The 72,089-nt window shown below is 42.4% G+C and overlaps 3 protein-coding genes across 5 annotated transcripts in view; 1 reads left to right on the forward strand and 2 right to left on the reverse strand.

Annotated features, from left to right (window-relative positions):
• Nucleotides 1-2,165, forward strand: part of LOC118366986 (cobalamin trafficking protein CblD) — a 6,341-nt gene extending 4,176 nt beyond the window's left edge. The window contains exons 7-8 of the mRNA XM_035749886.1: nt 744-830; nt 1,044-2,165. Of these exons, the coding sequence (XP_035605779.1) occupies nt 744-830; nt 1,044-1,238 (282 nt within the window). The 3' untranslated portion in view covers nt 1,239-2,165. The remainder of the gene's footprint in view (nt 1-743; nt 831-1,043) is intronic.
• A 9,595-nt stretch (nt 2,166-11,760) lies between these two features.
• lypd6 (LY6/PLAUR domain containing 6) lies at nt 11,761-37,971 on the reverse strand. Of its 3 annotated transcripts, none has more exons than XM_035749887.2 (5): nt 37,780-37,971; nt 18,583-18,756; nt 15,396-15,494; nt 14,507-14,637; nt 11,761-13,919 (listed from the first exon to the last, which is right to left on the reverse strand). In XM_035749887.2, exons 2-5 carry the CDS (start codon nt 18,698-18,700, stop codon nt 13,746-13,748), a joined length of 522 nt encoding a protein of 173 aa, XP_035605780.1. In that variant the 5' UTR covers nt 18,701-18,756; nt 37,780-37,971; the 3' UTR covers nt 11,761-13,745. The 3 variants fall into 3 exon arrangements, with proteins under 3 accessions (XP_035605780.1, XP_035605781.1, XP_052349693.1); XM_035749888.2 differs by lacking the exon at nt 37,780-37,971 and adding an exon at nt 26,740-26,951; XM_052493733.1 differs by lacking the exon at nt 37,780-37,971 and adding an exon at nt 15,949-16,628 and having other exon boundaries at nt 18,583-18,720.
• A 10,605-nt stretch (nt 37,972-48,576) lies between these two features.
• On the reverse strand, nt 48,577-56,510 carry LOC118366988 (ly6/PLAUR domain-containing protein 6B-like). The gene is made up of 4 exons (XM_035749889.2): nt 56,372-56,510; nt 56,128-56,226; nt 49,760-49,890; nt 48,577-49,591 (listed from the first exon to the last, which is right to left on the reverse strand). Exons 1-4 carry the CDS (start codon nt 56,493-56,495, stop codon nt 49,394-49,396), a joined length of 552 nt encoding a protein of 183 aa, XP_035605782.1. The 5' UTR covers nt 56,496-56,510; the 3' UTR covers nt 48,577-49,393.
• Nucleotides 56,511-72,089: the final 15,579 nt, after the last annotated feature.

The raw sequence follows: 72,089 nt of genomic DNA on the forward strand, positions 1-72,089 counted from the left end.
AACCACTGATGAAAATTCTGACCCTTTTTTTTCTTCTTTTTTGTTAACTGTCTGAAGTTGTAAGGAGTTATGAGTTGCTGGTGTATGGCACATGTATATTTTAACCCAGTCTGTTTTCCTCTGAGAACTACATTTAAGGAATTGAAAGGATTCAACTGTACATAGTCTTTCAGACTCAATGCCTCTAAGTATTAGCAAGTACCTATTTTGTTTATGATAATGGGGTTGTGCATGACATATTCCCAATCCCAGCATTACAATAGAAGACTTCTGTTAGTAGTCTTGAGTGTGTGGGTGAGGGCATTGCGTGTTAGAGCAGGGCTTGTTTGTGACATTGTGCGTTATTCACTGTCTGGTTAACATGCCCTTGGTTGAGAATCGCTCTAATTGTACCGCTGACCCCCTTGACTGCACTCATTTACTACACCCTGACACGCACCCTCCTCTCCCATCCCAGCAATAGGCTAGATCTCTGCAACAGCATTTGTTGCGTGTTGCCATCTTTGATGGTGACATGATTACCAATAACAATGTGTTTGAACAGATGGTCTCTTTTGTATCTGAAAAAATATATATACATATAGCCAGCAGGAACCTCCACATGTTTGCAGTTAACAACACAATCAGAATGTTGGTCACTATTACACATGTTTGTATCAGTACACAATTGGAATGCTTGAATGGAAAATAAAAATCGAATCAATTGTCGAAGGTAAATTTGTTGTTGCGTTGTTCTGTTGCAGTTTGTTGCCGGTGCCAAGGAAATCTGTTATGCCCTGAGGACAGAAGGCTTCTGGGCTGACTTCATAGACCCATCCTCAGGCCTGGCAGTAAGAATGGACTAAAATGGCTGCTTAAGGATTAGTACTATGCTACAGGAATAGTTATTTCTGTAATATTTTATGAACAGTACATACAGTTGTGAGACAGGGATGGCAGTTGTGGTCTTTTTGACGATTTTAAATGGATTTATATTTGTTCAACTTAAATCTTATCAAAACAAGCAGTATTTGGATCTTTTCCAATGTGTTTGTTTCCTCCAGTTCTTTGGGTCGTACACCAACAACACACTGTTTGAGACCGACGAGAGGTACCGTAACCTGGGCTTCAGCATCGAGGACTTGGGCTGCTGCAAAGTCATCCGCCATGCATTGTGGGGGACGCATGTTTTCGTGGGGACAGTTTTCACCAGCGCACCTCCCCATAGCCTTATCATGAAGAAGCTGCAAGGGAACTAAACCTGAATGATGGGAGAGTGTCTGGTATGTGGTTGCTATTAAACTTTGACGTGTCAAGGCTCTTTACACAGCCCTTAACTACTATTTGCTTTTTCTTTATACTTCACATTTGTATAGAAACCTTCAAAATAGTATGGTACGCCGATATTGTGAAATACCCACAACCATGATCCCTGACAGTTTTACCATGATAATATATTTATTTTCAGCATCTCTATCTGTTCCTTTAGTGTATTGTGGTTGGCCTGATTTTAAAAGGGTCTCTCTTGCAAAATAGATTTTATCTCAATGAGATTTAGCTGTATAAATAAAAGTTAAATTGAATGTAAAATAGAAGGTGGATGAAAAATCCACTCGCGTTGTCTTTGGGTATTTTTTTCTTTTCATGATGTGGTAAGTGACACTGCTTCTTCAAAGTCCAATATCTTGGACTTGACTGCTGACATATAAAATATATTGTGACTGTATTAACAATGGACAAAAAATATATATAGTTTGAGTGGATTTCCCCATTAAGGGTGGATTGACTCTGCCCAGATGAGATTTTCATAGTAGAATCAATCCTGCAGCTTGATAAGAAAAACATGGGGACCTGCTGCTGCTCTTGACTTGGGTTGAGAAACCCCCATTTTTATCAATAGGTAAGAATTTAGCTTTTCTGATGTCATGAGGTTAATCTCAAAAGCTCTTATTTGATCCGCGTTGCCTTCAGAATAGAGACCTCATGTCTTGTTCACAGGTCCTGAGATCCAGTTAACCCTTGAATCCTTGAATATTGTACTTGTGACTGTAATCAATGCACTTGTCTAGAAGAGAGGGGCAGCACTTGTCTCTGTCACATTACAATATTAACTGTTTTTAAAAGGGTCTGTGATTCTTGTGGCGGCTTTTGTCCTGAGGTCCACACATTAAATGCAATAAAACACATCACCTTGTCAGTGGTCAGTTCTTTCTGGGAGAAGGGAAGCAGGGATTGTTGAAGAGACCTTCATTTAAATGGATAAATCGGTGTTGAGGGGAGATATGAAATAAACATGTAAAAAAATAAATAAAAAAGTTTACATTTGAAATTATTTGACCTAATGACCCACATCTCTCCTTGACTGTAGCAGGCACATGTTTGAACTTGATAAGCTAAAATGAGCATGTCTCAGTTCAGGCTATTGTATAGGGAGTCACCAGTGGTAGAAGTGAATGTCTCTGGGGTACTGTTTAACATGTATTGTATTATCCTCTACTGTGCCAGGTAAAGCACTGCAGATGGGTACGCTGTCACAGTAACTCAAATGAATTGTAGTTGTACCTTCTGGAAATGATGCTGATAGATTCTCTATCCTCATTCTTGGAGTACAAATGTTGTGCCAGAAAACCAAACCCTACCAAACAGGCTGTTCCACAAAATGCACTCGATCATCTTTTTAGGGATATTTACAAACACTTAACATGGGCGTGACCAAGTAAGTAGGCCTAAGATGAGTGAACATGACCTAGTTCAACTGAATTCTCACACTTCCTCGACGATGAGGTCACACAGGGTTTAGAGTTCACCAGCTTCTCTTTACACTGAGCATGTAGATGCATGGAGGAGACCATTCATTCCTGCTCCACTTAGCCCTACTGCTGTACCTTTCCATGCAGTGATATAGTGCCTATTTATTCAGTTTGTCCTATAGAGACCGTGTCTTGGTGAAAAGTATGGTACCTATCAGATAAAGACCCATAACAGAAGCTCTAACATGTCTAATCATTTAAATATTTCCCACTCACTTTCCTCAGCAGTACTTTTAGATAAATGGTGGTAAAAAAAGTTGTAAATCTGTTACACAGTAAGCTATTCTCTATGATGAGCTGGCAAGCAAGATCATATGATAAGATTATCTCAACATCAACTCAGTAACTGGGAAGCACATATTTAGTGCAGTTTACAATGTCCTTAGAGAGGAATTACATAGGACCAGTGTACTAATAGTGCCAAGGCATGCAAGAGTGGTTGAGATTGAATAAGAGTGCACTGCTCCAACCAGTGGTCTCTGTGGTGTTTATCACAGCAGGCTACAAACTCTGTTGGCCAACACCCAGTGTTCTTATAAGACCGACAAGGTCAAGGGTTGCGGTGCTGTGACCTGGACATAATGTACTTGTCACGTGGGTTAACACCATAGACTAGATTTCCTGTTGTTCTATAGTAAGTTAAAGATTAGCTTTTTTTAAGGAACTGGGCGTTTATAACAAAATCGCTATGTTTTATTTAACTCTTATTGTCTCCCAGATACAGTACTTAGTGATTTCACAGAGTGTTTGTTGTCTGGAAAGCTCAGGGGTGAATGTTCATAGAGTTTGCGTGTGTTGTAAAATGAGTTCAAACAGATGTTAATGTAAACAGGCTCTGTGAACACAATGTACCGCCATGAAACAGCTAGGGGAATATTAGTGTCTAACTAATAATGTAAGCAGAAGAAAGACTCAAGACTAAACATTTAGAAAAGGCTGAGAAAATGTGTGCAATGTAGGTTTATAAATCACTTTAAAGTCCCATATTTCCCAGGCAGTTTAATCTAACCAAATCAAACCATTCACTCCAAAGACAAGCACCATATGCATTGCATTACCACAAAGGTCAGGGAATAGTCACAATGTCTACTGAACTCAGATACTTAGAAACCCCAGTATAGTGTGTTGTGTGACCTAACCAGGGTAGATGTGATTGTGTGTTTGAGATATGGTTCCAGAACAAGGGGCTTTACTAATCAGGCTATCCAGGCTAGACATCGTGGCAGGGGGGCTGCCTCAGCATCAAACAACTGTGCGTGTGACCGTCACGAGTGGAGAGAGACCAGACAACAGCCTGGAAGCATTGAGTCTGTCTGGAATCTGGTTCCATGTTGGAGGTATCATTTGAGCCTCTTTACATGTTTGGGATCTTGGGTCATGCCTCAGTGACCACTGATTGACATGGCTCTCTATTGGCTCTAATTGGATCTGAATGAACAAGATGTTTTTCTGTGTTACATTTACATGGTCGCTACAGACAATTGTTGAAACTTCTGCAACAAAGAACCCTTTTGTTATATTTTTCTCCTTTGAGAAAAGGGATGTCTATCCCAAATTATTGCATCTTCTTCTGTGGATACAGATGATTTGTTTGTATATGAAATAGAAAAATATTGGAATGATATTATTGATATTTCTTGGGACCCCTGCACCCGGCTAATGCTTAAAATGTGGTAAACCAATTGGCTTAGAAACACACAGTCAACTTATTGTCTCTGTAACAGGTGTTACATTCTGGGTTTTCAAAGCCACGCCTGGGTGTGGACCCCAGACTCCACACAATTGTGAAAAGGATTACAGAAGAACATCCTAAAAACTGCAGAAATGTTCTGGAACTGCTTCCAGTACTAATTCCAGAATTATGGAAGTAACCATCACCTTATGGGCCGAGTTCTTGGGTTGGTTTATCTCAAATCAGCCAGTGAGGGGTTAACTGTTGAAGCAGGGCCCTATGCTGCTGACAGATAAGGCTGTATACAACAATTAGGTAACATCCCAGGCAGGCTGCAAGACAAAGATGTGGAGATGGCAGGCCAGCGTCAGACAGCAAACAAGTTAATCTAGTTGTACAATTCACATCACTCAACTCATAAAAAGTCTGTTGCTTTTGGAAGGTCTCAAACCAACGCCTCAGAGGTTTTTCTCTCGCATTCTCATCCCTATGTAGGCCTACCCACTGAGGTTTGTGTCTGTCAGTCTAACAGATAAGTCTAGGTTCAAATACATGTATTTTCCACCTTCTGCTTTCAGCTCCAATGCTAGCCAAGGTTTTGCATGTGTCAACCTTTCTTTTCTCTCCCTTTTTTGTCGTTTTGAGGACTGCTGCTATTGTCTTGAAGGAATATTGCTGATAAAGTCTTTGAGGTATAGTGAGTCAGTCATTATGTTTTTACATTACCTTTCCCCACCACTGAGACTCACTCACAGTAACCATGGGGTCAGTGTAAATATTCTACATGTGGATGAGAACGTTTTGAAAGTTTTGGTCTCAGTTTCCTGTCTGAAGAATGGAGGTTGAGTTGTGAGTGATGAGGGGGTGTTATTATCATTTCCTAAAGTTTGACTCCCTCCTTAGAATGACATTATTAAGTAAATATGAATTGCAGACAGGACCAACCGACCGACCTACCTACCTACTAGTCTTGTTGTCGACAGGAGCAATTCAGATCAGCTCATACCACCGACAGACAGGGAAAAGCTGTCTGTCGGTGGTATGAGCTGATCTGAATTGCTCCTGTCGACAACAAGACTGATCTGAAACTGTTTATATGTGGGGGTTTAAGCACATGCAGGCAGAATGTATCACAATAATTAATATTGTAAGGGGGAAATTAGCAGCATTAATATTTAATTAAGGTTGATATCTAGGTCAGACTGGTTACTTGTTAGTTTGCATAAAGAATGAATAATTAACATCAAACCTGACTCCAAAAGAAATGGTCCTTTCTTCAAGGAATGTCATTCATTCAATTCCGACATTCAATTGAAATGATCACAGAAATCTTTAGCTTATTTAGGAGACACCATTAATCAACTCTATCACACAAACTAAAATTCAACACATGGGCTCTGTACACACAGATTGTACAACTGATCTACAACGTATTGGCGCAATGGTTGTGATACAAAATATTTTTTCTTCAAAATAATTACACAAACATTGTGGAAATAACATAGGCTGTGTAACCATTTTTGTGTGGACAAACTCTCGGTTGTATCAAAAACATATCAGTTGTATCCAGAGATTGACACTGGTTCAAGGAACAGAACCGAAAACCGGAAAGTAACGCAATTTTTAGAGAAACAGAAACAGAACCAGGAACGAGCATGGGAACCAGTTAATAACATTATTTTTACATTCCAGGCATTTTTTTTGTCCCACAAAAAAATGCAACAAAGCGCCTATGCAAAGTCCTCACTCAGAAGCGTATCCCAGTGCCTGCCAGCCTGCCTGCTGAAAGTCTTCCAGTGTGTATGTATGCTACCTGCTCCTTCCCCTCTGAAGTATAGTTTACTGTAGCCTACTGACATTATGATTCCGAAATAAAATATGGGACAAAGATGTTTGATTAGAAATGAATGGATTACATGTTTTTATGCTATTTAAGGATACTATAGTTATCATGTTTCATATTGGATTTGTTAACTACAATGAGACATGTTTTATTTAAATTCTGGTGCCGCTGTGCACACACAAGCTTGTTAGCGAGCTAGATAGCTAACTCTGGTCTATAACGTTAAGCCAACTCTCTGAAGTTCAAAGACATTCAAAAGGACTTTTCACACGGCATTGTTCTTAGCCCCAGGCTATCTTATCCCTAGTTTAAGACTGGCCTTGGTCTAGTTTATCCTGTGTTCACACAAGCATTTGTTAACCCTGGGCTAAAGTGCGGTGTGAACGCGCCTAAAATTCCTTCGTAGAAGTTGCTCCTCTGTAGGTATAATTATGTGTGGGCCTAATTCAGATAATGCATGTCATAACAACAATATTCCCAGTGCTGCAAGCCAATACTCCTCCTACACCCTCTCTACCTCTCTCCCCACCCGCAAAATTGTGACAAACAGGCGCCAAAGACCAGCTGCAAAAACATACAGCATGCAGTCAGTCGTAAGACATCAGAGCTTGCTAAATGTATTGTTTACTGAGTCAGGGTGAGTGCTCAGCCAGGTCAGGAGGATGTACCTGATTGCAGGGAGTGGGAAAGCTGTGTCACAAAGTCTGTCCACTTAAAACAACAATGGAGAACAAAACTATCCATAACTCATCATTTCCTATTTTATTAACTGTCTTTACTCGACTGCATTCATTCAAATTGTCCTGAATCCATTTGAAAAGCTATGTCGGTACCTCATCTGCATTATACTAATGTACAATAGCAGATTTTCATTCACATCCCCAGAACCAGTAATCCTGTTCCAGGTTTCAAACCCAAACCCCACGACATGCCCATGCTACGCCACGCCCACAGGCGTTCATTTCTTCTCTGCAATGAGTCTGGATCTGAGTACCTCCTCAACCCTTCACCGAATGCAAACACATTCGGCGCCGTCTGATTGGTCCAGAAACCGATGGGTTGGGCCAGAGCCAGAACACACGTGGGTAAAGCTACAGTTTGAAAATGTGTCAATGGCTATGATACTCTGATTGGTTAGAGACGATCCAATCGACCATTGTTTTGTGCAACACCCCCCGTGTCCGTCGTCACCACAAACGACTTCAATGATGGCAGTCTCAGACTAAAGTATGTAGCGAACGATAGAGCAGCGGAAGAATTTAGTGTGAGTCATCAGGCTACCTAACCCTAGCTTCATGTCCACATCCCAACTCTATCCTAACCCTAGCTTCATGTCCACATCCCAACTCTATCCTAACCCTAGCTTCATGTCCACATCCCAACTCTATCCTAACCCTAGCTTCATGTCCACATCCCAACTCTATCCTAACCCTAGCTTCATGTCCACATCCCAACTCTATCCTAACCCTAGCTTCATGTCCACATCCCAACTCTATCCTAACCCTAGCTTCATGTCCACATCTAACCCTAACTTCATGTCCACATCGCAACTCTATCCTAACCCTAGCTTCATGTCCACATCCCAACTCTATCCTAACCCTAGCTTCATGTCCACATCCCAACTCTATCCTAACCCTAGCTTCATGTCCACATCCCAACTCTATCCTAACCCTAGCTTCATGTCCACATCGCAACTCTATCCTAACCCTAGCCTCAACCCTAACCCCAGACCAAATTCCAGATAGAGACCTACTAGTGGTCCCAGTCAGACAAAGTGTAGCCAGTGAGAGAAACCTGCTACTATCCTCAATCAGCCACATTGTAGCCAGAGCAATCCCAGAGCTGACCAAGGCCAGGACTGGTGCTCTGTCTTTTCATTCACATCACCACAACCACTTAATCATGTTAGTCCTACACGCCTGGATTTTTATGAAGACACAGATTAGCACAGGGATTTGTAATGAACATGACTTTGTCTTGGGCAGACAAAAGCAAACAACTTACACAATATACAGAAAGGGTGCTTCTGGGAAAGCTGCGGTGCGGGAGTCGTGGGTCTAGACTAGAGTGCTTTGCTCCATGGAACATAGTTGGATCAGTAGAGCAAAGGTGTGTGTTGCCAAATGGGAGGATAGGCATTAAAAGTACATCTATTTTTGTGATTCCCTTCCATGCCAACCAGTCTTCTCTTTTTCTTTTCTGAGAATCAGGTGTTGAAAGTTAGCTCTGTCCTTTCCCTTTACTGTAAAGGGGCCGGGGAAGCCCATCCATCTTTCAGGCTAGCTCTTCGACAACTTGTCATGACTCAGAATCCCCATAACGCGTCTAAAACAGTTACACCTCCTGGATCACCTCCAAACCAGAAACAACTTCCATAAATATGTTGGGGTTTTGCACAACATGCTTCCTTATTGTCAGTGTCTTCCTCTGGAGAAGAGCTCACACTTAAATCAATATCCACTGATTGTTTCTGCGGTTACGCCCAGCAACATCTATTGCTGTCCTCTTTTACCCTGTTCCCACGGTTATGTCTCTGTTTATAGAAGTTCTTATCTTCAAAACGGTCAATCTTTTGACATCTTATACCTTACACTGGTGGCCTACACTACACTAATGCTTCCTATATGGTAAGTAGTATTTACAGGGACAAATCAGGGTGGTATATCTTTAGGGCCTGGGCTGTTCACTGATAATTCTAACATGCACCACATTCATTCTTTGATTTAAACAATCGATGAGCCAGACTCTTGTGAAACAATTCATGGTTTTCATTTACCTTTTTATGTTCCTTTTATCAGTGGTCTGATCTGGCGTTACTACAGACCAGGGTTCATTCCAGGGCTGTGCCAAACCCGCCCGTGGCCAGGAGTCCTATAGGACGGCGCACAATTGGCCCAGCGTCGTCAGGGTTAGAGGAGGGGGGATTTCCTTGGCTAATCACGCCCTAGCGACTCCTTGTGGCAGGCCGGGTGCCTGCAGGCTGACCCCATCGTCAGTTGAACAGTGTTTCCTCTGACACATTGGTGCGGCTGGCATCCGGGTTAAGCTGGTGGGTGTTAAGGAGCACGGTTAGGCGGTCATGTTTCGGAGTACGCATGACTCCACCTTCGCCTCTCCCGAGGCCGAGGAGTTGCAGCGATGACACAAGATCGAAATTGGGGAGAGAATAAATAAGATGTAAGATTGAGCTGGTCAAGGAGTTGGAGGAAAACCTGTGGTGACCTAGGAGCATGTCAATCACTGCTGGTGGTGTTTGCTTTGATCAATGTTTCCTATAATGCAATGCGGTCCTCTGATGCTTCATGAGTAGACCACAGAACACACACAGATCACACTTTTTTTCTATATAAAACAATGTCTGCAGAAAAGCCAACACACACTCACAAACGCACGCTCACACATGCATAGCAATTGGATCAAATGAACATTCATACAAGGTAGTATCCTAAAACTCTGTCCATTTTCAGAGTCACAAGCACGGTGCCTAGCTCCACTATCACCCTCTTACCAGGTTATGCCATGTGTAGGCTACTTTATCAGTGACCATTACCAATGGCAACCACTTGTTTCAATGTACAGGAATCCACAGAGAGCCTATGCTGGGTTGTGTTCCCTGCAGTGAGAGGACTTGATGTGTTTGCAGATACTGTACCTCTTCCCTGAGAATCCTCTGTAAGGGTCATTACAATCTCAGCCGGTCGAAGCTGAACAGGATATGCAGCCATGCCCTCATACAATGAGGGTCATTCTTCAAACCCTTCCTTCGCCAACCAGGCATTCAACAACCAGGCCTGAAACTGCACTCAATCGCAATCACTAAAAACATGTTACGGCTCATCTGCAAAGTTAGCTTTGCTGGTGATGACAGGTTACTTTTTCTGGTCATTGTTTTGATATGTTTGAGCTGTGGTTTGAGCTATGTTTTGAGGATTAACATATTCTAGGTTTTTCCCTGTTGTTGCACAACAAGCATCTTCAATCTACGAGTTCAACCTCTCTGTGAAGGACACGTATATCTGAGTACTGAAAAATAGAGAAACGCCTTTCCCACACCCTCTCTTTCCCACACTCTCTCTCACAGGTCACCTTTAAATTACCACCCCGCAGATCCTGAGGTAAAAGAGAGAGGCTAATCCCTTTGGATGAAAAGGATTGGAAATTACACTGTAGGGTCTAAAGCCTGAGAATGCTATTGCTGTTTTGGCTGCCCTGAGAGGAGAAGCCAAAAAGGCAAAAAAGAACAAGACATTTTTCTCCCACTGACTTCCATGCATTAGGTTGTTTCAAGATTTTTTTCCTAAGAATCCAGCTACCACAGACGCCACTTCTGAGTGAAACTGAAAACCTTTACAACTCCAACAAAGTCAACTTCATTTTCACTGCAGAGTCCATCTGTGACACAGAGCGGACAAACGGCCCAGGATATTAACCTCTGACCTTCCTAGAGTTCTATCCGACTGGGGTCATGTTCCCAATTTACGTCCCGCTATGGGAGCGGTCTGAGGCCACTGGAACCAAACCATAAATTACCACGAAGGACATCACCCAGTCCAAACAGACTTTACTGTTGTATTGTATTTGGGCTCTTGTTTAGACTGTTTGCTCAAGTGATCTGAATTTGAACAGAGCACCAGACACTTTATTGTTTATAGCTAGACTGTGATTTGTCATTTGTTTTAGAATAGGGTGTTACAATGCTTCAAAGAATGTCTTCTCTCGAATGATGCGTTTTTACAAAGCCAACGGTCCAATCCTATTACTTCTCAGTGCAATACATCAGACACTTGCTGCCAGTGGCTGTAACCCACCAGTACCTTGGCCTGAGGATCAACATAATGGTCATTCCTCAAGAAGTGGGCATAAACGCTGTCCAGACTGAAGGGTCCTTTGTTTGCTTTTCCACCCTGAAGTATTAGAACAGGGCATCAGGGGCCCCTACAACAACTCTCCAAGGATGGCTTATCAGGAACCGCGGCTGATTCTACAGATGACACAGGTCTGATCAGTTCAAATGAGTCATCCTCAGACGTCACCGCCTCTGAAAGGTCGAGGGGTAGAAAAACACAGCAGATTTATAGGCGTCATGCCAGGGCTTGGGCTGCAGTGGCTGGAAACTCTGCAATCTGTGGAAAAAGGACGACTGGAAAACAGGGGAATAACGGTGAACTGTTTTTGTGGGACCTAAATAGTAATGGCATGCAGCAGCATTATATAAAATGTAACACCTATCAAATGATCCTGACAAAGGAATCACCCACTGATTCCTACTATGGTGAGAGAGAAGCATTCAACTGTTTAACTTCGGTGAAATAGCGTGCTGATTCTCTTGTCTGATAGTATAAACAAAAATGGGTATTCAGGCCTAGTTTGGTCAGACCATTGGTTGAATATGGTATCCAGCATCACAGTAGTATTTTTGAGTCACTCAAATAACACTTATCTCATACACCATTGGCTCAGTGGTCATGTCTTCATCTTTAATATGAAGTTACAAAGTCCTTCACATCTATATATACAATTATGTACAAAGACATTGCATATACAAACAGAGATGATATTTACATAACGTCAATTGGCACAACATGACTAGATAAGATCATGCACAAGCACTTCTTCCATGAATTGTACAGCATTTATTTAAGGCAACATCTGGCATGATATGTTGGCATTCAGGTCACAGTACAAAAGTCCTGGCAAAATATTTAAAAGGGAAAATCTAGTATTGCCTGATTGGTTTAAATGGACACAACATGTTTTAGCCCTTATGTTACCCCATAAAAAACGAAATGTAATTTATAAAATGTTAACAGAGCAAACTACAGTAGGTAAAAATGTTTGCTTTCTGTAAATCATGCTTCACTGTTTTCCTTTTGCTGCTTGGCTGGAGTCCTACTGAACAGACAGTGTGGTAGGGAGGGAGGAGGGCAGACCTGGGTTCAGATACTATTTGAAATCTTTCAAATACTTTGATCGTTTGCTTTAGTCTGCCTGAAGTACTATATGAGCATGGTTTGCCATTTTGGGACTATTCTATTGGTCCATTGAGCCAAACGATGATTTAAAATAGTAAATGAAACCAGGTCTGGAGAGGGGAAGTGACCAGTCTCCTTTATGTCTCGGGCGGTCAGCCTAAATAAATCCGAAATCCTGGAGAACAATAACACTGTATTTGCTAACTCTGCATTTTTCCCGCCTGGACAGGCGACCACACCGCCAACAGAGAGTGATGGATGAGAAACACATCACAGAACAGAGCACAGTACAAACATCAGAGGGACATGTCACAAGAACGTACAAAAACATTAAAACACTTGTGAGAAAAAGTATCCTGAAGAACACGTAGTGTCAGTAATTAATTGTGTGCGCACAAAGCAAGTCATTTATTGTTGCCTCTCGCTAAAACTGAAATGACGAGACATAAAAACATGCTATTTGTCCTACAGTTACAGCACAGCTTCCAAAGCCTAGGTCAAACAAAGTGCTGCACTGAGGTATGTGGGTAGCTGTATCATGTGGAAAGTCAGATTCATTTTTCATCATCGGTCAATTTTGAAGCTAAAATAGACCTGTAATTAACTTGGATCCTTCTTTTTTTTTTAGGTTTTGAGGAAATAGTCGTCCCACAACAGAAACACCAAAGGGTTAAGTGTTTGTTTGATAAGCGCCCGGCTCTCTTTCCATGTCGGTAAAAATACTTTCTGCATACTAGACGTAAAAGGATGCGCAGCGCCTATGTCACCTGTTCCTGCTGGAAAATAAAAGATGTAGTCTACACTTACATGCTATTTTATAAACCTACCGGCGTAACGTTTCACACAGACATATTCACCTTCTAACAACAATGTTCCATAAAAAAATAAATACTATGTATATGTACATATATGTCAAACATACAACATGGGGCACGGACTCACAAATGTGAAAATGTAAAAACATAAAAAACGTTAAACCAGACAAATCCTCATAGAAGCTGAAGCTGTTCTTCAATTCTTCCTCATCGCTGGAACATGTTGAAACTCTTACAGTATATAGCCTTCTGACGAATCCAAACATGCCACAACACATTTCAAGGTTTACAGTTTCCCCTCCTTCTGTCCCGGTGCAGAAGACTAGTAGGGGGAGAATTATGTCATTTCATACTCGGATGTATATTATGTTTAATCCTTCAAGATTGACAGCCATATGGCCTGTGTTTTAGAAGCAGTATCAGTGTCCAGTTCTAAGTGCACATTTTATTGAAACCAAGCATAATGATGAAAGGGGATCAAAACTGGATTCCTTTTCAATTAAAAGGAAAATAAGCTGTCAAAAACTGCAGTGAGTACTATTTCCATAGGGTGTAGATTGAATCGATTAACAGTTGGATCGGAATACATTAACAGTTGGGTCAGGCCTTCAACTGGTAAAGACAATTGTATATGTCAGTATCTCTCTCCACTTCTCAAACATAGCTGGAGATGAGGAGGGTGAGGAAAAGGAGGCAGGATATTAGTCTGTAGCTCTGTGGGATTCGTGTGGTGCCGCTGAGAGGTGAGGTGGTGGCGAATACGGCCTCCGTCTCATTCCAGGGGAGAGGAAGGTTACAGATATTGCCCTCACAGCACGCCGTACAGACCTAAAGGAGAAAAGTTGAAACGTTAGATACAACACTCGCTTGCGTCTTCTCTGGTCTCTCCCTCTCTCTCCCTCCCTCTCTCTATGTCTCTCTCTCTCTCTGTGTGTGTCTCTCAATGGGGAATAATGCAGACTTCCGAGGTAGTGAAGACACACCTTTCACCGGGGATTAGAATGACAGCCTACTGAGAGAGAGCAGTTTCAACCCTTCTCTTTATCTTATCTGGAGCGAGCACTTTGGAGGATCTCCGGATTAACTCAAAAGCACAGTTAAGTGGTGGTGACTGGGACAGAGCCATAATACAAAGCACCATGTTCACGTTGCCTGACCCTGGCTCTGACCCCAGTCAAGATTTGACCACCACCATAGCCTGAGATCCAACCATAAACTTTACCCTGTTGGCGGCAGTTTGGCTACAACACCATCTACCTCGGTCTATGTCATGACTGAAAAATTCCAAGTCAGAAAAATGCCATGCCCAAAGTCAACTAGAATAATTACGACCAGAGAAACCCTTGCCCCACATCATGCCATTCTAACCTCCCAACACTAGGCTCAACACTCTTCCCCTTGTTCCCACTCCTCACCTTGTTTCCTTCGTGGTCTTCTTCAGAGCATCCAGTAGAGAGGCAGTCCTCCAGAGCCACACAACGCTTTGTCACGGAAACACTGTCCCCCTCCACGTCCATCTTGTGAAGCGTATAACAATATCTGGTCTCTGTTGAGAATAAAGATAGTAAATAAGACATATTGACCTCTTGCTGTGGCTACCACATTTTGGTTAGCATGGAGTTAAGTTAGAATTGAGAGAAAAGCTGTGCTTTTCTGCTCATAGGTCGTGGGGAAATACACTATAGGCTATCTACATCTGACCCTTTCCTGCATTGAATCCACTGCCATACGGTATCTGACATACTCCAAAGCTATACATGACAGTATGTCACTTTTACTATCAAACCCATAAAACCTGGAGAAAAGCCAATCATACCACGTCACAGAGAGCATTCTAGGGAGTTTTGTTCAAGTAGTGCATGTCTCTATCCAACGATCTATGAGGCTATTATTTATACAAAGAACGTGTATTTTTTTGGGCTAGGCCAAGAGTAACTTATTAGTCTTTAAGAGCGAGCTGTAAATCAGTCGGATAGAGGTCGAGCCAAGCTAACTCACTAGCTATTTATAAATAACTCACTAGCTATTTATGAGCTAAACATGTCAACATCAGGGTGACATATACTCAATAATACACCGAGGCCTCCATTGAAGGAACAGAGCGGTAATTTACAACTTTGTGGCAGTACTCACAGAAGGAAAGAATGCCTAATTTAAATACAAAGTAAGAGTAGGTCCTATATGAAAGCAGAAGGAGTAAAGAATTAACATATTATTATTACTTAATGAGTAGGGCTTGAAATCATACTGTTGTTATCAACGGTGCTGAAAAGAAAATTGGTTTGCCCTAGTGGTTTGACTCACCTTGTGGGCAGTACAGGTCTGGCGCCCAGCGATTACACTCGTAGTTGTCAGGTGCCTCCTCACATGTGAAGCACTTGAACCCGCCTGGGAATGGAGTGGCTGTAGAAACATACACACACACTTATTCCACACACTGATTAAGAGTCATGCCCAGGGCACTGGACCATGCATAGCCAGTCACACAGCCATAGCCAACAAACACTTAGCCTAAGTGAACAGAAGTCCTGAAACATTGAATAAGATTAGCAGGCTTATACTAAAAGCTGGGTTAATAATAGTATTAGTTTATGAAATATGTCCAGAAAAAGATTGAACTTTTTGATAAATAAGTTTGGAATGCATGTAACGCGTTATTTTGGATTAGTAAAACAAAAAATCACTCTTATAACATGGACTTTAGGGAGGGGAACTTGCACCAACATACTGTACATAGTGTATGACTAGTAGTAATCTATATCTCGCTCACACACACTTGTTCTGATAAAGACTTAAATTGCCAAATGCAGTTTACCCCATGCACTCTGTTAACTCAGCGAAACACTAAGACTAATACCATGCAGCTCAGTTGCTGCCTCCCTTCTCAATGCATTGTCCCCAGAGGAAGGAAAATGTCCATGGTGGGCCATCTGTTGTGATCAAACGGACGAAGAAGCTGTTAGTCTTTCCAGTTTCACACCATTACATTCATCTGATTGGCCACTCCTCCACAGCGTTCCCCAATGATAGCTACAGGTCTGCAGGTCAGGCAAATTTAATTCAGAACACAAAGCTTGTTGCCAATCACCATGGCTACGTCTCAAATGACACCCTATTCCCTATACAGTGCACTATGTAGGCCATAGGACACTGGTCAAAAGTTGTGCAGTATATCAGGAATAGGGTGCGATTTAGGACGCAGACCATGATCCCGCCTTGCCTCGTCACTGCTAGCTAGACCATGACCCCTCCCTCCATCTCCCAGGATGTCTGGTTAGTTACCACTCCCTAGGAGCCCCCCCACACCCACGCACAAAGACAGACACACAACTACGCAAACACCCTGTCACATGCTCACATATGTACATAGACACGGACACATGCGCGTACACGCGAACACACACACATATACACACACACACCATCTACCAAATCCCCATGGGGACTAGAGGGGTGGCCTCGAGCTGACACGGATATCTCCCGCAGTATCCCAGAAAGCCGGCACGGTGTTAACCTGATCCCGGGAGTTCTGCCTCTCTGTGATGAAAGAGTCACAGATCTTAAGAGATTTTCTCTCTGGCTACACGGGGACCTGTTTCTGAGACGTGGGAGGGCTGACCTCTAACATGCCCGCTTCCTGGGGAGAGTTGGGGTTGTTTCAGACCCTAATCTGGGAGTTTATACCTAGCATATGCCCCTCTACAGAAGCCTATAGTGACCCAGTCTGTTTGTTGCACACTGACTGGAGTAAGTGGTCCTGCAGGGGGTCTGAAAAAGGGGAAAAGACTGTTGTACAGAGGCCATGTCGAGGCAACTTAGCTTATCTACTGACCTAACAAACTAGGAAAAAGGCCTGTAAGAGGACTTGAGATGTGGAGCAGCAATTTACCAGCTGTAATGTGACTTACATGACTTGTATCTATTTACCATTTTCCCTATACTGGCACAGGTGCACATTGAGTTAAGACAGGGAGGAAAGGTGGGAGAGAGAGAAGGGGGGAGGAGAGAGAGAACAAGTTGAGAGTACTATGTTATGGAAAGCAACCATTCCTGTGGCTCGGGAACATGATCTAATTGACACTGAGGACCAATTAGTGAGTGTCCACATTCTACCCATGCCGGAACATTCTGTCTCGAGTCACAGGGACAGCCAGAGGACAGCAATCAATCAGTTACCCTCAACTGAGTCTTGTTGGTCGTCACTGTCACGATTTGGCTCAGAACACTAGAATTCTAATTAAGATAACAGTCTCTATAAGCATTATTTTTGATTTATTGATATTGTGTTTCATTGTTTCAATCTGAACTGATTCAGGAAATATTGAATAAACGTTAATAAGATGTCTATGCCATTTGCAGTTGGTCTTACAGTTAAGTTAAGGTGTAGTGTAGTGTCTCTATTGGGGGGGGGGCTGAGTGTAAATATTGCTGGGCTAATGTGTGGATGAGACAAAAGAAGGCAGACGGCAGAAGGCAGTGACAACATGGGTGACTGTGGGGGCGGCTGACTGTGCCGGGTAGCTATGCGTGGAGTCACATGACCCCATACCTCAGATCAAAGAGCCTAGCCTGGTGGTGGAGAGGGGAGGGAGCAGGCAGTTGCTGTGCCAGCTGTAGATCTGTCTGGTTTGGCTTGGGATCACAACCTCACTGGATATACACCCCTAACAGCTATTCCTGAGTAACATAGCCTTTGACTGACTTTTTCATAACTCTTAAGGGTCAGTCAAAATTGGAATAGAGCAGTCTATTAAGGTTTGGGATAAGCCGCAGTTATGAGGGATGTAATAAGCAAAGGGGGCTCATCTAACGAAGTAGTCTCATCACAAGACGGTAAAAGTGTGTGTGTGTGAGAAAGAGAAAGGGAGACATAGAGAAAGAGAGCGAGAGAAAGACAGAGAGACAGAGGGGCCTCTCCTCCATTAGAGATGGCCTGTAATAACAGACTCAGTCTATTGACAGCTTTACAGGGGACTGAGGGGCTGAAGGTCTCCCCCTAGCCTAGTTTATAAGGCTTACACGTTCTCAGAGAGAAAGGGCTGTGCTACATGAATACATGGACGTGGCTTGGCCAGTTGATTAACAGTTAAAGCCGACAGCGGTGACTGACTGACCGTCTCAATTTTATATCACCCAGTCACTGGGATAATAGCAGTCCGGTCACATCATTGACGATGTTAGCAGAAGTGGGATCTCTGAGTGCAATAACAGCTGCTGACTGATCTACAAGGCATCCAAATCGCATCAGACCAAACCCTGGGCATTTTCTTAGCTTGTCGGAATAATTTAATACGTTTCGTCCAACACAAACGCCAATTCCATGCAAGTCAGCTGCATTTTGGACATAGTGAATTAGGTCTGTAAATTACTTGTAACCTTTCACGCTATTAGTATTGGATGTCTAGAAGAATATCCCTCTCATCTGGGAAATTAGGACACCATCACTCTATTAAATACTTTTGGTCATGAAATAATAAAGTCTGATTCTTACTTGAGGGATGGAGGTAGATGATGTCCTGTTCTGTAAAGTCCTTTGATTGGGCTGTTTTCAGCCAATCAGCGATGACCGTCAGCAGTAGGACCCAGGCCACTGCAGGCCAGGGTTCCATTGCTGGCCGCGGCTTCACACATGCAGGTCTCTGATTGGACAATCACACGAGGACACCTGCAGCGGAAAGAAAGCACACATTTAACCCAACTCTTAGTTATATTCCTTTTTTTAGCCAATGCGATAGCATGTTCCACTTTGCACAATTTACTTTGTTTCATTTCAAAGAGAAAAAAAAGCATATTTTAAAAAAAAAACAATCGATTTGGATTTCTGATCAAAGCAACCTGACTGCCTATCCTAACTATATGGTACAGTGACCAGCCTTTTTGGAAAAGACAGAGGAAAACCCTGAAGCCCTGGACATCCTCCAATCAGCCACCAGACCAGAAACAACAGAGCAGTGTTCATCATTAGGGTTGCATCCTAAATGGCACCCTATGTGGTGCACTACTTTTGACCCCGGTCAGGCAATGTTCCCATTTGGGACACAGCCTGCATCTATTATCCCCCAGTCAAACATTTCCTCATTAGATCGATGACACCAGTCAGTCTGCCAGGGACCAGACTCTCATGCATCATCAGCCCTCATGCTGTCTTGATTCTGGTCCAGCTCAGTCTTTATGCAGTGAGAAACCAGTAACAGAGTTAGGCATAAAAAAAACAGTTGGGATAGTAATAAACAGTTACTTCTGGGTGAAGCATCCAAATCAATAGAATAATTACATCCAAATGTATATGCTGGTGGTCTTACCTGCTCACAAAGTGATTCTCGAACGGCTCTCAGCTCTAACTCTAATCATACTCTATCCTGGTTGCGTAGATCAAAAAAAGACTGTTCAAGGGTACAATGTCATATTGGACAAATCTACTATGTTTGAAGATCGACCAATACTTGAGGATTGAACGCCCAAATAAATGCTCTTCAACCATACATCTATCTGTCAGTGGAAGAGAGCGGAGAGTACTACTGTATTGTTTAGTCATAGCTGAAGGGGTTAATAAAAGGCTGTGTGTACCAATTAGGCCCTCGGACCTTTGTAATTCACGAGGAGAAAGACCGCTTTGGCATAGATTACTATTTCTATTAGTTGAATGTATTATTTATAAGACTATCATTTTTTACCAATGTATCAATTTCTCCAGGGCTCTATAAGTGAAACACATATGCAGTAAATTATAATAGGTATTTTCTGTTAACTCTGCTTTTACCACAAATAAAGAAACAGTCTTCACTGAAATATTATTTATGATTTAATCAGAAGTTATTCAGGATCACTTATAGAATCACTGTGTCTGTCTGTCTTCAAAGCCTGAGGGACAGTGATGTTGGGTGACCGCCATTGGATTAATGTGTCACCATCACAACAAAGGGAATTACGCTTAGCCTACAGTTTCAGACTTAACAGTGACAAAACATAGGATTCCCTGGCAACATTAGAGGGGGAAGGGTGAAATGATTACATTAATATGAATATGAATATTAATATTACATTAATATTGTACTCGTATGCCTTTAATGGAATGCCTGTGTCCTTGTGTGTCTGTGTGAGCAAGGTTAAGACATTTACGTGTGAGCGAGGTTATTTTACCATTACGTGAGGATCTCCCTTGACTTTCCCAGACAAGGTTGCTTAACGGTCTGACCAATTATCTCTGAAGAAATACCCAGTAACCCACAACATGTCCAATACAGACAAACCAGCCTTACCCAGACACAATATTGTGACATTCATTAGGTTCAGGAATTCCTCAGCAGAAGGAGGCAGTGGTCTAGTCTAGTCTCACCACCAAGGCCCATGTTGTTGACCCACTTAGTGATTCTGGGTAGATGTTGACTTCTCTGAAAGTCTGAATAACCACAGTCACATCGGAGGAGAGTTCCAATACTCTTGTTTTCACCTCAGAATGGTGAAATGGCCCTGACCTTCCAGAGAATGGTAGAATGGCCTGACTTCCATTCAGTGTCCTTTTCCTAGTCTCCCAAACAGGTCCGAGGTAGCCAGGGTAGATGGGGCCTCTGTCCCTTGGGAAATCCCATTCCAGAGCCTAGAGCACGGGACACAGCCTGAGAGCTGGGAGACAAGGCTCGTCCATCAACCCTGGGAGAAATGTAGGGGTTGGCTATCGTGTAATTGTGTTCTCCTCACCCTGAGAAAGACCTTGGCCCATTCTGTCAGAGCGAGCTGACAGGGATACAGAAGAGTGCCTGGCCACGGAACAAGGGATAGCCCTGTGGTTGGTTGTTGTATTCTTTAAAGAAAATTTTGAGCCGTTTACACATTTGTCACATACACTTGACTCAAGCAATTTGTGTGGCACAACAAGACACAACGAAGGGTGCAAAGCAAACTTATTAAGGAATTGCATTTGAGTAAGATGTCTCACTCCTAAGATCAATGCAAGCAAGAAAAAACAACAAATTCCTCCAAAGTTCACACTTAGTTCATTTTCATCTGGTAATATCTGACACCCCCAGTCAAACTGATACTTATTGGCATTAGAGGATTTACCTCTGAGCCTCACTAAGTAATTTTAGGATTAGCTCTCAAAGTCAGCTGACTCAAACTGATTAGTGTGAATGTAATCACAGTGCTCCATCAAACCAAATCAAATATTGCTCACAAATAGCAGCATCGCCTTGAGACTTTAAACTTTGAAGTCTCCTGTAAGCCATCTTTTGTACGGACTGTTGCCTCTTAAATCCGCCCAGTGATGTCTTTAAAGGTCCAATGCAGCCATTTTTATCTCAATATCAAATCATTTCTGGGTAACAATTAAGTACCTTAATGTGATTGTTTTCAATTAAAATTGTCAAAGAAAATAATAAAATAGCTTCTTCGCAAAGAGCAATTTCTCAAGCAAGAACTTTGCTAGCACTGTCTGAGGGGTCTGAGTGGGGAGAGAGAACTGAAAACTAGCTGTTATTGGCAGAGAGGTTTGGAACTTTCTTTCTTATTGGTCTATTAACTAATTTACCGCCTGGTGATGTCACCAGACAGGTCAAAACTCCATCCCACTAAAACAAGCTGGTCTTTTCAAACAGCTCTTACACTAAAAGGGGGTTATCATAATTGTGGAAATATATACATTTTTGACTGCACTGTGCCTTTAAGGACAGGTGTACAAGGCCATTAGAGTTCTGTCACCCTGGGCTACCAGGGTGGTTGGGGAGTGATAAAGCACTTTAATGTATTTAACCAACCAGCAATATCTCAGACCACAGCCACACCACAACCTTTTACTCTGAATTTCCACACCTTCATTATCAAACAAAGCTGCTCTTCCATGTTTAGTGGTGATTGGGATTTGTGTTGTTTATGAACCTTGAGGCAGGTAGCTAAAGGTATTGTAACATGGGCCAAAGAAATCTAAAAGACTGAGCAAATAATCTTTATCTCAGGGTGTGGCTACACTGACACACTGTTGGATTTTCAGTGCACCAAAACAAAACAGCTTTCATTTTCTGGGCTCTGGCTCATACAGTAAGTACTGTGTGTATGCTTTCTCTTCTTTGCTTCACACTGCTGTTGAAGAGATAAACACAATTATCTTATCCTTACCATGTTAAGTCAGCTTCTTTTGTTAACTAATGACCCTGAGCAAATATTTTCAGTCACTATAGTCTGAGGTATTAGCAGGGTACCTGATTTATGAAAACAATATAATTGTTTGGTGTGGGGATTGTTCTGTGATAGAATCGCTAGGACAATGTTGTGATTGTGCTCTAGCTTTGCATATGAAATGAAGTAAACCATCAGGGCATGATGAAACAATCTTAGTACTCAATGGAAGTCTGCAACTTTAAGATTTGATTTGAATAGAATAAGCAATAAGGAAGAGTACAACACGTTGCAACAGAGCCATCATGACGAGAACGAGTGTGTTTCAGTCAACTGACATAGACAAAGTACAGATATGTTTTTACTTTTCCTGTTGAAAAATGACATTTCACAAGTATAGATACAGTAAAGTACACTAATAGAGCAGAATAGGGTTTTCTAAGACACAATTGCAAAATTCAAGGGTTTGGCAAATCAAAGAGTTGTGTGATGGTTCACTCTGATGTCATCTGCCTCCCCCCTTGCTTGCAGGAACAATATAGGAGCAATAGAGGACAAAAGAGAAAAGCCCCCCACTTGTGCCATGTCATGAGGATACCTGAACCGCCTAATTGAGATGTGCCTTTTGTTAAGTAAATCAGGTGATAAATGAGGTGCTAGGGAGCTGGAGTGGATATTTAATAGTACACGACAAAACTCTAACATAGGTTGTCAAAGCTGTCAGGAAAAAAAGAGAATTCAAAAAATGTGCTGAATTTGCTGAACTGTGAAAATCGAAGCCTGAACTTCACTCTTGACCTAATCTCTACAACCACACTCTCCCCTTAAGCAGCACACTAACCTGTGGATGACTGGAGTGAACCCTTCAAGGTCCAGACCATAACATCCCATCCGGTTTGGCCATAATAATGCATCTAAAACACGCTGATGGCTGTGTTACAGTAACTGTAAATAGGATAACATGAACATTGGCAACGCTCCACTGCAAAGTGCAAAGGGAAATCACGAGGGATTGGTCATGGTTAGGGGGATTGTTTTATTATCATTTCTTATATTCAACACCTGAATCAGTGTCTCTCAACTTCTTTCAAGTACACTTGTTCATTACGGCTCTCATGTACACACATAATACTTGCCATTTCTACCTTCAATGTGATGCCAGGAAAACCACAACCACCAACACAAAACACAACATATGCCCAGAAGCTGTGCAGAGTCATGGCCCCTTGTAATGCTCTACCTTCTGACCCCCTGGGCAAGGCGCTGTGGCACTCTGTAGCCACGGTAGACTGCATTGAGTTTCCTCCCAGAGATTGTTATCATGGCAAAAGGTCCACAGTGTATTCAGGGAGAGACCAAAAGAGAGAGGTGTACATATCAACCAGCAGGAACACTGACCCATTTCCTGTTTCCTTTTCCTGCTACTGTAACAGGTAGAGAGACAAATACATGAAACAGACAAATACTATTCTTGGATGGACCAAGAATGATAATCTGCAATGCTAGGATAACTTTGACAGGCCTGTTGTATAAAACACTGCACTAAAGCAAAATGTATAAACAGGTCAAACGGGCATCCTTTACACAAATACTTTTAGACCATTTATTTAGAAAAATACCGCAATTCCAGGATTCACCAGTTTTGGAGTGTTCAGTAATTTATTAATTCCATTATTTTCACAGATGGAACCACTTTCTCAGTAGCACAAAAAGTCCTTTGGAGGACTGTTGAACTGCTAAAACCAGCCGCAAAAACTATTGACTGATCACAGGGCTGATGAGGCAGATCAGATGAGTGTTTCTGATATTCACCAGATTAACCTCTGCCTCAACCTTTACTCTGGGGATTGCAAAAATAATACCTTGTGTATGAATGGGGAGAAAGCTAAAGGACACAAACAGACAGGTATCCCATTGACATTGGGAGTGGGGACAACGGGCTTATTTAAACTCTGCAGGTGTCAACACAGAAGCTAAAGGACATCTTATTGGCCTTAATATCTCTGTGAGAATTCGTATTTAACATGCTAAGGTACTTCTATCTCTCTGTGAGGAGTCTAGTATTACATGTTACACGCTAAGCCATGTGTCAGCAGGTGCCTCACTTGACTTTGGAGGAAACAAAATGACAAGGCTGACATAAATGGAGGATGATCGAGAAAGAGTGCGACTGCTCCAAAATAGTTTATCTACAAACGTCAAATTTAACACTAGCCAAAAACTTCTCACAACCTGTGCCATGATTCAAGAAAATAGATTTCACATGACATTTCTCCCCATGTCTTCATCTGTGTTGGAATAAGCGCTTGGAATTTCTTTCCAGTGACAGTTTCCTCTATGATTCATGCATTAATACTGTGAGATAAGCATCAATCCTTGGTCAGACAGAGTTCATAGAAAAAAACGTTCAAATGTTTCTCCTATTTTTTTTTGTCATAAGACAATAATTAATGGGTGGTTCAGAAAGGCAACCTTCCAGTGCATGTCAACCTTTCAGTCAGGAAATGCTTGGAGTGGAACAACTTCAATCGTACCAGCCTCTCTAAACCTCTGCCAGGATGCCTGCCATAAGCTACACCTGTCGTCAAAGCCTTCATGCCTTTTGGCGCGCTGTGCAAATGGAAGCTGTGGTCTTTTGTTTGTATTTAGAATCTTCTCTTTTGTTTAACAGGTCTGAAGGGAGGGCTGATAGACTGTTGTTTGGCAGTTGGCACAGCCATAGAGGTAATCACTGTTGAAGGAGAAGAGGAGGAACCTAGACAGAATCCATCGTTTCTCTTTTTCTAACACCACGTGACTGTTTCATTCTTTTGTTTGTCTCTCCTTACTTATTTGCCTGTGTAATATTTTTCACTCTCTCTTGCTATCAATTCCACAAGATGGGGAGTCTCACTCTGAGGTGACAGGTTAAATGGAAAAGCATCACTCCAGCCTTTAATGAATTTGAAAGTGGTCCCATTTTCCAAACCCCTCCCTTTCAGTTTGACAAAATAGCAGGTCGTGGCAACCGACCACTGATTCAGGATTGTGGCTTTAAATGCAAACGCAAAGGGTGTGTGTCTGGGTGTGCTTAAGTTTAATTAGCCAGGAAGTGCCTGTGTGTGTGTGCCTGCTGTGAGAGAGGTCAATGGGGTAGTAATGAAGAAAAGCAGCATTTATTACTCTTAAGATCCCTTTCAGTGCCCCACATGGCCCCAGGTGAGTAATGAATAGCTCCACATGGTTGTGGATATTGGAGGAGGGGAAAATGATTAACATTCATAAACCCTATCCATTATACTGTACAACGGCACTGCTTCAACTGGATATTGGAGGAGGGAAAACGAATCCCATTCATCACACAACAACACTGCTTCAACTGGATATCGAGGGGGGGGGGACGAATCCCATTCATCACACAACAACACTGCTTCAACTGGATATCGGAGGGGGGAAAACAAATCCCATTCATCACACAACAACACTGCTTCAACTAGATATCGGGGGGACGAATCCCATTCATCACACAACAACACTGCTTAAACTGGATATCGGACGAGGGAAAACGAACCCCATTCATCACACAACAACACTGCTTCAAATGGATATCGGAAGGGGGGGTGTGAATACCATTCATCACACAACAACACTGCTTCAACTGGATATCGGAGGGGGAACGAATCCCATTCATCACACAACAACACTGCTTCAACTGGATATCGGAGGGGGAACGAATCCCATTCATCACACAACAACACTGCTTCAACTGGATATCGGAAGGGGGGAAACAAATCCCATTCATCACACAACAACACTGCTTCAACTGGATATCGGAGGAGGGAAAACAAACCCCATTCATCACACAACAACACTGCTTCAACTGGATATCGGACAGGGGAAAACAAACCCCATTCATCACACAACAACACTGCTTCAACTGGATATCGGAGGAAGGAAAACAAACCCCATTCATCACACAACAACACTGCTTCAACTGGATATCGGACAGGGGAAAACAAACCCCATTCATCACACAACAACACTGCTTCAACTGGATATCGTACAGGGGAAAACAAACCCCATTCATCACACAACAACACTGCTTCAACTGGATATCGGAGGAGGGAAAACAAACCCCATTCATCACACAACAACACTGCTTCAACTGGATATCGGAGGAGGGAAAACAAACTCCATTCATCACACAACAACACTGCTTCAACTGGATATCGGACAGGGGAAAACAAACCCCATAACAACACTGCTTCAAACCTCTCCACGTGTGACTCTCAACGAATCAAATACCTACTGGTTCTTACTACTAGCATGTTTATCATCCTTTACCAAATTCTATAAAGTTGGTGACATATTATCCAGTCTACAGAAAAGTTTGTGGTCATACGCACATCCTTAAAAACATAGGTGCGGGGTTAATAAAGAAGACTAGAAACAACAATATTATCCAGTCTTACCAATGTTTCATTTCATTACAGATGCACATACATTAAGAACAGAATTAAATCTGCCTTGCCTCTCTACAACTAGCTGCATAGTATACCTTGTTGTCTCGAGAGAGAGGATGACGCAAAGTCATCCCATCCCAATCTTCTTTCAGGTCAGTGCCAAAGTCAGACCTAATGTTCATATTACTCTAAAGCCCAACACAAAATGCTTGGGCCTGAGCCTCCTTGTGGGTGAGAGCAGCAGGAGTGTCTCTTGGAGAGGATGCCAGCAGGGTAAGGCAATCTGTGGCCCGCAACACAATCTCCTGAGCTGAGCAATGACCTGTGAATAATGGTTCCTCCCTTCTGAGAGGGAGAGAAATGCAAATCACCAGCAGTCTAGTGACTCTGAGAACTGGTCTGACCAGATTCAGAAAAAGAGGGAGGGAGAATTGGTTGGACAGGGGGGAAGAGAGGTAGGGAGGGGAGAGTGGTGTGCAGGGTTGGATAGGTTATTATCTAAATGTTACCCGTTACAGTTACTAGTTACTGTCCAAAATTGTAGTCAGTAATGTAATTTTTGGATTACCCAAACTCAATAACGTTAATAACTTTCAGTTACTTTTGGATTACATTCCCTTAAGAGGCATTAGAAGAAGACAAAACTGATTATTTAAACACATTTGGTGTGTCATCATAGTGGTCACTGACTTGTGGTCACTGACTTGTGGTCAGACTCAGGTGGAACTAATGTAGACTTGCACCTTTTTTTCAACACTGAATTGAATGTCATTGAAAAAAACTAAAGATGTCATAATGTATTTATTTTTTTAAAACATCCTTTCTGAATTTAAAAGTAATCCAATAAGTAATCATTTCGTTTTTTCCAGTACCAGTAATATGACTACAATATTTTTAGCTGGTAATGTAACTAATGTAAAAACAGTTATATATATATATATATATATAATCATATTGAGATTCTTGGTGCAAGCTTTTCTTTCTGTGCTGCAGGCCTTTAACAGTTGTGCACATTTCAACAGCGTTGTACCTGGGTAGCAGAGTGGTATAAAATATTATACTAGCTATTATAAACTGGGTGGTTCGAGCCCTGAATGCTGATTGGCTGACAGCCGTGGTATATCACGTGTATGACAAAACAGTTATTTTTACTGATCTAATTACATTGGTAAACAGTTTATAATAGCAATAAAGCACCTCAGGGATTTGTGATAAAGGACCAATATAACACGGCTAAGGGCTGTGTCCAGGCACTCCGCATTTGCCTGATTATGAACAGCCCTTAGCCGTAGTTTATTGGACATATACCACACCCCCTCTGGCCTTATTGCTTAAATATAAAATAGAAAGCTACAGTATGCTACAATAGGAGAGGTTTGTCGGAACTTGCCTGCACAACTGAAAAAAAGCTTGACAAATCTATACAGTATGCATACCTTTTGTCCCTTAACAAATCCAATTATGCCATTCTTTCAGGACGATTCAGAGAAACAAAGTCAAGCTGATTAAATGCAGGGCTGACAACCGCAGTCGAGACAAAGCCCAAGCCTCCCATTGATTCAAAAGTGCCAAAACAAAACGAGACAATGCTTCATCAACATGCACTGTCCGCTCTTGTTATTTGCCATATGGCAGCAGCCAACGATGCCCCTGGCCTCTGGTAGTCTATCCCACAAAACCTGGGGTTACATCTTAAATGGCACCCTATTCCCTATATAGTGAACTACTTTTGACCAGGGCCCACAGTGCACGGGTCAAAAGTAGTGCACTATGTAGAGAATAGGGTATCATTTGGGACTTTGACTGGGACTTGGGAGTCGGAGTCAAATCGGATCAGAATCACTGGCTGGCTAATTGAAATCCTACATGCGACCAGCACAACCCTAATCCAGCAGTTTTCTTTTGAAGTGCTCCAAGTCAGCTGTATAATTTTTTAATCCCCAATCTCGAAGGTTTGTCGCATACGAAGATCCAGAGGATTAACCATGTAGCTGGTACTCACGGGGGGAACAGGCTGCTGGCTACTGACAGAAAATGCCATGGTCAGGAATAAAAGGGCGCCCACTGTACAATAATAAAGCAGTGGAATGTTGCCTGTGTAGATAAAACATGTATTGTACTTTGCCTTGGCCTTAACATGACACGGGATCTGGCTATTAGTCCATTTTGAGGTTGGTTTGGTTTGATTACTAAACAATAATCAGTTTTCGATTTCAGTTTTGATTATTTGGGTTGAATGTTGTAGCAAAACAGAATAAAACAATTAATAAAAGTCACATGATGGTAGTGACTGCCCATTACTTATTAACCATCATTTATTCACATTATTTTATTTTAATAAAATATTTCAGACATTATGTCTATTACATTTGCTTCATTTGAGGATTGTATTACTTCATTCCATGTCATCATCTCGTCTCTATAGAGGTGCTGCTTATGCCGTCTGACAAAATCACTATAGTTTTTCAAAGTAAATAAGGCATACTTTTTGACTGCTGAACACCAACTATCAATCACTTAGATCATGTATTTTCAGGTCGAGATACATTGCGAAGCAACAGCTCCTCTCTATATCCCTTCACGATCACACATTCTTCTGTCTTTTCAGTAGCAGGCGTAAAAGAAACACAAGACTGGACAAGTAGATGCGCAATGGATTATGGCCATTGTAGTTAATTACCACGCTTTATGCACTAAACTATGTGGAATATTGGCCTGTTAGAAACTAAAACTCCCTACTACATCACACAGCTCAGGCTGGATCTGATTTGTCTTTAGAGAAACTGTGCAATGTGTGCATTGAGTTGACAGAAGAAAAACGTACGAAATGGAATTCAAATAATTAAACCGATGTCAGTCAATTCGTTTTTTTTGTTTTTTTTTACACTACCTCTTATGATAGACATAAACGACGGGATAGCGCAGATTGCAGAGTAGATGGAAATAGTCTGGGACTGTAACAATATAACAGCAGGAAGGAGAAGCTGGATCAAATGAAGACTCAATGGACTGTATGCCTCAACAGTTACAGTCATTATAGTCCGTGTTTATTTGTGTAGCTGTATTTGCCACTATGTGCCATTCAATTGCTAGTGAGTAGGCTAGTCATTTACTTTAGATATAGGACACCACTCTATTTAAAGGAGCAGGGAACATTAAAATGTGTCCCAAAGTTATAGTCTTACTGCAAGGGATTGGTCCAAGTACAATGTGATTAAAGCTTCATTTCCTTTCAACTTTATCCCATTAAAACGAATGCATTGAAATATTTAGGCCTACATAAATCACATTAACTCAAACCCTGTCATGACATCATGTAACAAATACCAAGCGAGCAATTGTCATAATTACAGTGTAATTTTCCACATTTCGGAATAATTACCTTTCTCCCAACATTCTGTCGTTTCTGGCCTGTAGCTGTAGTTTTTTTTTTTTCAAACAAAGCTTTTAATTAATATTTTTGCCTGCATTTATTCACAGCAAAACATGGCTTGTGTTGAGTCCAAATAAAAATAAAAATGTGGGTGTGCTTTAGTATTGAATTATGTCTACGACATACACATAGCCTATTAATATGAATACAATAAATAAAAGATCATAAAGTGATCACCAAAAAAGCCTTTCATTTCAAAGCAAATATGAGCAGAATTAAACAAAAGTTTATAGGAATGCCAACATTGAAACAGAAGCCGTCATAACACCTCACGTGGTACATGTTGTTTGTGTACCGTAAACCACACAATGTAGGGTGGTTACCAAGCAAACAGGAAAAACTCCCTGGGAGGTCAATACAACTCACAATGGAGTTCTCCATCTACTGTACAAACTGGACCACTTGACTTTCACTGTACCACTTTAAGGATCACAATGAGACCTTTTTTCTCTCTCTCTCAACTCCCCCTCTCTTACCACAGTTTACATGTACATGGGCCTTGCCTATCGATCAGTCAGTGAGACAGGCATCCATGTTTGCGTCCCAGTGTGATGTGATGTACAAATGCTCCTATTCTACACATAATGCTTTAGCAGGGGGCTTAGGAGAGGCGCAGTCAGCCTGTCGCCCCCCTCCTCTGGGACATACCAGCTCTCCCACATTGTTTGGCTGGCCTGTGAAGGGGCTAAAGCCCCTGCATGAGAAACAGAGGGCGCAGTACACCAAATCTCTTTGAAGGGTGGCTAAGATGTGTGAAGTTTTTGATATGGGACCGGGCCCACGAGGAGAGGAGGGGTGACTGTGACTGAGGTATGACTGGGATCAGAGGGGCTGACGGGGGGATAATGTACCCTGTGACAGCTGCAGAGGGGTCAGACTCAGAGAGAGGGGCTGCAGGGGTGGATCTGATCCCCTTGTACTTGAGGGTGACATGAAGCCGTGGGTCCAGTTGAAAGGCAACATGGAAGCTAATTGGGATTTTGGAGGTGACTGTTTTCTTTTTTCTTCATTTTGTCTTAATAGAGGCACTAGGGACGGCACAAACCACCCTGGCTCAAGATTTTTCACACCACATACACAGGGAGGGCATGGACTGCTGACTTTAAAGGTTGAATTAGGTACCCCAGGAGAATGAAGAAATGTACAGCACTCCATTTAAGAATGAGTTCAACTATGAGAAGTTGGTTTTGATTGTCTACGTTTGAGCTTGATTGAACTTTAGAGACCAACAATGGTAAGACTGGGTCTGGTAGGAAGACTGGATAGAAGACAGGACCAGCATAAACCACCAGTCAACGGTCAATAAAAGACAGGAAGGCTGAACCTTCCCAACCAGAACTCAACAAGTCTCCGGTTCTCTGATTTATTCCCCAGCAAGCTGTTGAAAGTGACCGTGTACGTAGTTACAGGAGACCTTACATCGCTGATCTGACCAGTCTTATATTACAGAGAAGTCATTTCCCTCAGGAAATATGAGTGGTTTAGGACCACATTTTTGTCCTTTCTTCCCAACACCAAAGTCTGTCAAAAGAAACCACACAATTAGACACGATGCATAAAGCTTTAAATGCTCTGCTCTGTAAAGACCTGACTTCAAAGTCAGAATGACTGGCCGCTTCATTTTGAAGACAACGACCATGTCACCTAAGGAAAATTGGACTGATCGATTCACAGTCAGGAAAAACAGATTCAAGCAGTCAATTGAAGATGGGCTTAAGTTTAAGAGATTGAAATCCCCTAAAATCGGACCTTTGGTTATTGGCAATACTGAGATCATGGAAGGGAATTAGTATTTTACTCCAGAGATACATAACTGTGATTATTGAAGTATATGTAGGCTTAGGAATGTATTAAACAGAATATAATACAGTCAATTGTTTATAGAAAGGAAATGAATGATAATCGTAATTATTTGATTTTACTGCCCTTTGTGTGGCAGAACATTTTTACAGTTACGCTGCAGAAGAAATAAAACATGGATTTTACTACTACAAAGCATGAATTATGCATAAGACACTATCCAATCACATTCATGGACTAAAAGTGCTGAACTTCAAAGAAAGATCATCAAAAGACATGATCTCAAGGGACGTGGTAAGTGTATCTCTGGTTGTAGATAGTAAAACCGTGCCCCTTTACGCTCTCAATCCATTCAAAGTGTTGAGCAGGGTGACGACGTTGCCTGCATACTAAAATAGAGGTTAACCAACCATAGCCCTAGCCTAGATGCTGTCTCTGTTCAGCTATTACATACCACTCCTCATTTACTAGAGACTGGCCTATCATTAATGAGCTCGAGGAGATCAGAGGATTTCATCCTAATTCTTTGGCAAATGACAGGAAGTGAAATGTTCGCTCAAAAGACTGGTAACCAGACTACCATAGCCCCATAACATGGGAGGGACTACAGTATATATGTCACAATGTGTGAATCAAAGAAGGTGAATGTGACAGTGGATTTTCCTGCTTTCCTCAAGAAGCTCTGATTTATTTTGTAGGCTACATTAGAGTCTCAGATTTCCTTGGGGAAAACATTTCGCCCTGTTCTCTTCTCCGCGTGTAGAAATTCTATTCTCCCTCTTTGCTTTCATCCGTATTTTTAGTCCTTGAAATCTCAGCCATGAGTGCTTCTTCTTCATATTTCACTGCAATTTAATTGCACTTTTTCTATCTACAGTCTTTGATTAGAAAATGAACAGCATGAAATCCAAACACAGAAAATGTACACCAATTGAAAATGTAGGATGTGTCACTCACAGTTGCAGCAGATTATGGTAATCAAGCACTTAACCCCAATATAACAGGACAAAAAAGAGACAGCAGGTTCACCCCAGGATGCAAGCTTCTTCCAGGCACACATTGGTGTGAGGGAGGCTAGAAGGAGGCAGCGTGGACAAGTCGAATACATCTGATCACTAAACCATTGGGAAAGATACCAAGGGGTGATTAGAATCCAAATAAATCTGAAACTGAACTGAATTCTGCAAGGCCACACCCCTTTGCAGCCATGGAAAATCATTCCAGTAGTTTCCTACAGCCTACCGGGGAACATTGGGTTAACTGCCTTGTTCAGGGGCAGAACGACAGATTTTTACATAGTCAGCTCGGGGATTTGATCCAGCAACCTTTCGGTTACAGGACCAACGTTCTAACCACTGCTGTCCCAGGGACTATACAAGTTTGGGAACCACTACTCTAGTTTATTAGGGTTTCTGACTTAGACAACTCAGTGGTGCAGTCACCGAACATAAAGGTCTGGTAGTAAAAGTCATCCATGCATTTAAGCTTCCACAAACTTTGCTGAATAATTCACAGAGAGCAGCATTAGCAGTATGTCAGAGACGGGGATATACAGTAGCAAGAGGGAACCACATAACCTACAGTAACCTTTGTTGAACACATTTCCAGGCTACAAGTATTGTCCTTGAAAAGACAATACTCAAATGTTATGTACTTGAAATTAACATTACAGTATACATAAGGGGCTCCCGAGTGGCGCAGAGGTCTAAGGCACTGCATCTCAGTGCTAGAGTTGTCACTACAGACAACCTGGTTTGAATCCAGGCTGTGTCACAACCGGCTGCGATTGGGAGTCCCATAGGTCGGCGCACGATTGGCCGAGCGTTGTCTGGGTTTGGCCAGTGTAGGCCGTCATTGTAAATAAGAATGCCTAGTTAAATTTAAAAAATACATCATTTGGAATTGGCACAATAAGAAAAAAGCCCCTTTGAACACTATTAAACTAATTTGTGAATGATCTGGCTACGACGGCCTGGAGGAAAACTAACCCGGTCCTGGCCTAGCTATGGAGCAAGCCTTCTCATCTCTGACCCTGTCCCTGATCCATCCCTGTCCCTGATCCTATTGACAGCTACTCCTCAGTGACACCCTGACTAGAGAGTGGAGAGAGTACCCCGCTACAGGCCCAGTCTCTGAGATACTGGAGACAGAAAGCCACTCTCTGCTGTGCAAAGGCTGGCTGAAGGGTTAATACTGGTTTAAACATCCCTATCATAGCTCAGAACTAGTCCACCACTGACCTCTGCTATGCTGTGACCCACTTGAACATCACGGCGATGACAAGCGTGCAATAGTGATTTGCGAGGGCAGCTGAGAAGTTCCTACGTCTCCTTATGAAAATGTGGAGTATTTCCGTTTAATGTCTTTAACAGTGGGACAGAGAGGGAGAGAGAGAGAGGAGAGAGAAAAACAGAGTAGTCTAAAACAGGAAGAGATAGAGATTGACCCTTATATAAAATGTGGACATTAACCCCAAAAAGGATGTGTGACCAAGGAGTTCTCTTCATGAAGTGAAATACAAATATCAAAGGCCACATGTCTGTCAGTAAAAATCACAGGAAACATTTTCTCACAAAAAGCATCCAGGTCTACACCGGGAAACAGGGGTGGCATGTTCCACAATGACTCTGTGTGTGTGTGTGTGTGTGTGTGTGTGTGTGTGTGTGTGTGTGTGTGTGTGTGTGTGTGTGTGTGTGTGTGTGTGTGTGTGTGTGTGTGTGTGTGACAGCATTTTGCCACTGAGGGTAAATTACTGCAGGCAACTCAGATACTGTAAATGGTAGGGAGAGATAATTTACCACTGAGAAAACAGCCAACAGCGCATTCTGGCAAGACCAACACAGAGTTGAGCGCACCTTGACAGGCCTTATTTGTCATGTGTTCGCATGCAAAAAGGGACGGACCAAGGACCAAAGGCACGTTACACAAGCCATCCATCAACCTAGTGGGGAGGCTCAGCAGTAGGGCTGGCTGTACCAGTACATGACTGAGTGAGGGTTCCCATAGCAGCCCATTACCATTCACCTCCACCATACCTGTATTATCCAGGTAACAACCCCCATACTCTGTCTGCACCTACCGAGGATAATGACCCATATACCTGCATCCTCTGTCTCCACATCCTTGTTATTACCCACATCTCAAATTATACCCATGTGTCTCCCCATACCCCCATCCCCACACCACTATGTCCCCTGCAGGTGTCCCTACCTACATCTGTCTTTGCCCAGCCGTAGAGCCACATCACTAGTACCGGTGGTGTCACTCAGAGTCATTGGACCAGTGACAGTCACAGATCTGACCGGGAGCACTTTCAATCAGAACAAAACATAATGGATTGTGTCCAAACTAATGAGGAGGAACAGAGCGTTCCCCACCTGACATGATGACAGTACATTTGTCAACCTAGTCAGGGGATACCTCACTAATCCATCACACAACAGGGTCGATCGGGTTGTAGATCTATCCATCAATGACACAGAGGTAGTGCAATGTTAATATACATTTTAATGATGGTGCATATATAAGCTGTAGGAGAGAGTGCATTAAACTGACCCAAAATGTAGATGTCCTGTGTGATAGATGGACTGTTAAACAAATCAATCTGAAACATTTTGATCCTATAAGTCTTGCTAAATGTATTGATCCTAACATCTAACATCACAGTAAGTAGTGCACTGAATCTCATCATATATTTGACAATTGCATTCCTGAAAAGTACACACACCAAAAATCTATCAAGTTATTATGCTCTTTCAATACATTTGTGTTTCTCAGTCATGATTTAAAAATGAATATTAATCTCAATCCGGCGAGTGTTCCTCAGCTCCAGCAAGTGATTTCTGTTGAGAGCAAGGCCCATACATACAATCCCCCTGAAATGGGGCCCAGGGGACCCCATGCCTGTTCTTGCCACGCGTGGGCATCAGGCATCAGCCTCGTGCTGCAGAGCAGAGCAGCCCACAGAAACACACAGTTTATGGGAAGACTACATTCTTTCACCTAAAAAACTAATTTCTCATGCTCTATTGTTATGCTGATGTCTTCCTTACAAAAGCATGCATTGCCCCAACTCACACCGCCGCACGATTATCAATGAGCCAGACTACAGATGGAGCTTCACACCAAATCAAATAAAAAATCAAACACAAAGTTACTGGTCACATACACATGGTTAGCAGATGTTATTGTTAGTGTAGCGAAATGCTTATAGCAAAATGCTTAAATTTAAACAACTCTTCCCTTATTTCAGATCAAATATCAGTTTCCTCCTTTATTTTGATCACATACAGCATATGCATCAGTTCATAAGAAAGGTCGTCAGTGATGATGTGCTATGGCACAGATTGGTAAGGATAGCTTTTTCTTCTGTGTCGTTAGCTAATATACTGGACACAAACATTTATGTCTGTAATAAAAGGAAAAACCCATTCTGATTGGCTGGCCCTGGTTCCCCAGTGGGTGGACCTGGCTCCAAGTGGGTGGGCCTATGCCCAGTCATGTGAAATCCATAGATTAGGACCTAATTTATTTCAGTTGACTGATTTCCTTCTATGAACTGTAACACAGTAAAATCTCTTAAATTGTTGCACGTTGCGTTTATATTTTTGTTCAGTATAGTTGACACACAGAGGTGGCAGAAAACACGGTGCCTTGTTGCATAAGGATCAAAACAGGGTGATAACTATGTCTTTGTAACAGTAGGGTGGAACCTCTGGTCATCACCAGTTATTTTCTCTGACCACCAGATTTTAGTGGCACCCATACATGGAATATGAAGGGGTAGAGCACAGCAAGGTGATCTAAGCCAAACTGACAGAGCTACCACAGAGAGGAGCAGCCTAGCAGGAGGGAGAGGTGCAGGAGACTAGGGCAAGTCTTTGCCCCCCAGCAACCTCTGCTCTACAGAATATGGAGCAATGAGAGAGACCACTCCCAAACAGATGCACTAAAATCCACATAGCAACAGCAGCAAGCCCCCCGTGAACAATGCCCCCACCTCTCCACTACTGAGGCAGTTACAGACAACCTCAAACCTCTGGCTTCCATAGATGCGTCTGTCTGGGGGTAGTGAAAACACTGTACATGGACAAGACAAGGGTATGGGAGCCTCAATGCACCTGCTAGTCTACATTCACATCCATTGCAATACTGAGTTCCTTTTCCACAGTGGATCTGGACCCTGGTCTGTAATACAGTCCAAATGTGTGAAATTAAACCTGCATGGCATTTAGTACAATCTGGCAGAGGTGTGGTCCAAATGGAGCTCATAGTTTCTATTCCTTGAATACACCAACCTCTTGATTTAGTAACATAAAATGTGCAAAATGTTATTGGTTTCAATAGAAACTAGGTAATAATTGTGTAATAATAACGTAACTAATCTGTAGCCTAGCAACTATATTGTGGACAATCAGACAGTCCTTTGTTGTTCTGGGAGTATCATTTATTAATGTCAAACAAACAAAAACAGCCTTTCAAATATATTTAATGTTAGTCAAATAGAATTTGTCACATTTATATTTTACTCAAATGACAGGATACATTTCCTCCATCCATAAAGTAAGTATTATTCATGCATGGATAATATTTTTCTCTATTCTGGTCATCATGTTATGGTCTTGACACAGGAGAAGGGGGGTCAAAGTGGGTCTGCAAGAAGAGCTTAAATACAACACAAAAACAGTGTGTACTGGATACAGTTTCATAGTCTATTGCACTTGGCTTTTCTATTATCTTCCATTATTGTTATATTCATTTTCTTTCTCAAATAATAAATAATGTATCAATTTCTTTCTTAGGGGGGCTCTGTTTACCCATGTCACCGCACAGCCACTCTATTGTCGCTTATTGGTCCCATTGAGTATTTGTAGTTACTAAATAAACAAAACACTTCACTTACTAGGAATTCCTCCTGTAGCAGTCAAACTTCACCCCAGGTCCCAGTTTTTGAATAGTCCACGGCTCTAAAACAAATGTACACTCCTCCGTGTGTTGCCTTTGCGGATTATTGCACGTCGGTAGGTCGGTGTATTGGCTCTGTGACTCTTTGACGTCTTGGAAATGGAATACATTAGTTGACGACGGGTGGCGGGAGGCGTGTTCAATACCGACTGGGACAGTCCCAATAGGCTGCGCATCTCGATAGTAGGTTCACATTCAAATTAGGAACACAGACAGACACCACACTTTCACTTAGCCTTTCCCTTATTCCTCCATTTGATTAGAAATAATATTGCAGTTGTCCTTTGAATGCAAAAAAATATTAATCCTTAAAACTAGAGACGGATAATCAATATTCCATATTTTTCTAGGCACCGTCAAAGCTGGAGTCTGTTCTGAAATGGTTCCAATGTTAAGGCTACATAGCGTTAATTTTAGTTCATATTCGTTATTTTAATAATGAATAGCTTAAAACGTTTGATGACTCATTATTTTTCAGATCAACGCCCTCCACTGGTAACACTTTAATTTCTAGGGGTGGAAACAAACAAAATATTCATGCATTACTTATTACACAGTATGTATACGTATTTCGTGTGTGTTGTGTGTATGTTAACTGTTGAATGACATTATATAATCACAGTAAACTACAGTACCAAAATGTAGTCCTGCATGTGTATTATGTCTCTGTATCTCTTGTACAAATCTAGCACACCTCACTGACACTATAACACTATATTTTTCAGAAACTAAGGGGGAGTGTGCTTGCTCTTGGTAAATAAATAAACAAATCAATCAATCAAGGACACATAAAAATAATCTGCCTAAAGATACACTTTAGAAGAATTATGCCGCAGTTGTATTTTAAGTCTGGATGTTGAATTTGATTTGTGTCGTGTGGATGTAAGAGTCAGAAGAACGAAACTGCTTGTGTATGAAAGTTATATTATTTGAAGTGTAGATAGATAGATAGATAGATAGATAGATAGATAGATAGATAGATAGATAGATAGATAGATAGATAGATAGATAGATAGATATAGAGAGAGAGAGAGGAGGAGAGAGAGTTGTTAATAAGATATGGTTGGGATTCAGATCTTAAAGCTATTGAAATGGTCTTTTAACCCAAACTGATTATTCACCTTTTATAAAGGACAAATATTACATAAGTAGTTAATTCATTAATATGAATGAATGTATGTTTTTTTTCTCATTGCAGTTAAAAACAAACTATTCTGAAGGCTTGATGTGACATACATCACCTTTCAGAGTTATTTATTGGAGTTGAGAATAAAACTATTTCCAGCAAGTAAACTGAATTAGGCTCTGTTAGCTTAAGGAACCACAATGTGTCACATGCTAAACATGTTACGCTAGTGAGTTTGCATGATAGCAGTGAATTCATGAGATCATGCTGAAAGTAAATTCATAACCAAGAGACCTCACATTCCTCTTCACAGTTTAGTATACAGTTTGAATAATGTAGGACATAGACATGTATAGGAGGGGCTGTAGCCTACATCAAATGTCCTTGAGACATTTCTTTCATAATGTAAGCCTATCACTGATCAAATTAAGCTGTCAATTTTGTCATTATCATTTTTGGGTCTTAGTACAGGAAATAGCTTAACATGAACGAGACTCTCAATAACAAACACCCAGAATTGAGTTGATTGAAATAAGTTATGTCTTGTGAACACATTTTTACTGCATAAATCAAGTAAAGTTATAGTTCCTAATCACACGTTTTCCCCTCCTGACATTTCCTCCTATTCATGGAATTCAATTGTCGTAAAAAGATCATTGGTTCCATGTACAGCATTTCAAGCAAGACTGGATTCCACTTGAAGTTAAGATCTAAAAAACTGTAATTTGCCAAAATTACAACCTCCTCACCAAGGATCAGGTGTCTTGTAATGGTGAGGACTGCAGAGGGCCCAGCCTCAAGATAAGGATTATTTAACTTCAGGATGAAAGAAGAGAAAAAAAGAGATATATATATATAGAGAGAGAGAGATTGTTTATTTCACTTTTGTACATTATCTACCTCACTTGCTTTGGAAATGTTAACATATGTTTCCCATGCCCATAAAGCACATTGAATTGAACATTGAATTGAACATTGAATTGAGAGAGAGAGAAGAGAGAAGAGAGAATAGAGAAGAGAGAGAGAGAGAGAGAGAGAGAGAGAGAGAGAGAAGAGAGAAGAGAGAAGAGAGAAGAGAGAAGAGAGAGAGAGAGAGAAGATGAATGGAAGGTGTAGAAGGAGGGGATTTGTATAAAGGAGAAGAGACATGGTACATGAGGAATGTGGGAGATTAAAATATTAGCTCAAAAAAAGAATGAAAGACAGAAGGGGTGGAGAGAGAGAGATAGAGAGCACACACACTTCCACTAATTGAATCAAATCCTATGGACTAATGACATCACTCAGTGTGGCATGTCATAGCTAGATTTATTTGTGATGGTGTGTACAGAATGCCTACAGAAAACCCACTGCAATGATTTTACAGTACACTCAGGCTCAGGAAAACCATCAAAGCATATTAATGTTGTATTTTTTTGACTGCCTATTTTTAGACTTTTATGGATTCATTAAATCATCCAAAAAGTATCCCACTGCCAACAGTTTTAGGCCATATTTGGTTCATTACATTTTTTTCTGAAAAATAACAACTGAGTAAAGTTATAGGACTATACCTCTTCCTCTTCACCAGGGACGCTGCTCTGCATGCAATGCAGTCTGGGATATCACATCCATTAACGTTATCAAAGGCAGGCCTGTCAATCAGAAGAGACAATGGGGATAGTGAAGAGGACACGTCTACAGACAGAGGCCTATTCATATAGCGGGGAACATCAACTCTGCAGTCATAGAGCAGAGGCCAGGGCTCTACCCCTCCACTTAAAGACTTGAGACCTGGATGACTACATATAGGCATTACACCCATTATCAGTAGATCGGACATGAGAGCTGGGCTCATCCCATCTCATCCGCCTGTTTAAAGTGCACTTTGGAAATGGCCTCATGATAAAAGAAAACTGAAGCTGTAACTTGACCTTTTCTCTAGAACTCTCTGGTATTTGTCATGTGGATATAAAGTATGCAAATTCTGACTGCAAAATGTATTTGTGACATTGTCTTTGAAGAGCCCTTACAAGTGAGTTTTACTGTATCTTCTGTTTGATTTCCACACCTTTCTAATGCATTTGTAAACCCAACTAAATAGCCTTTAGCCCAGAGCGGTGTGGGACTGTATGTTCATGTCGAGTCTGTAAGTGTTTTGTCCACACATCAGAGCAGAGCTGTAGAGACAAGGCTGCCAACATCCCCTCGTCTTCTCCGTCAACACCTCAGACAGGGTAGCATGTTGGGACTAAATGCAACCATCTATATCCTAAACAGTGAAAGACACACGTCTGCTGTCATGCACCATAGCCATGCATGATCAATCAAATAATCACATTACTGAAATCATAATCTCGGCACTCAAACCAAATCTGATACTCGATGTCACGACTCACGAGAGACTACTCTGAACACAAATGCAAATGATTTATAAACTCCAACCCTTGGGGGACTTAATGGAAATGACCTTACCTGCTCTGACCCTGTCCTGATACAGCATTGCTACAATACACAGTGAACAATCTACTTTGGTCCCACTAAAATACCATTAGTGTACATCTTTTAGGCAACAGTTATCAACAATCTAGTCTCTATATAGAGATTCCAGACATTTACATCTGTGTAATAGAACACCCTGAAGATCTAAAGAGCCTTAACAAGTCACCCTCTCCAAACTGTGAATGGTAGGATCCACCTGTCTTGTGACCTGGATCAGAGGCAGGGTCATGCCACCCTGTGGTCCCTACAGGGGGAGCTTAGTCTGTGGCCACCCTATGCCCTGTCCATGGACATCAAAGGACATATCCCAAAACATGGGGAAGATAGACAGAGACAGAAAGATAGTGACTTAAACAGAACCTCTGTCTTATGCTATGTTTGTTGATGTTTATCCACAGAAAAATAATAATTTATACATAATTGAGGCTGTTGATAACAGAAAACAAATTTGATTGAATTAATAAAATATTCGGCAAACTGCCCGAGGTCAAGATGCGGGAAACAACTAGTGAGAAGATCTTTGACGTTAGATCCATAAGCACAAGACACAACCAACCTCTGACTGTTGATAATTGGACATATCTTCTCAGCTCAGTCAACCTGAGAGACTAAATACAGGTATTCAATTAATTGCTCTGATGGGTTTCAGCTTATGTTCTGTCGAGGCTTGACAGCATCTCATCTTAAAGTGCTAAGATGATGTTGAGGAGTTGCCCCCTGCAGGGTCTTAGTTACTGTACCTGGACATTCCCGTCAACTGTGCTTTAGATTTAACAGGGTCCGTACAACACACACTGAGATGAAGAGGTTGGAGTAAATAGTCCATGAGCCACTTAAGGCTGAATTAAAGGGTTGGCTTTCATGGGATACTATGAGGAAAATAAGAAAAATGATAAAGCCTCAGGATATGATCTATCCATCAACAACTGTTTCTTAAAAATATACTGGCCACGTTCGGAAGTCATTCATACCTTTTATATAAAAAATGGACTGCCAAGACCATCTGCAATAGAGCATTCAGGAAAGCTTGTTTCTCACTTTCCCACCTTCATTTTCAATCATCAGCTCCTCCTGTTTTAACCTTTATCGTAGTCAAGTCTTCAGAAGTCGCCCTTATTAGTATAGCAGAAGTTCTGGATATCCAGGACCAGGCTTCACCAACAATCTCTTTGAAGAGAGAAAGAGATGCCTGTGAACTGTAGAGGAGCTGCTACCGTCTCTCTTTTCACACCTGCAGCAACAGCCACCTATCCAGTTCCGAATGGAGCCCTAGTAGCATAACCAGTCTTATGTAAACAGGAGGTGTGAGATCCCAGCAGGTTCTTTGGCATCACAGGGCCTCTCCTGCTGTGACTGAGTAATGGGATGTGGAAAGCAGATCACAGGGCTGGTCTGAGGAGCCTTGAGATCAGTGTTTTCACTACACTACATGGGAGGAGGGCCTCCAAACCTACTCCAAGGCTAGAGCCTGACCTGCCGTTACCACCCCGGACATGAAGGGGTGTCTTTGGGGTGGTCTGGAGGGCCGCGACCCTCTCTGCTGGACCTCCCTGGGCTTCAGATCTGAGAGGGCATAATGACTAACTCAGACAACATGTGTCAACGGCTAGTAGGTTTATGAGGCTGGTGACACATGATGAGAGGACCTGTAGAACCAGATTAAACATGCCAGCCTAGCCATTCAGTATAACTGATGTTGAGAGCTAACTCAAACCCTAAGCAATGACAACATTGTGGGAGCCAAAGGTTTCAATTCTTCCCATGTTACTGTACATGAATCATTGAGCATAACAGCTACATGTTACAAACCATTTCACTGTACTTGAGCTATGAGAAATCATAGGAAATCTTACATATACTTCACGTACACATTTATATCAGTGCACAGTAGTAAATTGAGTCTCACCAGAATATGTACTGTAAGGGAAATCAACGAAAATACTGGAAAATATTGAAAGACTTGGAAGGCTAACGGAGTGGAACTAACCCTCCACGGAGTTTCATTATTTTCCAGAAAACACATAAAGCCCTGAGTTGATGAATCCCTTTTATACCATAGCTATAATTTAACACATTTACCACTATAAATGTGTTCATTTGCCAGTAGAAATGTGTTCAACATCCACTGAAGTATCTAGCAAGTTTACTAGATAGCAACAGTAGTTGCCTGGTAACCAAAAAAACAGACTTGCTAGTTTAGCTAACCAAACCATCAGTCCTAGCTGGATATTATGAAAATCGTATTCAATAATGTTTTTAATTTGACTTTTGCTTTCAAAAGCAACTCAAACATATAACAAGTAAGAACTATAGCCATTGAATTATACCGTGCTGATATACAGTGTGTTATAGGGGAAAACGCACGCTCTAGAAGTCCCTTCAAGCTAATCAGAAATGAGTATTCAACAATGCCACGGTATACAACTGGACACATAATATAGTCAAAAGGTGTGTGTAACCTGTCAACATTTGTACCTGAGACATACAGTATCACCAGAGACATTTTTAGGATTGGGGAGACAGTAATAGTTTAACCTGGGGATGTCCCCATCCACACACCCTGATCAAACATTGAATGGTTTAAAAAGACACTGGGTTGAAAGAGAATTGACCCTCCGGCACAATTACTATGCATAAGACATTCCAAGGGTACTAGGATGGCATATTAGAATACTACTGGCCCAGTTTTACTTTAAACTAGTCTGACGATCCAAATCTCCCAGGCTGCACAGGCAATTTGAAGTTGATATAGTCTACTCAAAGGGTTCTTCTTAGAACATGTAACCTATGAAATGGAAAGATTTGTCCAGAGTCAACAAGAAAAACAAAAGAGTACAGTTTTAAATAACTTCTTTCATTCACTTTCAACACTAATCTCCTTAGTTGAAAAAACTAGCCAGCCACACCACCTCGATCTATCAGCAGACCCTTTCCTTTGAGTCATTAGAGTTCCTGTCTCTCCTTTGGTAAGAGTCTCACTGGGGGTTGGCCAACCCTTCGAGACTCAGCTTAACCTTGTATCAAGGGGCTAAGATCCCCATAGCAGAATAAAGTGCCGGGATTTCTCCCTCTGAAATACTGTCAGCCAATTAGCATTGTGAACTCTGCCCTCACATCGGAATGTTAATCCCCGATTGGCCGTCGCCGTGTAAACATACCCGGACAAAGACTCATGTTAGGTAACCAAAACCCACCACCAACCAATACTGTGACTGTAAGAGAAGGACAACTAGGGGCCTGGGGAGGAAACAAAAATTGTTCACAGAGGGGAAATGGTCAGATTTGCTATTAAACATGAGAACGAGGTAAGTGATATCCCCTTTTAGAGGCCTACCTGCAACATCAGAGGAAGAGTATACAGTTGAGAGAGAGAAGGAAGGAAGGAAGGAAGGAAGGAAGGAAGGAAGGAAGGAAGGAAGGAAGGAAGGAAGGAAGGAAGGAAGGAAGGAAGGAAGGAAAGGGGGACAAGAGGTGAATATGATTGGCATGCATACTGCTGGTCAACCAAGCATAGCAGAAAGTCTTGACCGTACTTAGTTGATCATTGGCGTCTTGGCTCAACCATTTCATTACAGAAGCATTATGGGATTGGCCTAACTCAGTTATAAATGTGGTTTGGTTACCTAGTTGCCCAGACCACTTCAAATGTGCCCATTGATAGAAGTCATGAGTCCCAATACTAAACCAATGCTTTTCTATTTTCAATCCATCAATTTATTTTTAATAACTTAAAAGTGACATATAATCTAATACTGTGCTTCAGTGGATGATAATGTCAGAATTGGATTAAGTTTAATTCAATAGAAGATTGCATAAAGACAATTGTTATGGCATAGTAAAGCAGGGGCTAAATGCGGTCCATGTGAAGCATTACAATGCAACTTAATAATATATGCCATTTAGCTGACCCTTTTATCCAAAGCAACTTACAGTCATGTGTGCATACATTCTACGTATGGGTGGTCCCGGGAATCGAACCCACTACCCTGGCGTTACAAGCGCCATGCTCTACCAACTGAGCTACAGAAGGACCACATCCAGTATTAATCCCAAACAGTCACAGAATTGTATCCTGTGGATCTAACATATCTATCAATAGCATTTAGTTAAGATGTATTCCAGTGCATCAGACTGTCTTGATCAAGCAAGTGTTTTTAATCTGAGCCAGCAATACATTTTGCAATCTGCTCCAAACACTGACAGTAAACGGCTGAGACACAAAGCAGCCATCGGGGGCCGATCTGAGGGGGGTATGTGGGGTGGCTCGAGAGCGTCACTGGGTCTTTGTGAGACTGATGACTCCAGAGAGGGTGGAAAGTAACAGGCTGCAGCTCCATGCCTAATAAAGCCAGAACAAAGCGAGCAGCGGCCAGAGCAAACAGCGTGCGCACACACACACACACACACACACACACACACACACACACACACACACACACACACACACACACACACACACACACACACACACACACACACACACACACACACACACACACACACACACACACACACACACACACACTCCCAAGTCAACGGCTGTCCAGTGAGGCCTCTTCTGTGAAGCCAAAACAGCCAAACACACACTTTCACTGGTCTTGGACAATGGAAACCCATCCCCCAACGTATCGTGCCTCCTTGCGCACACGCACGCACACACACACACCCTGACTGTTCTAGATGACCTGTACTGTTTTTAGAGCATGTTTATCTCTGTAATAGTCTGGTTTAAAAAAAACAAAACACATGACAAGGCAGAAATGAGAATGTTCCCCCAGGGTCTAATTTCAGGAAGTGAGTGTCTGTTTTGACAGTCCCTTCAACACCCTCCTTCATGGTGCACCCAAGGGCTAGGTGCAGGTAAGGCCCCTACTGGCTATACTCTCACTGGATAGGGGTGTTATGGTAGCTCACAACCAACCATGCTAATCTATCATGCATCAGGCTGCAAGCCGAGTGGCTTTCTTAAAACACACTCCTGAGAAAACAAGGCAAACAAAAGAGCTTCTGATAATGACCCCCCAGCTCCCATGAACACTATCACAGCAAATACAGATGACCTCTCTGATCATTAGGAAATTGGTAATTGTACAATATGAACCCTGTAAGGTGGAGATTCTGCAAATGTGAACTGCCCTTTACGATTCTTCATAAAACTAATTGCGTTAGTTTGAAACATTTGAGAGTTTACCATTTAAATGGTGACAGGCAGTCATGGTCACCAAGCGCAGAGAAATAAAGGAACAAACATTGTATGGCAATTCATAGGAAAAGTTATTACTTAAGTGATAATGTCCAAGAAGCCGGTGCTTGGAGGATATATTGGCACGAGTGTTGTTGTTAGCAAACCGTGCCAATATATCCTCCAAACACCGGCTTCGAGGGCATTATCCCTTTTATACAAGGGGTTACCAACATATTCAAATAATGATTGACATATTTTCATAAAAACATCATTTGGATGAATATATTCATACTATTTCATGCTTCCACAAAATATAGCCCTGACACAAATCTAGGGTTGCAACCCTAGCCGGCTGGCCGTTCATTCTATCAGTTAGGTTGCCAGAGACCCAGTAGTTTAGTCTTTTTGTTCGATATATATGGACGCGAGCCAGTCGTTCGTTCTAAATGTTCCATCGCCATGCTGTCTGGCAAACATTCTTATCCCTTGCTTGCTAGCCAACTTCCACTAACACAGTCGTCACATCAAACAGTACAGCCAGAATAACAGAAATGAACTGCATTTGCATTTGTTTAAGCTGTTTTCTAGTGACATTTATTTGGATACATCCATAACAATGAGCTAATGATACACGATTTTGCCCGGCATAGACAATTTGATCTCTTGCCAGGACACGGTTGTCACTAGTTACCACAAACACAAAGTCATAAACCCTGAATATTTCTACTTGTTCTTCTCTTCTTAAAATCTGATTTTAAACCAAACCTCAGTCATAGCCTTAACAACACTGTTAACTGTATGCCTTACCCTAACCTTAAATTATGACCAAAAAGCTTTTTGTTCCAATAATTATTTATGAAATAGCCAAGTGTTACTTTGTGGCTGTGGTAATTAGTGACAACTCCAGGACACAGTTCAGAGGAGCGAGACAACTACACAACGCAATCACTTGAAACGGCATCTGGAAAAACAGCAAACTAGCTGTGTTTCATTTTGTTTGACCTGTTGTTCTATTGAAATGGATTTGTATGTATCCATAAACATTATGCCGATTCATGATTTCAACTGGCTGAGAAAAGTTGCCTGCCTGTCCATCTCTTCCCAGCACTTTCAAACTATGAAACAGTTGGAGATCGAATTTCCATATTGAAACAACGTTACAGATGTCAGAGAGACAGACAGCACTTTTTTTTACAAGCCGCCACAGTTGAAAACAAGATGCTAGTCGAAAAGAAAATGGGAGATAATGTCTAGATGCTTTTTACAGGAGAGATCAAGTTCCTAAATTGCCTGGCTGGGCTGATGCGATGGTGGATTGAGCAGTGAGGTGGAACAGTAAATAGGCATTTCAATGTATCCTTAGTGGGTGGTAACATGGGGATTAGACACCGGCTGGAACTCGGTTTTAACCAATCAGCATCCAGGATTCGACCCACCCTATAATATGCCATAAATAACTGAACATTCCATGGTTTCTTGACATATTCATTAAATATCAATAAAACACGATAAGAAGGTTAACCTTTAAAAAGGTCAACTTTTTCATGTTGCTGACATGGAAAGTCATAAAATCCTTTGTTGTTAATCTCTCACAACTTCATGGCAATGATAGTTTATGCCATATTACATCACCAGACATTGCAACTATTTATGCAAATAAATATCATATTCCATCTTTTTCTGAGATTTCCAGATCGTAGAACAGATGTGATAAGACCTCTTCACAACATGCGGCAGAAACAGGGCCAGCACACAGCTTGGTGAATCAGTCTCACATGCTAGGAACTACATAACGGTCATAATGAGCACCATGTTGTCATATGGCCACAGACATGGGACTTCTGCAAAGAGATAATACATTCTGGTAAAAGTAACACTGTAATGTCATTAAGGCATGTTGTCGAGAAAAGCTAAATATATAGAAAAGTACATCTTTCCAAAAGTATAGTTCTTTCCATTTTATTTAAGGATATTCACAAGTTATGCTAAAAAAAATACAAGTAACAATATTTCTTAACAAAACATTCAAGTGCAAAATGCTTTCATTTTGTGCCATACTATGGATCAAGTACTAATACATTTACGCCAGATTCCATGTCTATCATCATCTCCCAAAGTTCTCCCTGATCCAATGGGCATGGGGCATGCCTATGTGTCCACTCATTCCTGGGCCATGTGTGCACTGCAGTGCTGCAAAATCCCACAGAGAACACACGATTAACATTTCCAGGACCATGAATAATCCTAGGGAATGTTCTGTGGAACATTTAAAGTCTCCAGGTTCCAGCCTCTCATTCGGCATGCTCCGTATAGTAGTTTTGGGCTCTGGCCAGGGCTGATTGAAGGATCGGTCACTGGGCATCCATCTTTGAATCAGCAATGGACATTAGACTTATGATGGGCATGATCCTCCTTGAACCCTTCCGGCTAACTCCTCTGCTTGCCAACTCCACTAGCTGGCAAGCTACATCCAATTCTATAGATCAACTGACCATTGGTCTTTGTCCAATTCTATTGATTCCATGGATGCTTTCTCCAGTCCCATTGGCTTATGTAGATGCAACCAATGTTAACAAACCAAGCATCATTCATTAGGACACTGCTGTAGTCCTTCGTGATTGTTCGATTGATCTATGTGACATCTTTAACACAGATTACCACCACACTTGTAACAACACACATCCTCCATGTTCAGAGGAACATGCTGGTCTGGTATAGTCTGGTCCCCTCTATAGGGACATGCTCTGAGGGACAGCAGTGTCACAGTAGGACCAGTCTGGTCAACCCCAGGCCCAGGGTGGTGAGTAATGTCATCCAGCAGCAGCCCCACGCTGTCCTCACAGGGGCCTGGGGTGGGGCTGAGTTGTAAGCCTGCTGCCTCATGGCAAACACAGCATTGGTGTGGTTGGTGGGGACCTCTACGTTGCAGATCATACCCTCACAGCACGACACACACTCCTACAAGAGGGAGAGGAGACAGAGGAGACAGAGCGGAGGAGTGAGCGACAACAAAATCAAAACACAAAGGCAGCAGTAATGACAAATACTTTTCAGCTGATTCTACAAATTCCTGAAGAGACAGATGATGGTGGGTTATTGTGGATGGGTTTTGGTGTATGGACTTACTGTGTGACCCATGTCCCTGTGATGTCTACAGCCTGAAGCGTGACACACCTCCCTGGCAGCGCACTTTTTGGTCACAAACTTGGTCTTGCCATGACTGGTGAAGTGGTGCACTGTCATACAGAACTGTGTATCTGAGGAAAGGATAACAAAGAAATATACATTACTCAACTGGTTAGCTGGCTTGACATGGGCCGGAGCTGTCCGGAGCGCCATATTTTTGGGGAACTGCATACCGGCTCTGCTATACCACAAAGTGGCCTATCACGGCCCAGATTCAGACACAGAGTCAAAAAAAGGTTGATCAAAGCAGAATGAAAGCGGGATCTGCATTGAATAGCAATGGGGAGTATCCAAAATCAAGAGTAACAGTCAGCGGTTTAGACACTAATGGCTGTGTGTTGAGCAAATTTACACTGTTATACAAGCTGTGCACTCACTACTTTACACTGTAGCAAAGTGTAATTTCTTCAGTGTTGTCACATGAAAAGATATACTCAAATATTTACAAAAATGTGAGGGGTGTACTCACGTTTGTGATATACTGTACACATACATATACAGTGCCTTCGGAAAGTATTCAGACCCCTTAACTGTTTCCACATAACCTGTTTTTGCTTTGTCATTATGGAGTATTGTGTGTAGATTAATGCAGATTTTTTACATTTTTAGAAAAAGGCTGTAATGTAATAAAATGTGGAAGTAGTCAAGGGGTCTGAATACTTTCCGAATGCACAGCATACTTCCTATGGCTTCTCAAAATGGACAAACAGTACTATTGCTGCTTATTTCTTGTTTTTCGAGTGAAGGTCTTTGACCGGAGCATGCTGTTCGGTTCGCCCAGCCGACTTCGGCTAGCCGCCAGTCGAACTGAAGCATGCTGACTGAACAGTGCAGTTATTCTACTTTGTGGGGGGTTAAGTGCCTCCCAGTTAGCACATACGTTCTGAGAACCATATGTTTTTAAGGAAAAGGGATACCTAGTCAGTTGCATAACTGAATGCATTCAACTGAAATGTGTCTTCCGCATTTAACCCAACCCCTCTGAATCAGAGCTGCGTGGGCTGCCTTAATCGCTGTCCATGTCATCGGCGCCCGAGGAGCAGTTCTTGTTGTGGGTTAACTGCCTTGGTCAAGGGCAAAACAGCAGATATTTCCACCTTGCCAAAGCTCTTAACCGCTAAGCTACCTGCTGCCTGGTGAGAGCGTGGTTGTCCTATTTTGCATACAACCTTCCCACAACTTTGAGGGAATGGTGCAAGATGGCTGCTTGGCTTTGGAACATTATTAGCACATTTAAGGAACTTGAAAAAAATATTTTCTTGGTATTTCTTAACTTCAACGTAACGTTTCCTAAAAGTAAAAAACAAATGTTACATTGGCAGGAGATAGTAGCCCAAATGGGATCAGAATGCAGCTTTATAATAAAGCATTTCATGCATCATCGCATTTGCAGACTTATGTAAGATGTAAACCCTACTATTCATAATGTGACGAGTAGATTCGCTAGTCATAATTTAGGCTAATAATATAACTCAATCACTGCTCTCAAAAAATACTGTTCAACACATGGCTGAGAGCTTATTTTGTAGAGTCCTGGGATTTAGGCTATATCAGGTTTCTTCTTCCCTTGCACAGGAAAAACACATTTCATGCTATTCTACTTTATGACACTTTATATGACTGGAGACATTAGCAGAATCTATTTTAATATGACAAATTACAGGGTAGCCTACTCTGCTGACACTAACAAACAATCAATAAAAACGACACTGTCCCTATAATAGGCCTACAAGAAGGGGAGACACAAAGAGAATATGTGTCACTTAAACAAATGTTTAAGTGACACAGACCCAACAATGATTAAGAGTGAATATGTGCAGTGGTGAATATGCGTAGTGCGTATTCACTGGGGCCGATGCTCTCCGCTAGTGCCAATAAGATAACTTAATAGCCTAAGTGGAGACTTTAGATAATTAAAATACAGATCTCTCTTTACAGCAATAGCCATTTGCTTTCCAAACTATGTCTTCCCAGGATGAATTTTTAAATATTGTGATATACCTGGCTGGGCTCTACTTTCACTGACAGCCTGAACCACAAAATCATCTATTTGGTATTTTCAGCGCGCGCTGCCGAAATTGCACATTTGCAATTTTAAAACAATCTACATTTTTTTTTCTTAATTATTTTTTAAATTGATTTTTTACATGATCCTATGTGGCCAAATCATGCTTTAGTAGCCTATTTTTTATTATTTTATTTATTTCTGTTTAGACAGGAATAGGCTGTCAATCTACTATAATAAATAGCCCAAACAGACTCTGGGACAGTTGTGGGACGAAAAATCCCAAATTTATACAACCAGTAGGCCTAGGCTACATAAAAAATGTACAGTTGAAGTTGGAAGTTTACATACATTTAAACTCAGTTTTTCACAATTCCTGACATTTAATCCTAGTAAAAATTCCCTATTTTAGGTCAGTTAGGATCACCACTTTATTTTAAGAATGTGAAATGTCAGAAAAATGTTAGAGAGAATGATTTATTTCAGCTTTTATTTCTTTCATCACATTCCCAGTGGGTCAGAAGTTTACATACAGTTTTGGCCAAAAGTTTGGAGAATGACACAAATATTAATTTTCACAAAGTCTGCTGCCTCAGTGTCTTTAGATATTTTTGTCTGATGTTACTATGGAATACTGAAGTATAATTACAAGCATTTCATAAGTGTTAAAGGCTTTTATTGACTATTACATGAAGTTGATGCAAAGAGTCAATATTTGCAGTGTTGACCCTTCTTTTTCAAGACTCCGTCCTGGCATGCTGTCAATTAACTTCTGGGCCACATCCTGACTGATGGCAGCCCATTCTTGCATAATCAATGCTTGGAGTATGTCAGAATTTGTGGGTTTTTGTTTGTTCACCTGCCTCTTGAGGATTGACCACAAGTTCTCAATGGGATTAAGGTCTGGGGAGTTTCCTGGCCATGGACCCAAAATCGATGTTTTGTTCCCCGAGACACTTAGATATCATTTTTTCCTTATGGCAAGGTGCTCCATCATGCTGGAAAAGGCATTGTTCGTCACCAAACTGTTCCTGGATGATTGGTAGAAGTTGCTCTCGGAGGATGTGTTGGTACCATTCTTTAATCATGGCTATGTTCTTAGGTAAAATTGTGAGTGAGCCCACTCCCTTGGCTGAAAAGCAACCCCACACATGAATGGTCTCAGGATGCTTTATTGTTGGCATGACACCGGACTGATGGTAGCGCTCACATTGTCAACTCCGAACAAGCTTTTTTCCTGATGCCCCAAACCATCGGAAAAGGGATTCATCAGAGAAAATTACTTTACCCCAGTCCTCAGCAGTCAAATCCCTGTACCTTTTGCAGAATATCAGTCTGTCCCTGATGATTTTCCTGGAGAGAAGTGGCTTCTTTGCTGCCCTTCTTGACACCAGGCCATCCTCCAAAGGTCTCCGCCTCACTGTGCGTGCAGATGCACTCACACTTGCCTGCTCCCATTCCTGAGCAAGCTCTGTACTGGTGGTGCCCCGATCCCGCAGCTGAATCAACTTGGTCCTGGCGCTTGCTGGACTTTCTAGGGCGCCCTGAAGCCTTCTTCACAACAATTGAACCACTCTCCATGAAGTTCTTGATGATCCGATAAATGGTTGATTTAGGTGCAATCTTACTGGCAGCAATAATCCTAGCCTGTGAAGCCCTTTTTGTGCAAAGCAATGATGACGGCACGTGTTTCCTTGCAGGTAACCATGATTGACAGAGGAAGAACAATGATTCCAAGCACCACCCTCTTTTTGAAGCTTCCAGTCTGTTATTCAAACTCAATCAGCATTACAGAGTGATCTCCAGCCTTGTCCTCGTCAACACTCACACCTGTGTTAACAAGAGAATCACTGACATGATGTCAGCTGGTCCTTTTGTGGCAGGGCTAAATTGCAGTGGAAATGTTTCCTGGGGATTCAGTTCATTTTGCCACAACTTTGGAAGTATGCTTGGAGTCATTGTCCATTTTCAAGACCCATTTGCAACCAAGATGTAACTTCCTGACTGATGCCTTGAGATGTTGCTTCAATATATCCACATAATTTTCCTACCTCATGATGCCATCTATTTTGTGAAGTGCACCAGCCCCTCCTGCAGCAAAGCACCCCCACAACATGATGTTGCCACCCCGTGCTTCACAGTTGGGATGGTGTTCTTCAGCTTGCAAGCCTCCCCCTTTTTCCTCCAAATGTAACAATGGTCATTATGGCCAAACAGTTCTATTTTTGTTTCATCAGACCAGAGGACATTTCTCCAAAAAGTACAATCTTTGTCCCCATGTGCAGTTGCAAACCGTAGTCTGTCTTTTTTACGGCGGTCTTCCTTGCTGAGCGGCCTTTCAGGTTATGACGATATAGGACTCGTTTTACTGTGGATATAGAAACTTTTGTACCCGTTTCCTCCAGCATCTTCACAGGGTACTTTGCTGTTGTTCTGGGATTGATTTGCACTTTTCGCACCAAAGTACGTTCATCTCTAGGAGACAGAACGAGTCTCCTTCCAGAGCGCTATGACGGCTGTGTGGTCCCATGGTGTTTATGCTTGCGTACTATTGTTTGTGCAGATGAACGTGGTACCTTCAGGCATTTGGAAATTGCTCCCAAGGATGAACCAGAGTTGTGGAGGTCAATTTTTGTTTTATGAGGTTTTGGCTGATTTCTTTTGATTTTCCCATGATGTCAAGCAAAGAGGCACTGAGTTTGAAGGTAGACCTTGAAATACATCCACAGGTACACCCCCAATTGACTCAAATTATGTCAATTATGTTATCAGAAGCTTCTAAAGCCATGACATAATTTTCTGGAATTTTCCAAGTTGTTTGAAGGCACAGTCAACTTAGTGTATGTAAACTTCTGACCCACTGGAATTGTGATAAAGTGAATTATAAGTTAAATAATCTGTCTGTAAAAAATTGTTGGAAAAATTACTTGTGTCATGCAAAAAATAGATGTCCTAACCAACTTGCCAAAACTATAGTTTGTTAACAAGAAATTTGTGGAGTGGTTGAAAAACAAGTTTTAATGACTACAACCTAAGTGTATGTAATCTTCCGACTTCAACTGTACCTGATGCAACAGATCAGAACATTTAGCTTAAAATGTTGCTAAACTATTATTTCTTAACATTATTAGTCCAGCAGTGCGCACAAGGCTCGAATGTTCATTTGGCAATGAATGAAAGTTGAAAACCAATAAAACATGAGAGAAATAGGCTACTGGTTTCATGGCATGTATAAAATAATTCCCTCTACGAATATGGTACGATTTTGCCTAGGCTACTTTGAAGCAAGGTAAAATGTATGTAGTAAAATGTTCAGGTTTCAAACAATTAAGTAGCTTTATGTTTTCAAAATTGATACTGCCTCCAGCTCTTTGCAAAGATGTGTGACGGTCTGATGAAGCCTGCCTTCAAGCGCGCATGTATTACCAGTTGAGAAATAAAAATACTTGATCGTGGCCCAAAATCTATTTTTAACACAGGATTGCATTTAGAATTGTTGCGCAATGATTGGGTTTATAAAAGTTCTGTCTGACAGATTTTCCACAAAAAGGCTCTGTATCTGTATGCTGTGCATGTGATAAATAAGAAACAACAAATATACCTATGTGCCAATTCAATTGTTTTTCTTCTCCTGGACAATTGGCCGGAGCCAATTTTATTTAATCTGCTTTTCTTTTTTCCCCCGGCTAACAGAAACTCTGCTACATAGAGATTCCACCAATTATTGGTCATATAAATTTGGTTAAAAGTCACGGAGAAGTCATGGAAGTCATGAAATCAAAATGTGTATGAACCCTTAACAGTGAATAATCAGAGGTTTCTATAGCTGTCACGCCCTGGTCGAAGTATTTTGTATTTATCTTCATGTATTGGGTCAGGCCAGGGTGTGGCATGGGGTTTTTGTATTGTGGTGTGTTTGTCTTGGGGTTTTGGTGGTGGTGTTGGGATTGTAGCTTAGTGGGTTATCTAGCAAAGTCTATGGCTGTCTGGAGTGGTTCTCAATCAGAGGCAGGTGTTTATCGTTGTCTCTGTTTGGGAACCATATTTAGGCAGCCATATTCTTTGAGTTTGTCGTGGGTGATTGTCCTTAGTGTCCTTGTTCCTGTCTGTGTTAGTTTTCACTAGTATAGGCTGTTTCGGTTTTCGTTACGTTCTTTGTTTTGTAGTGTTTGTATTTTAGATTCGTGTTACGTTTTTGTTCATTAAACATGGATCGCAATTTACACGCTGTGTTTTGGTCCGACTCTCCTTCACCACACCTAGAAAACCGTTACAGTGTGAAACAACCGAGGGTACTACTCACTCTGTGGACACCACTTGTCCTCAGCCCAGCGGTTACAGTTGTAGTTGTCTGCAGCTTGCTCGCAGGTGAAGCACTTGAAGCTGTTAGGGAATGGAGTGGCTGTGAAGACATTCCCACACTGTGTGTGAATCTATGTTTTCGCTCACATTGCTTCTGTCATAACTTTTGTTATGATGTATTCAAGTATAAAAAGTTTGACATTGTTGAAGACATGACATAATTTCAATGAGTAAGCAGAACGTACCTTCCACAGGTGGTTTGACGTTGTAGAAGTTGATGCGATCAGCTGTAACCTGGTCACATATGGCCACCAGCGCCAGGAGTTGGATAACAGCGGTGAGGTGCAGGGCCATGGAGAATGACATCATCACAGTCTATCAGCAACCTGAACCACAGTAACAGAAAGAATCAGGAATGGACATATAATCAAGTATCATTTTAGCCTTTGCAAGCTCATGTAACATAGAACCAAGTGACTGGGAAAGGAGAAGATGAGGAAAAGAAGAATAAACTAAAGTGGATATTGAGAACGAGAAGAAGGAACAGGTTGGCCCTCTCTGGGACATTGTGAATTTGTATTATCATGGAATTGAGTCACTCCATGCCCTGCCCTGACCACGTTTACCTGATCCTGAGGGGGAGGACCTCAGAGAGCTGCTGAATGGTTCTGGTCTCTATCAGATCTTTGAACCTTGACTTCTGACCCTTGGCCAGATGGGGCGGGGTAAATCAGAGAGTCACGGCTGAGAGAGAAAACTGGCTCACTGGGGTCCAGAGGAGTCCATAGAGGGGCTAAAGAGACTGATCCTTCCCTGTCTAAAGCTGCTATTTGAGCAGGCAATGGATAGTAGCCACTTATGAGAAGAGGAAAGGGCGATCGATGGCTGATCTATGGAGAGCTTTTGATAAGCCGAACATTATTGTTAATTGTTGTTTATATCACAAATTATTATTATCAAATTTGTCATCAAGCATCATGAATGTAGCCAAACTGCATTGTCGCCGTTTTGCAAGCTCCGACCCCACTTTGCTATTTTGTGATTCTTCTGTCATCTATTTTTCCGAAATGTATTCGCTATCATTTCTTGCCTCTTCAACAACAACTGGTTTGCTGATTCTAGCGTGTTGGAAGTGTCGACCCATTGTTCACCCGTATTGTAATACCTGATGGTCAAATGCCGACCCTTCTACCTCCCAAGGGAGTTTTCATCTGTTATTGTGACTGTTGTATACATTCCACCTTAGGACAAGAAAAATGACAAGCTGGCAATTAACAAACTGCACGAGGCAATAAACAAGCAGCCGGTCCGTGGCGGTCCTTCGTGGGCAAATTTTGTCAACAAACTTTGTCACCTCCGCTGTCTTCAACCAGGATCTCAGCGATCACTGCCTCATCGCCTGTATCCGCCACGGAGCCGCAGTCAAACGACCACCCCTCATCACTGTCAAACGCTCCCTAAAACACTTCTGTGAGCAGGCCTTTCTAATCGACCTGGCCCGTGTATCCTGGAAGGACATTGACCTCATCCCGTCAGTTGAGGATGCCTGGTCATTCTTTAAAAGTAGCTTCCTCACCATTTTGGATAAGCATGCTCCGTTCAAAAAATGCAGAACCAAGAACAGATACAGCCCTTGGTTCACCCCAGACCTGACTGCCCTCGACCAGCACAAAAACATCCTGTGGCGGACTGCAATAGCATCGAATAGCCCCCGTGATATGCAACTGTTCAGGGAAGTCAGGAACCAATACACGCAGTCAGTCAGGAAAGCTAAGGCCAGCTTCTTCAGGCAAAAGTTTGCATCCTGTAGCTCCAACTCCAAAAGTTCTGGGACACTGTGAAGTCCATGGAGAACAAGAGCACCTCCTCCCAGCTGCCCACTGCACTGAGGCTAGGAAACACGGTCTCCACCGATAAATCCATGATTATCGAAAACTTCAATAAGCACTTCTCAACGGCTGGCCATGCCTTCCACCTGGCTACTCCAACCTCGGCCAACAGCTCCGCCCCCCGTAGTTCCTCACCCAAGCCTCTCCAGGTTCTCCTTTACCCAAATCCAGATAGCAGATGTTCTGAAAGAGCTGCAAAACCTGGACCCGTACAAATCAGCTGGGCTTGACAATCTGGACCCGCTATTTCTGAAACTATCTGCCGCCATTGTCGCAACCCCTATCACCAGCCTGTTCAACCACTCTTTCATATCGTCTGAGATCCCCAAGGATTGGAAAGCTGCCGCAGTCATCCCCCTCTTCAAAGGAGGAGACACCCTGGACCCAAACTGCTATAGACCTATATCCATCCTGCCCTGCCTATCTAAGGTCTTCGAAAGCCAAGTCAACAAACAGGTCACTGACCATCTCGAATCCCACCGTACCTTCTCCGCTGTGCAATCTGGTTTCCGAGCCGGTCACGGGTGCACCTCAGCCACACTCAAGGTACTAAATGATATCATAACCGCCATCGATAAAAGACAGTACTGTGCAGCCGTCTTCATCGACCTCGCCAAGGCTTTCGACTCTGTCAATCACCAAATTCTTATCGGCAGACTCAACAGCCTCGGTTTTCGGATGACTGCCTTGCCTGGTTCACCAATTACTTTGCAGACAGAGTTCAGTGTGTCAAATCAGAGGGCATGCTGTCCGGTCCTCTGGCAGTCTCTATGGGGGTGCCACAGGGTTCAATTCTCGGGCCGACTCTTTTCTCTGTATATATCAATGATGTTGCTCTTGCTGCGGGCGATTCCCTGATCCACCTCTACGCAGACGACACCATTCTATATACTTTCGGCCCGTCATTGGACACTGTGCTATCAAACCTCCAAACGAGCTTCAATGCCATACAGCACTCCTTCCGTGGCCTCCAACTGCTCTTAAACGCGAGTAAAACCAAATGCATGCTTTTCAACCGATCGCTGCCTGCACCCGCATGCCCGACTAGCATCACCACCCTGGATGGTTCCAACCTTGAATATGTGGACATCTATAAGTACCTAGGTGTCTGGCTAGACTGCAAACTCTCCTTCCAGACTCACATCAAACATCTCCAATCAAAAATCAAATCCAGAGTCGGCTTTCTATTCCGCAACAAAGCCTCCTTCACTCACGCTGCCAAGCTTACCCTAGTAAAACTGACTATCCTACCGATCCTCGACTTCGGCGATGTCATCTACAAAATGGCTTCCAACACTCTACTCAGCAAACTGGATGCAGTCTATCACAGTGCCATCCGTTTTGTCACTAAAGCACCTTATACCACCCACCACTGCGACTTGTATGCTCTAGTCGGCTGGCCCTCACTACATATTCGTCGCCAGACCCACTGGCTCCAGGTCATTTACAAGTCCATGCTAGGTAAAGCTCCGCCTTATCTCAGTTCACTGGTCACGATGGCAACACCCATCCGTAGCACGCGCTCCAGCAGGTGTATCTCACTGATCATCCCTAAAGCCAACACCTCATTTGGCCGCCTTTCGTTCCAGTACTCTGCTGCCTGTGACTGGAACGAATTGCAAAAATCGCTGAAGTTGGAGACTTTTATCTCCCTCACCAACTTCAAACATCAGCTATCCGAGCAGCTAACCGATCGCTGCAGCTGTACATAGTCTATAGGTAAATAGCTCACCCTTTTTCACCTGCCTCATTCCCATACTGTTTTTATACTGTTTTTATTTATTTACTTTTCTGCTCTTTTGCACACCAATATCTCTACCTGTACATGCCCATCTGATCATTTATCACTCCAGTGTTAATCTGCAAAATTGTATTATTCGCCTACCTCCTCATGCCTTTTGCACACATTGTATATAGATTGCCCATTTTTTCTACTGTGTTATTGACTTGCTAATTGTTTACTCCATGTGTAACTCTGTTGTCTGTTCACACTGCTATGCTTTATCTTGGCCAGGTCGCAGTTGCAAATGAGAACTTGTTCTCAACTAGCCTACCTGGTTAAATAAAGGTGAAATAAAAAAAAAAAAAAATCAAAGTCGGGCATTCTCTGGATAAACAAGGTCAAATCATGATGACATCAGTGATCTTCAGGTCGGAGCTCTAAAAGAGGCCCGAGTTCCGGACATGCAATTCCGAATAGGATGAACGTTCAAAACCCGTTTTTTTTCCAGAGTTCCCAGTTGTCTTGAACTCACTGAAGTCAGATTTCCCATTTCCACCACCATAGAAAGCACTGAGCTAGGCTGAAACACCTGAATTTTGGAGATGCATTACTCAAGAAAGCAAAAAAGAGAAAAGGTTTGTATGCAGCTTTATACATCAATTATTATTATTATATATATATATTTTTTTTTATACATTGTTTACAAACTGATATGTGACACATATTAATGTCAAAAAGACGCAGATGCTACGCTATAGGACTGTTTTGCTAGCACAGACTGTAATATGTTCCGGGATTCATCCAATGGCATTGAGGAGTATACTATCTCAGTCATCGGCTTCATCAATAAGTGCATCAACGACGTCATCTATACAGTGACCGTACGTACATATCCCAACCAGAAGCCATGGATTACAGGCAACATCCGCATTGAGCTAAAGGCTAAAGCTGCCGCTTTCAAGGAGCGGGACACTAATCCTATTGCTTTAAGAAATCCCGATACTCCCTCAGATGAACTGAACCATCAAACAGGCAAACCGTCAGTACAGGATTAAGATTGCATCCTACACAACGGCTCGTCAGATGTGGCAGGGCTTGAAAACTATTACGGACTACAAAGGGAAACCCAGCCAGCTGCGAGCTGCCCAGTGACGGAAGCCTGCCAGACGAGCTTAATGCCTTTTCGCTTCGAGGCAAGCAACACTGAAGCATGCAGGACAGCACCAGCTGTTCCGGAAGACTGTATAACGCTCTCGGTAGCCGATGTGAGCAAGATCTTTAAACAGGTCAACATTCACAAAGCCGCGGGGCCAGATGGATTACGAGGATGTGTATTTTGCAATGTTGGGTTGTATTGGAGAGAGTCTCAGTCTTAAATACAGTTCCATACACAGTCTGTGCCTGTATTTAGTTTTCATGCTAGTGAGGGCCGAGAATCCCCTCTCACATAGGTATGTGGTTGCAAGAGAATCAGTGTCTTAACAGCGCGATTTGCCAAGGCAAGAAACTCTGAGCGCTGCCCTATCCAGAAATCTGGCAGTGGCTTCTGATTAAATTATATTTTCACAGAACCGCTTGTTGCAATTTTGACGAGGCTCTCTTGTGAAGATATCAGTAAGTGGACTGGAGGCAGGGCATGAAGATATAACGAATCCAGTTGTTTGTGTCATCCGTTTCAGGAAAGTACCTGATTTGGGGGGGGGCAGGGTAGCCTAGTGGTTAGAGTGTTGGACTAGTAACCGAAAGGTTGCAAGATCGAATCCCTGAGCTGACAAGGTAAAAATATGTTGTTCTGCCCCTGAACAAGTCAGTTAACCCACTGTTCATATGCTGTCATTGAAAATAAGAATTGGTTCTTAACTGACTTGACTAGCTAAAGAAAAAAATTGCGCACTCAACTCACTCAGGTGCTTTGCTATATCACATTTGACATAGTCCGTAAGCTTCCTTTGAGTTCATTTGCACACCAAAAAACATACAATGATGGAAAAACCTGTGTGTTGTCCTTGTTAATGCAGATAGAGAAGAGATCCAACTTCTTAATCATAGCCTCAATTTTAGTTTAGAGTATAGTTGCGGAGAGTCCCTGTAATCCTAGATTCAGATCATGCAGGTGAGAAATAACATCACCCAGTCGTGTGAAAAACTTGTCATCATGCAAGCGGACAGACAAGTGAAAATGATGGTCAGTAAAGAAAACTTTAAGCTCGTCTTTCAATTTAAAAAAACATGTCAATACTTTGTCCCTTGATAACCGTTTTAAATGAGCGTTGCATGGTCGCTGTCCATATCATTGTATAGTGAAGAAAATACACGAGAGTTCAGGGGTCTTGCTTAAACAAAGTTAACCATTTTCCCTGTCATGTCCAAAATGTTTTTCAAGCTGTCAGGTATTCCCTTGGCAGCAAGAGCCTCTCGGTGGACGGTGCAGTGTGCCCAAGTGACGTTGGGAGCAACTGCTTGCACCTGAGTTACCACTCCACGATGTCTCCATGTCATGGCTTTTGCAACATCAGTACAGATACCAACATGAGCAGCAACTACGTTTGGCTACATACGGACCGTTAGTGGAATTCCCGTGAGAGAGTAACGTTTAATGTGATTTTATGTTAATTATTTGACTAGGATACCTGTATACCTCCAAACGAGCTTCAATGCCATACAGCACTCCTTCCGTGGCCTCCAACTGCTCTTAAACGCGAGTAAAACCAAATGCATGCTTTTCAACCGATCGCTGCCTGCACCCGCATGCACGACTAGCATCACCACCCTGGATGGTTCCAACCTTGAATATGTGGACATCTATAAGTACCTAGGTGTCTGGCTAGACTGCAAACTCTCCTTCCAGACTCACATCAAACATCTCCAATCAAAAATCAAATCCAGAGTCGGCTTTCTATTCCGCAACAAAGCCTCCTTCACTCACGCTGCCAAGCTTACCCTAGTAAAACTGACTATCCTACCGATCCTCGACTTCGGCGATGTCATCTACAAAATGGCTTCCAACACTCTACTCAGCAAACTGGATGCAGTCTATCACAGTGCCATCCGTTTTGTCACTAAAGCACCTTATACCACCCACCACTGCGACTTGTATGCTCTAGTCGGCTGGCCCTCACTACATATTCGTCGCCAGACCCACTGGCTCCAGGTCATCTACAAGTCCATGCTAGGTAAAGCTCCGCCTTATCTCAGTTCACTGGTCACGATGGCAACACCCATCCGTAGCACGCGCTCCAGCAGGTGTATCTCACTGATCATCCCTAAAGCCAACACCTCATTTGGCCGCCTTTCGTTCCAGTACTCTGCTGCCTGTGACTGGAACAATTGCAAAAATCGCTGAAGTTGGAGACTTTTATCTCCCTCTCCAACTTCAAACATCAGCTATCCGAGCAGCTAACCGATCGCTGCAGCTGTACATAGTCTATAGGTAAATAGCTCACCCTTTTCACCTACCTCATTCCCATACTGTTTTTATACTGTTTTTATTTATTTACTTTTCTGCTCTTTTGCACACCAATATCTCTACCTGTACATGCCCATCTGATCATTTATCACTCCAGTGTTAATCTGCAAAATTGTATTATTCGCCTACCTCCTCATGCCTTTTGCACACATTGTATATAGACTGCCCATTTTTTTTCTACTGTGTTATTGACTTACTAATTGTTTACTCCATGTGTAACTCTGTGTTGTCTGTTCACACTGCTATGCTTTATCTTGGCCAGGTCGCAGTTGCAAATGAGAACTTGTTCTCAACTAGCCTACCTGGTTAAATAAAGGTGAAATAAAAAAATAAAAATTTTTTTTTTGACATTGTGTTGTTATTTTGCTGAACACTAGATGGTTTAATTATATTTTTGGCAGTGAATCAAGGCTACTCAGGTAGAAAAAAAACTACTCTAAAAATGTATAGTCCGCTTGGAAAATATAAATTGACTGTTTGAAAATGTGAATCACATTTTTATTTGGCATACCCCCGGCGGCATTGCTTGTACCCCAGTTTGGGAATACCTGCCCTAGGCCCACTCCAAACTCAACAGATCCACAGATGGCGTCCACTTCACCAACAAACTATCATCGTCCAAACACACCAAGACAGCCGTGACACCAACACTTTTTGCCCCCCCCTGGAGACTGGAAAGATTTGGCATGGATCCCCAGATCCTCAAAAAGTTCTACAGCTCCACCATCGAGAGCATCCTGACCGGTTGCATCAGCCTGGTATGGCAACTGCTTGGCTTCTGATCGTAAGGGGCTACAGGGGGTAGCGTGTACGGCCCAGTACATCACTGGGGCCAAGCTTCCTGCCATCCAGGACGTACATACTAGGCGGTGTCAGAGGAAGGCCTAAAAAATACTGGAGAGCCAAGTCTAAGACCAAAAGGCTCCCTAACAGCTTTTCTAGTCCTCCCGGTGTTGACACTTGCCTGCCTTGACTCCGAACCCGCCTGCCTGACCATACTGACCGAACCTCGAGCCTGCCTGCCACTCTGTACCTCCTGGACTCTGACCTTGTTATGATCTTTTGCCTGTCCACGATCATTCACTTGCCTGCCCCTTGGGATACTAATAAATATCAGAGACTTGAACCATCTGCCTCCCGTGTCTGCATCCTGTGCCCTTATAGATATACTGTGAGAGTGCTCGCATGCATACTGATTTAAAGCAACGATAATCAAGTGATAGGCTGTTTTAAAACTCTGCAGCTGCAATTGAAAAAGAAAACATCTTTACAATGAAAAAATAAGGTGACTCCTGAAAGCCAGATGGAGATGTGTAAATTAGACATACATTCAATCCTTATATTACTGTAATATAGGCTATGCTACAGCAGATTGTTCTACCTTTCTACCAGATTTAGACATGGCATATAATTGAATAGTTCTATTTCACCTCATGCTGTTATTTATCCCAGGAAAGGGGGGGGCAGCATTCCGCCATCCACATAGAAGTGGCTGCAGTGGAGCAGGTCGAGAGTCTCAAGTTCCTGGGAGTCCAAACCCCTGAGGACTTAAAATGGTCCATACACGCGCATAGACTTGAAGAAGGTGCAACAGCGCCTCTTCGGCCCTCAGGAGGTTGAAAATGTTTGGCATGGGCCCTCAAATCCTCAAAAAGTTCAATATGTGTGCAATTGTGAGCATCTTGACTGACTGCATCACTGCTTGGTATGGCAATAGCAACACCCTCAATCACATCGCGCTACAGAGGGTGGTGCAAGCAATCCAGTACATCACTGGGGTCAAGTTCCCTGCCATCTAGGACCTTTATATCAGGAGGTGTGAAAGGAAGGCAAGGGAAATCGTTAGTCACCCAAGCCATAGACTGTTCTCTCTGCTTCCGCACGGCAAGCAGTACCGGTGCATCAAGTCTGACACCAACAGACTCCTGAGTAGCCTCTCTCCGCAAACCACAAGACTGCTAAATTGCTAACTAAATACACTGAACAAAAATATAAACGCAACATGTAGTGTCGGTCCCATGATTCATGAGCTGAAATAAGTTATCCCCGAAATTTTCCATACTCACATAAAAACGTATTTCTCTTACACAGATGCACCTTCTGCTGGGGACAATAACAGGCCACCCTAAAATGTGCAGTTTTGTCACACATCACAATACCACAGATGTGTCAAGTTTTGAGGGAGCGTGCAATTGTCATGCTGACTGCAGGAATGTCCACCAGAGCTGTTGCCAGATAATTTAATATTCATTTATCTACCATAAGCCGCTTCCAAGGTTGTTTTAGAGAATTTGGCAGTACGTTAACCGGCCTCGCAACCACAGACCATGTGTAACCACGCCAGCCCAGGACCTTCCCTTCTGGCTTCTTCACCTGCGAGATCGTCTGAGAACAGTTACCGAGACAGCTGATGAAACTGAGAAGTATTTCTGTGTAAATTAGACATACATTCAGTGGGAGCCATGGCTGCACCCCTTCCCAGTCATGTGAAATCCGTATATTAGGGTCTAATTGTAATGGTATTTGTCGTCTGAAGAAGAGGATTCATCGGACCAAAGCACAGCGTGGTAAGTGTTCATGCTTGTTTTATTAAAACTGAACACTATAACAAAAATAAACAAGAGAATAACCGAAACAGTCCTGTAAGGTGCAAACACTAAACAGAAATGAACTACCCACAAAAACCATGTGGGGAAAAAGCTACCTAAGTATGGTTCCCAATCAGAGAAAACGATAGACAGCTGTCCCTGATTGAGAACCATACCCGGCCAAAACAAAGAAATACAAAAACATAGAAAAAAGAACAGAATGCACACTCAAATCACACCGTGACCAAACCAAAATAGAGACATAAAAAGCTCTAAAAAGCTTACATGATTTGTAACTCAGTATTGTCACGTTCTGACCTTAGTTCCTTTGTTTTGTCTTTTGTTTTAGTATGGTCAGGGCGTGCGTTCGGTGGGTTGTCTATGTTCGTTTTTCTATAATTTGGGATTTCTGTGTTCGGCCTAGTATGGTTCTCAATCAGAGGCAGCTGTCAATCGTTGTCCCTGATTGAGAATTATACTTAGGTAGCATGGTTTCACTATTGAGTTGTGGGTGTTTGTTTTCCGTGCGAGTGTTTGGTCCACACGGTACTGTTTTCGATTTTGTATATTCACGTCATGGTTTGATGTTTTGTTCGAGTGTTCTATTGTCTTTATTAAAAAAACATTATGGACACTTACCACGCTGTGCATTGGTCCTCCGATCCTTCTCGCTACTCCTCCTCAGAAGAGGAGGACGAGAACCCTTACAAGTATAATTGTTTAATGTTGCATATCTTTTTTTACCCCCTTTTTCTCCCCAATTTTACGTTATCCAATTGTTAGTCGTTACTGTCTTTTCTCATCGCTACAACTCCTGCACGGACTCGGGAGAGGCCGAGAGCCATGCGTCCTCCGAAAGACAATCCAACCAAGCCGCACTGCTTCTTAACACAGCGTGCATCCAACCCAGAAGCCAACCGCAACTATGTGTCGGAGGAAACACCGTACACCAAGCAACCTGGTCAGCGTGCACTGCACCCGGCCCGCCACAGGAGTCGCTAGTGGGCGATGAGACAAGGATATCCCTGCCCTAACCCGGACGACGCTTGGCCAATTGTGCGCCGTCCCATGGGCCTCCCAGTCCTGGCCGGCTGCGACAGAGCCTGGGCTCGAACTCAGAGTCAGACCACTGCGCCACCCGGGAGGCCGCATTTATATTTTTGATCAGTATATATTGTTATTGATTACTGCATTGTTAGGTTTAGAGCTTGCAAGAAAGGCATTTCAATGTACTTGTGCATGTGACATTAAAACTTGAAACTTGGTCATTTTAAATGACAAAAACAGGCAAAACAGAAGACCGGAGATGGTCTGAACAGAAAGCAGCTTCAGCTGAACAAAAGCCATGTGTCACATGTGAAACATCCCAGAGAGAAAGTCTAACAGCAGATAATTATGATTCTTATATCATTACATTCAAATGCCTTCAATTTATCATCTTAGATCAAGAAGGCAAGTATTTTGGGCCCAGACGTTTCTGCAGGCAGTTGGGTGCAGGCAGAACCCCCAAGGCACATGATTCAAATATCTAATAGGTTTAATAAATAACCAGGTGGAATTACCATTCTAACATAACATTCTACAATGTTACTGGATTTTGTGTTGCACAGACAGATGAACAATTCATGAACATTACAATCCCTTCCCAGTGACATAATGAATATTGTGTTGTTGATTGATGGTGTGGAGATCTTTTTAAATCTGAAAACATCTTATACTCAAAATCATTAGCAAATAGCATTTTTTTTTTTACTATGTCAGCACTAAATCAACAATAACCTGTGTTAACCTGAGATTATCTGCCTCTGTGGAGACATAAATCACACTCTGGCATTGACATACAGCTAAATCAATACCTGAACACAAACACCCTTCTTATCTCACTTTACAAAACAAACCATCTCTGAACAAACCCAGAAAAACAGAACCATCAATCTCTCAAGAGTCATAATCCACAGGTCTTGGTAAGGGCAGAGCAGAGCTTTTGAGTAAATACCCTTTTTGTACCTCTGTGAAATTTGGAGGAGTTGGACGTCATAGCATGCAAGAGGTTTACAGGTCAAGTGACCCTGTGGCCAAGGTATTTGCTGGAATATGCATGTGCTTGTTGTGCCTTGCGAGTCGCTATATTTAGGCTCTCTCTCATCTCCAACTGTCCTCAGTCCCAGGAATTCTCTCTCACAGGAGCAATGCGGAGACGGAGTGGAGCAAACGCACATTTTGGCATTTCAAAATCACAAGCGGGTGTCACAAGCGGGTGGACTGTCAGCATTAGAAAATGCTGATAGTCCATATTGTAGTATTTGTCAAGTAATGATGCAAAAACATTATATTCTGAGGTTTCAGATCAGACCCATTTCCCCATCCTGGCCAAACACAATTACCATTTTACAACACACTGGAAGTTTATTTCAGATTAGCATAGAGACAGATTCAAACTACACTGACATTTCTGAAGATGGTTTGTGTTTTTATACATATTTTTTTAATACGATGAGCTAGTTAAAGTAGCATTCCCATAAACAAGAAAAATCATCTACATTTAATCACATTTCTTTAGAAGGCTATTGCCTAACCAAGCCCACTGACTGATAAGAAATATAATGTGTAATGGTGTTGAAAACAAACAGTTCACTATACAACGTGGTAATAATAGCATCTGTGAATGTGGGTTTTCCTACCAAAATGGCATTGTAAGTCAAATGTGAACAGTAAGGCTTACCTCCTAAAGTTCAGATGAAGTGAAATCTAATCAACATGTATGTATCAACAGAGATCAGTAAAAGCCCTGTTTAACAGATCCTTTCAGGTGAGGATGACTGACTAGATGGATCCCTGGTTTACTATAAGTAATTTCCTTCCCTGCCACTGCCGCCTTAACCCAGGGTTCATGAAGGGTCAGTGACCCCTAACTTCCTGACACCGCAGCAACTTGATTGGATGACATTTGGGGGTAGTGATGGAAACAGTCACAATCTGTCAGGAGAGTGTCAGCTAGTCTCCTGTCCAAGCCCCTCATTAGCATTCACATCAAAACACACACACACCAGTTGGGGGAGGGGAGTACTCCAAAATACCCCTTATCTAGTGGGTGTGTCCATTAAGCAGCTAAAGGCAGCCTATATTAAACATGTGCCTTGGAGAGAGGGATTACTGGCCTATCATATTATGACACAAGTAATTTCCTCCTTCACAAAGCAACGCCAGTTGGTAGCCTGGGAACAGGTTACATATTAGCCAGAGAACATATTAGTGCATATCTGTACCTGTTACCGAGTCACACTCTAGTATTGATTTAAGTCACATGAACAGCTAGGTCTCTGGAGGCAACAACCAATTTATTGAGGTCCGTCTCCAAACATCTTAGCATAGGTATATTCCCCTGCAGCACACTCCCTTATCAAACACTGAGTTGAAACACAATACGATAAGACCGAGTTTGTGCTCTTTCGAAATGACTAGGCTATCTCTGGTTTTAGTACAAACTACAAAACAACCTCACCTTCCTTGAACCCTATTTTGGTCTTCCTCGCTTGCTTTAGGAAATCAGTAGGTTTTCCCCTTGGAGGTCACTGGGAACAGTGTAGTTCCCATGACGAGGAAGGAAAGGAGTCGGGAAGGGGCACAATCACTTCCAAGCGCAGTCTCTGCAGGGGTGCAGACATTTTTAAGAGGACTTAACTACTTCCAGAGTTCTGAGTTCCGGTTAAGCTCAGCTATGTCTGGAAAACACATTCCATTCCAGAGGCAGTGCAGCTGACTGGTGCTCCGTTCAGCTAACTCACCAAGCTGCTCCGTTCAGCTAACTCACCAGGCTGCTCCGTTCAGCTAACTCACCAAGCTGCTCCGTTCAGCTAACTCACCAGGCTGCTCCGTTCAGCTAACTCACCAGGCTGCTCCGTTCAGCTAACTCACCAGGCTGCTCCGTTCAGCTAACTCACCAGGCTGCTCCGTTCAGCTAACTCACCAGGCTGCTCCGTTCAGCTAACTCACCAGGCTGCTCCGTTCAGCTAACTCACCAGGCTGCTCCTTTCAGCTAACTCACCAGGCTGCTCCGTTCAGCTAACTCACCAGGCTGCTCCGTTCAGCTAACTCACCAGGCTGCTCCGTTCAGCTAACTCACCAGGCTGCTCCTTTCAGCTAACTCACCAGGCTGCTCCGTTCAGCTAACTCACCAGGCTGCTCCGTTCAGCTAACTCACCAGGCTGCTCCGTTCAGCTAACTCACCAGGCTGCTCCTTTCAGCTAACTCACCAGGCTGCTCCGTTCAGCTAACTCACCAGGCTGCTCCTTTCAGCTAACTCACCAGGCTGCTCCGTTCAGCAAACTCACCAGGCTGCTCCGTTCAGCTAACTCACCAGGCTGCTCCGTTCAGCTAACTCACCAAGCTGCTCCGTTCAGCTAACTCACCAGGCTGCTCCTTTCAGCTAACTCACCAGGCTGCTCCGTTCAGCTAACTCACCAGGCTGCTCCGTTCAGCTAACTCACCAGGCTGCTCCGTTCAGCTAACTCACCAGGCTGCTCCGTTCAGCTAACTCACCAGGCTGCTCCGTTCAGCTAACTCACCAGGCTGCTCCGTTCAGCTAACTCACCAGGCTGCTCCGTTCAGCTAACTCACCAGGCTGCTCCGTTCAGCTAACTCACCAGGCTGCTCCGTTCAGCTAACTCACCAGGCACCGGGCTCTGATAACAACACAGTACACATCCACATCCACAAAATGCATAGCAGCATTTTTTATTATTTTTTATGTCCTGGGATTTGCGTCCACACAATTTCCCCCTGTGAGTGCAAACCGCCACAGTTCTCCATGTGGGTTATATACCATGAGAAGCTAATTTAGTATTTAAGGCAGATGGCTTTCGAGTGAATTCCAAAGTGAAGGGCTGCAGTCACACTAAATGTATACAGCATGTTGAATGTTGATCTAGAACATACCGTGCATTCAGACCCCTTGACTTTTCCCACATTTTGTTACGTTACAGCCTTATTCTAAAATGGATTAAATAGCTTTTTCCCCCTCATCAATCTACTACACACAATACCCCATAATTACAAAGCAAAAACATTTTTTTAGAATATATTGGTAAATTTATTGAAATAAAAAACTGAAATATCAAATTTACATAAGTATTCAGACCCTTTACTCTGTACTTTGTTAAAGCACTTTTGGCAGCGATTACAGCCTCGAGTCATCTTGGATATGAAGCTACAAGCTTGAGTTTCTCCCATTCATCTCTACAGATTCCCTCAAGCGCTGTCAGGTTGGATGGGGAGTATCCCGGTCGAACATCCAGAGATGTTCCCGAAGCCACTCCTGCGTTGTCTTGGCTGTGTGCTTCGGGTCATTGTCCTGTTGGAAGATGAACCTTCACCCCAGTCTGAGGTCCTGAGTGCTGTGGAGTAGGTTTTCATCAAGGATCTCTCTGTACTTTGCTCCATTCATCTTTCCCTCGATCCTGACTAGTCTCCCAGTCTGCCTCTGAAAAACATTCACACAGCATGATGCTGCCACCACCATGCTTCACCGAAGGGATGGTGCCAGGTTTCCTCCAGACGTGACGCTTGGCATTCAGGCCAAAGAGTTCAATCTTGGTTTCATGAGACCAGAGAATGAACATTTGAACATCTTGGCCATGTTCTGTTATAATCTCCACCCGGCACAGCCAGAAGAGGACTGGCCACCACTTATAGCCTTGTTCCTCTTTAGGTTTCTTCCTAGGTTCTGGCCTTTCTTGGGAGTTTTTCCTAGCCACCGTGCTTCTACACCTGCATTGCTTGCTGTTTGGAGTTTTATGCTGGGTTTCTGTACAGCACTTTGTGACATCAGCTGACGTAAGAAGGGCTTTATAAATACATTTGATTTGATCAATGGAAACAGGATGCACTTGAGCTCAATTCCGAGTCTCATAGGAAAGGGTCTGAATACTTAAATAAATAATACTTTTTTTAATCTTTAACACATTTGCAAAAACTAAAACCTGTTTTCGCTAAGCCATGATAGGATATTGTGTGTAGATTGATGAGGATATACATATATATTTTTAATCTATTTTAGAAAAAATGCTGTAAAGTACCAAAATATGGAAAGGGGAAGGGGTTTGAATACTTTCCGAATGCACTGTATGCATATATTTGTAAATCTTCCAACCTCATGGCTCCCATATCTTTCCTACCGTGACCACTTATGGCTGTTTTAACAGAGAAACTATGAGATATGACCATTTAATTCAAGTCATACAAATCATAGACAATATTTCCAAACTGCAACGGCTCTTATACGTCATTTAAATGGTTGAT

Source organism: Oncorhynchus keta, chromosome 34 (assembly GCF_023373465.1).
Source record: "Oncorhynchus keta strain PuntledgeMale-10-30-2019 chromosome 34, Oket_V2, whole genome shotgun sequence".
In the NCBI taxonomy this organism is placed as follows: Eukaryota; Metazoa; Chordata; class Actinopteri; order Salmoniformes; family Salmonidae; genus Oncorhynchus; species Oncorhynchus keta.

Excerpts from the sequence above, each read along its gene's own strand:
- lypd6 (XM_035749887.2), bottom strand. The coding sequence starts at position 18,700 with ATGGAACCCTGGCCTGCAGTGGCCTGGGTCCTACTGCTGACGGTCATC. Across the intron at positions 14,638-15,395 it reads AGACCTGTACTGCCCACAAG|AGACCAGATATTGTTATACG; the intron begins GTGAGTCAAACC and ends TATTCTCAACAG. Across the intron at positions 13,920-14,506 it reads AAGACCACGAAGGAAACAAG|GTCTGTACGGCGTGCTGTGA; the intron begins GTGAGGAGTGGG and ends TTTCTCCTTTAG.
- LOC118366988 (XM_035749889.2), bottom strand. The coding sequence starts at position 56,495 with ATGATGTCATTCTCCATGGCCCTGCACCTCACCGCTGTTATCCAACTC. Across the intron at positions 49,891-56,127 it reads GGACAAGTGGTGTCCACAGA|ATACACAGTTCTGTATGACA; the intron begins GTGAGTAGTACC and ends TCCTTTCCTCAG. Across the intron at positions 49,592-49,759 it reads ACAGGGACATGGGTCACACA|GAGTGTGTGTCGTGCTGTGA; the intron begins GTAAGTCCATAC and ends TCCCTCTTGTAG.